The sequence below is a fragment of the Silurus meridionalis genome, chromosome 15 (assembly GCF_014805685.1).
Source record: "Silurus meridionalis isolate SWU-2019-XX chromosome 15, ASM1480568v1, whole genome shotgun sequence".
Classification (NCBI taxonomy): Eukaryota; Metazoa; Chordata; class Actinopteri; order Siluriformes; family Siluridae; genus Silurus; species Silurus meridionalis.
This window is the reverse complement of record NC_060898.1, coordinates 17,545,822-17,617,570: the sequence shown is the minus strand read 5'-3', so window position 1 is coordinate 17,617,570 and position 71,749 is coordinate 17,545,822. Positions and strand designations below refer to the sequence as shown.

The 71,749-nt window shown below is 36.8% G+C and overlaps 4 protein-coding genes across 11 annotated transcripts in view; 3 read left to right on the top strand and 1 right to left on the bottom strand.

Annotated features, from left to right (window-relative positions):
- Nucleotides 1-11,385, top strand: part of LOC124398140 (golgin subfamily A member 4-like) — an 11,487-nt gene extending 102 nt beyond the window's left edge. Inside the window, exons 1-13 of one of the 3 annotated variants that reach the window (XM_046868186.1) lie at nt 1-132; nt 1,288-1,394; nt 1,744-1,884; nt 2,142-2,222; nt 2,529-2,621; nt 2,767-2,928; nt 3,048-3,140; nt 9,046-9,186; nt 9,722-9,814; nt 10,141-10,233; nt 10,432-10,593; nt 10,708-10,800; nt 11,037-11,385. The exon at nt 1-132 is cut by the window's left edge and continues 102 nt beyond it. In XM_046868186.1, coding sequence (XP_046724142.1) covers nt 1-132; nt 1,288-1,394; nt 1,744-1,884; nt 2,142-2,222; nt 2,529-2,621; nt 2,767-2,928; nt 3,048-3,140; nt 9,046-9,186; nt 9,722-9,814; nt 10,141-10,233; nt 10,432-10,593; nt 10,708-10,800; nt 11,037-11,207 — 1,562 coding nt within the window. In that variant the 3' untranslated portion in view covers nt 11,208-11,385. The remainder of the gene's footprint in view (nt 133-1,287; nt 1,395-1,743; nt 1,885-2,141; nt 2,223-2,528; nt 2,622-2,766; nt 2,929-3,047; nt 3,141-9,045; nt 9,187-9,721; nt 9,815-10,140; nt 10,234-10,431; nt 10,594-10,707; nt 10,801-11,036) is intronic. The other 2 variants (XM_046868188.1, XM_046868189.1) reach the window with 2 other exon arrangements.
- Nucleotides 11,386-16,886: 5,501 nt separating this feature from the next.
- On the bottom strand, nt 16,887-48,053 carry stim1b (stromal interaction molecule 1b). 5 transcript variants are annotated; one of them, XM_046867781.1, is made up of 14 exons: nt 47,815-48,053; nt 47,143-47,255; nt 38,702-38,832; nt 36,617-36,731; nt 35,027-35,138; nt 34,016-34,128; nt 31,449-31,626; nt 26,497-26,674; nt 25,739-25,906; nt 25,423-25,523; nt 24,858-25,093; nt 24,604-24,678; nt 21,706-21,763; nt 16,887-19,993 (listed from the first exon to the last, which is right to left on the bottom strand). In XM_046867781.1, exons 2-14 carry the CDS (start codon nt 47,252-47,254, stop codon nt 19,573-19,575), a joined length of 1,998 nt encoding a protein of 665 aa, XP_046723737.1. In that variant the 5' UTR covers nt 47,255; nt 47,815-48,053; the 3' UTR covers nt 16,887-19,572. The 5 variants fall into 5 exon arrangements, with proteins under 5 accessions (XP_046723737.1, XP_046723736.1, XP_046723738.1 ...); XM_046867780.1 differs by having other exon boundaries at nt 47,143-47,260; nt 47,815-48,052; XM_046867783.1 differs by having other exon boundaries at nt 19,853-19,993; nt 21,611-21,763; nt 47,143-47,260.
- Nucleotides 48,054-48,913: 860 nt separating this feature from the next.
- LOC124397908 (cilia- and flagella-associated protein 58-like) lies at nt 48,914-56,446 on the top strand. Its single transcript, XM_046867785.1, has 15 exons — nt 48,914-49,163; nt 49,354-49,424; nt 49,857-49,994; nt 50,477-50,557; nt 51,043-51,204; nt 51,722-51,853; nt 52,635-52,775; nt 53,264-53,356; nt 53,835-53,927; nt 54,101-54,262; nt 54,393-54,485; nt 55,134-55,223; nt 55,866-56,018; nt 56,219-56,308; nt 56,410-56,446. Exons 1-14 carry the CDS (start codon nt 49,001-49,003, stop codon nt 56,303-56,305), a joined length of 1,659 nt encoding a protein of 552 aa, XP_046723741.1. The 5' UTR covers nt 48,914-49,000; the 3' UTR covers nt 56,306-56,308; nt 56,410-56,446.
- A 3,439-nt stretch (nt 56,447-59,885) lies between these two features.
- LOC124398099 (cingulin-like protein 1) lies at nt 59,886-66,405 on the top strand. Of its 2 annotated transcripts, none has more exons than XM_046868118.1 (13): nt 59,886-60,085; nt 60,337-60,407; nt 61,198-61,353; nt 61,820-61,960; nt 62,129-62,221; nt 63,683-63,766; nt 63,901-64,062; nt 64,176-64,268; nt 64,372-64,458; nt 64,953-65,105; nt 65,309-65,401; nt 65,628-65,723; nt 65,853-66,405. In XM_046868118.1, the coding sequence occupies exons 1-13, from the start codon at nt 59,920-59,922 to the stop codon at nt 65,916-65,918; spliced, it is 1,461 nt and encodes a 486-aa protein (XP_046724074.1). In that variant the 5' UTR covers nt 59,886-59,919; the 3' UTR covers nt 65,919-66,405. The 2 variants fall into 2 exon arrangements, with proteins under 2 accessions (XP_046724074.1, XP_046724075.1); XM_046868119.1 differs by having other exon boundaries at nt 65,628-65,737.
- The last annotated feature ends 5,344 nt before the right edge of the window (nt 66,406-71,749 follow it).

Here is a 71,749-nt window from a genome sequence, read left to right as displayed (position 1 = left end):
CAGTGTTGAAGCTTCCGCTGCGCCCCCTGCTGTACACATGTGGAGCTGGCGCCGCAACCGCCATCATTTACTATTTTGTTTGTATAGATGGGAAAACAGATGCAGACCCAGATGAAACATCTGGCACCGAAGGTAGCCTATTTCTTTTCCCCGGTTTTCCAGTCTTGGTGTAAACTATTCTTAGCTGAGGTTAGTTATTATTATGTCAGTTGATTGTCCCTAGCCCTTTCTAACATTAGGGCAGAGTGGTCGTTGTTAATCACGCTGCTTATAACGTGTTACAGATTCCTAAATTGAAGTTAAGGCAATAGGATTTATATGTGCAATGCACACATGGTTTGGGGCTTGGCGAAGGCAAGAGAATGGGCATGCGCATGACGTGATGGTTGTGGTACCGTGTGGAGGTGTGGAATAAAAAGTGTGCGCCGTTCAGTGAACTTCTGAGTCTCGTTTTCATTATTTTATTAACTTAACGTGTACAGGCGAACTAATTGATGCTGTTAAACCCCCTAATGACGCAGTGAAAGAATGAAGCAGTACCATCTTTGTTGCTAAACAAACTTTCATTGAATATTAATATTACCTTAAATATGAATAAAAACATAATGATACATATAAATGTTTTCACTTGTGTTTGGGGCTGATTGCAAATGATCATAACTGATTAATAACTATACCCATGAAGAGACAACAGCAGTCTCTGGTTTAATTTATTTGGATGTAAATGTTTAGCTCTTTAATACTCCAGCAGAAGACATATGTTTATTTTTATATATAGTAAATATAGTATATAGTAAATATAGTAAAAACAAAAAAAGGAAAGAAAATCACAATTGTGTATGTGGTAATTGTACTAGTGTTTCATGTGGTTCGTACAGTTTTACTGTTGAACATGGGTTCAGGTATTATACCTGCTCATGTGTATTATTGTTATTTGGTTATTTGTTCTAACGTTTTAATATGTAACACGCATTTATGTGCATGTAATGCATTCTGTCCTTGTTGTACACAAGAAAATGAGCACACGCACAACATGACGAGAGACCCCAGTTGTGGTGCCATGTGGAATAAAACGCGTGCACCGTTCATTTCATCTCGGAGTCTCGTTTTCATTATTTTATTATCCTAAACGTGTTCAGATGAACCCTGCACGGAAGCTTGGTGGCACTTGCACTGTGATTTCACATTTGCTTATATTTAATAGTGTTAAATCTGAGGGAAATAGTAAAACTTATTACAATTTTATCCATATTCTGATAATAATGTGGTATTTCTATTTGCATTTAGACTCACCCTCACCCTCACCCTCACCTTTACCCTCACCCTCACCCTCACCATCTGAGGTTCCTCAGGACCAGGCCATGGTACCTCCTGCTCCTTGTTCTACTGCTGAGGTTGAACTCAACACCCTTGTTCCTTTGAATCTATCTTTATACAGTACAATTACAGTAACTTACTTTTTTCACGTTTTGTGTTTAGCTTTTTTGACATTTTAGTATCTGTGCTATCTGAAAAAACAACAACAATTGTTTTGTTGTCTTCTAGCCTGTATAGATTGTTGTATAGTTGGCTCCATAGCCCCATAGAGAGATCAAAAAAAGCTGAACATATGAATGAGCATAATGATTTTGTCACTTTTCCTTGAAAATTTTCAGTTTATTCTGATATGGGCAGTTTTTTTTAAGCAGCTGGGTGTGTATAAAAGAAAATAAAGCTAACTAGAATTGCTTATCAACCTTTCAGATATCTAAGGATAAACCTGCCTTGAAATATGAAGAGGCTCAGCTGGAGATTGAAAACCTGATTAATCATGTGGAGACACTTAAAGACACCGTTCAGGACATGAAGACCCAGATGTATGAGATTCAAAACGAGCATAACCAGGTAATAAATACAACTATGCATATATAAATATAAGCACTGCTTGAAGCATATGAGAATGTACACGATATTTTGCTAGTCATAAAAAATTCCCATCATTTAAGAAAAACATTTGTATCCAACTAATGCACCTGACTGTGTGTAAAATTTTTATTGTGTTTTTTTTGTGTAACCTCGAGGTATCGAAAAGAAGTGAACCATTGCAGATGAGAACATAAAGCACTCAAGTTTTTTCAAACACTTCTCCCCCACTGTTTCAGGACCAAGAGAGAATTCGGAAGGCTCAAAACATTCTCCAGCTCAAGCTTGAAGAGACAACGAAGAAGCTAGAACAACTCTCGGTAAGCTTTTCTTCTCAAGTCATGATTGCTGGAGAAAATTCGGTGTCATTTATAGGTCAGAGAATTAAGTGGATAACCTCTGGATAATGAAACATTGATATTTTTTGAAGCAAAAACCTGCATGTTAAAAGCAATGTCAATTTGCCACGTTTTTACATTTTAAACTTTCTGCAGTAATTCGAGTAACTTTCACATCCTGCCATTGCTCTCCTTCAGTGTGCTGTTTTTTCTAACTGCAAATTTTATTTGATGTGAACATTAAGCACTTGTGCTTGTATCTCATTTCCCCCCATGGCTGTGTTTTAGGAGTGTGAGAGAGAGCTAGTGGCTTACCAAAACCTGACTACGGAGTTCAATAATTCAAAGGTGTCTCTGACTGACATCAAGTCTTTAATAAAGGTAAACTTTGTGCAAATGAATGTGTCCCCCCATGATTCCTCAAATTTCTTAGTCCTCATTCTGATGAGTGATTAGTCAGCATTTTAAAAATGTCTGAATGTGTGTAGAAGTAAATGAAGCCAACAGGCATTAATTGTTGTTTTAGATCTCTTTGGATCAAATGTGGGAGGAACATCACAAGGCTACGGAGTCCTTTATTAACCTGCAGTTTGAGAAGTCCAGCCTGATGAAGGACATGAAGATAATGAAAGGCACAGTTCAGGACATGGGGAGCCTGATCTATAAGACACAGAAGAAGCAAGACGAGGTAAAAAAACATGATAATTTACTGCACTAAGCATTTTCTTTACAAATAATTGCTCTCATTTATCAATTCTAATGAAATGTATATTTAAGTAATATTTTTCTTCTATTGCTGTGTTGTAGGAGTATAAGCAAATGGTTCAGGATTACAGCACCCTCCACTTGGAGCAAGAAGAAATAAAGAAGAGTATAAATGAAGGCAACATGTTACTAAAGGTAAGCTTTTCTTATCACTACACTATAATGACTGTAGTAAAATCACTGACCAAAAACCCACAAATTCTGCCATAAACACTTTTATTTTCATTGGCTTCTATCAAGTCAAGTCTTCCATCTCCCATAGTGCTGCAATCAAAAATCATGACATGATAATCAAACAACCCAAGATTGTGGATTTAATGACATTATATCATCTGAGCCGAAATGTAAAAATTGCAGATATAAACTTTGTAACCACTTTTGCTTTTTTTAGTCTTATAAAAAAATGCTGAAGGCTCACTGGAAAGTGTCATATAAAATCAAGAATATTGTGGACCATACCCAGGCATTTCTGCAGCAATTCATTTCTCATCAACAAACCAAGACTGTTATTGTGTGTGTGTTTGCGCTTTTGTGTGTGTGTCTGTCTCTGTCTTTATTAATTTAGATATAAAACAATGTACCCAAGATAAATTGTCTGATAATTTCAAACTTTATAGCATATAGGTGGTATATTAACCAAACAAATAAAACATTTAAATATGTTATAAGAGGAAAAAATACAATAATGTTGCACAGTCCAACACATGGGTAAATTTTCTTTTGCTTTTAATATTGCAATATTTGGGGTTTTTGGGACTTTTTTTATTTTAGTCTACGTCAAATAGGCTTTATTGTCATTCCATCCATATAAAGTAAAGTACACAGTGAAGCAAAACAACCTACCTCTATGATTTACCCATGGTCCATGGTTCCATTTATATTAATTAGAGCCCCAGTCCCAGTTAAAGAGTCCTGCCCATAACACTGTTTTGTCTTATAATGTTTCTGATTTTATTTCAATTAAATTGTAATGACCATCAAACTAATTTAAATATTAGTAAAAGATAACACAAGTGAACACAACATGCAGTTTTTAAATAAAGGTTTTTATTATTGAGGGAAAACAAAATCCAAAACTACATGGCCCTGTGTAAAAAAGTGTTTGCCCCCTGTTAAAACTGTGGTTTATCACACCTGAGTTTAATTTCTCTAGCCACACCCAGGCCTGATTACTGCCACACGTGTTCACAATCAAGAAATTCAGAAACAAATGAGAAAGAAAGTAATTGAGATCTATCAGTCGGAAAAGGTTATAAAGCCATATCTAAAGCTTTGGGACTCCAGCAAACCACAGTGAGAACTATTATTCACAAATGGCAAAAACATGGAACAGTGGCAAACCTTCCCAGGAGTGGTCGGCCGACCAAAATTACCCCAAGACCACAGCGACAACTCATCCAAGAAGTCAACAAAAGACATCAACAACACCCCACAACAACATCCAAAAAACTGCAGGCCTCACTTGCCTCAGTTAAGGTCAGTGTTCATGAATCCACCATAAGAAAGTGACAGGGCAAAAATGGTCTGCATGGCAGAGTTCCAAGATGAAAACCGCTGCTGAGCGAAAAGAACATAAATGCTCTTTTCAGTTTTGCCAGAAAACATCTTGATGATCCCAAAGACTTTTGGGAAAATTTGAACTTTTTGGAAGGTGTGTATCCCATTACGTCTGGCGTAAAAGTAACACCGCATTTCAGAAAGAGAACATCATACTAACAGTAAAATATGGTGGTGGTAGTGTGATGGTCTGCGGCTGTTTTGCTGCTTCAGGACCTGGAAGATTGGCTGTGATAAATAGAACCATGAATTCTGCTGTTTACCAAAAAATCCTAAAGGAGAATGCCCAGCCATCTGTTCATGACCTCAAGCTGAAGCGAACTTGGGTTCTGCAGCAGGACAATAATCCAAAACACACCAGCAAGTCCACTTCTGAATAGCTGAAGAAAAACAAAATGAAGACTTTGGCGTTGCCTAGTAAATGTCCTGATCTGCTCAAAAACCTTCCAATGTGGCTGAATTACAACAATTCTGCATAGTCGAGTGGACCAAAATTCCTCCACAGTGCTGTAACAGACTCATTGCAAGTTCTCGCAATGTTTGATTACAGTTGTTGCTGCTAAGAGTGGCCCCACCAGTTATTAGGTTTAGAGGGCAAACACTTTTTCACACAGAGCCGTGTAGTTTTGGATTTTGTTTTCCCTCAATAATAAAAACCTTTATTTAAAAACTGCATGTTGTGTTCACTTGTGTTATCTTTTACTAGTATTTAAATTAGTTTGATGATCTGAAACATTAAAGTGTGACAAACATGCAAAAAAATAAGAAATCGGGAAGGGGACAAACACTTTTTCACACCACTGTACATATATTCCTGCAAAACAATTCATATAGATAACACATGTTGAGTACATGTTAAAAGTTAAGAAAAGTTGTTTAATGACACTTTGCCTTAGGAGGAAAAGATCAATCAGCTTCTATTTACTATTCTATTTCTTCAGCTTCTATTTTATTTGTGAATGATTATTATTTACAATAATAACATAAATGGCTAGAAATTGTACATTGTATAAATGTGACGTTGTATAAATGTGTCATTTGCATTCAAGCTGAATCGGTTAAACTAAAGTCTATAGACCAACTATGACATATATAAAAAAAAAACATTTAGAATCTTATGACGTCTATGATGTAACAGAAATATGACGTAGCCCAGGCTTTTATATAGAGTGTAGCAGCAGATCTATCATTAGTTTGTGTAATTTCGCGCCGGTGAGGTGTTTATTGAGAGATCTCTGATCTACAAAGAAGATGCGGAATTTCTTTCATTTAGTTCAAAATTGTGTGTCGGAACTTCCGCTGCGCCCCCTGCTGTACGCAGGTGGAACTGGAGCCGCAACCGTAATCATTTACTATTTAATGCGTAAAACCGCGAAGGAAGCAGATGCAGACCAAGAGGAAGAATCTGCCAGCGAAGGTTAACTGTTTCTCTTATCTCCTGGTTTATCAGTCCTTGTGTAAACTTTTTTTTTGCTTAGTTTAATTATTGTTCCATCAGTAGATTCTTCATAGTCATTTCTAACACTAGTGACTCACTATAACAGTGTGTTGCTCACATAGACATGCACTGTGATTTTGCGCTCACATTTAATAGTGTTAATTTAAATCCGAATGAAATAGTAAAACTGATTAAAAGGTAATACTTTTTTTTTTTAATTTAGATTCTGGCTCACTCTCCGAGGTTCCTCAGGATCAGGCCATGGTAATGCTGAGGTTAAACTCAACATCCTTATTTTCCTTTAAATATACCTTTATGCAGTACATTTACTGCATCTTACTAATAGTGAATATATATATAGTCAGACTAAAATTTATATTCAGAATTTAAAACAAATGCTTAATACTGTACGATGTTACCTGAAAGATGAACATTGTTTTGTTGTTCATTAGTCTCCCTCGATTTGAGACATTAAACAAAATCCACCAGGTCCTGAACATGTTTTGAATTTCCAGCATCCACATATCTGACCATGACATCTTTTAACACTAAGGACAGTTATAAAACTCAAGTCTCTCAAATGACCACATTATTTAAAGAGAAATCTCAAAATTACACAGTCAGTGTTAGAAAGAGGCCAAATATGCAGAAAATATCAAAAAGCAAATAACGTGAAAGACCTGGGTGAATTTTCAGAGGTTTTAAGTTTCAGATTAAACAAGACACTTGTGAGCAATAATTACAAAACACAGAAATGCTCATGATTTATGTAATATCATACAGTATTAAGCATCGAGGGTATCTACATTTTTGAACTGGACTATTAGTTATTAGTTTGTGTTGTGGAATTTATGTAAAAACATCTATTATGTAATGCAGTTTGTTCTGGGCAGTACTAATTAAAAAACTACAATTTGCATGATTGGTCAAAACTATTGTTTTGTATACTCTGCAAGGAGTATGTAAAATATATTCAGTGCAACCTCGATACTCGCGGGGCCGCTCTATGACCCCTCGCGAGTAACAAAAAATTGCGAGGTCTTTCCTTTTGATGGTTCATTTTTCAAGTTGAATTGTACATGAACTGAACTGTAAACTCAACTAAAATTGTGAATTACTTGTCATAAATGTTAGATAGATAGATAGATAGATAGATAGATAGATAGATAGATAGATAGATAGATAGATAGATAGATAGATAGATAGATCCTTATCTTCTCTTTTTTCAACTGCTGACTCTCAGCAGTTTCACTGAGGGGCATAAATCTAACTTTTCAAATAATGCAGCCGTATGTATCTTGGACTGCAGCTCTTTTTTTCAGGTGTGACTTCCTCAGTGTGTCATTTCTCTGTATCATGAGTGCGCATTTTTTGTGTGCTGGTCCTTCTTGCAGTTTCGACCCTGGCTTAAAATTGTTTGACCAAGGTGTAGCTATCAGGACCAGTCACACTTTCTTCACATCTTGCAAAGACTTTGGATATTTGGCAACCATCCTTTTGGCGACCTCCGTTAAATTCTTTCTATTTGGACAAACACAAACTTCCCTCATTGCTGCAACAACAATCCTCACCGCTTCCCTATGCAACCCGAGGACTTGGTCTTTTCTGTCTCTCAAGTGCCTGCAATAATTCCTCGGAAAACTTTTTCAATTGGACTTCAAAGATGTCCGCCCAGTTCACACTAGGAGTGGAGGTATTGGGAGATGAGCATGAAAAACTCTCGGACAGAAAAGATCCTGGAGATGAACAAACTGGTTGCTTTGGGGTTTCAGAAATTTGTGCTGTAAAAAAAAAAGTTATATGCATGTATTTAGTTTGACCAGGTATAGTTCAATCAAAATGAAAACCGTCATCACCGTTTATTGTCCTATTGTTATTCCAAACCAGACATTAATTTAAAATGAAAAGCTAGTAAGAATTACAGACAAACTTTTTACAGTTGAACAGTTACTTAAATGATCACAATAATTTTTTTGCCTCACTGTTATAATAAACAGAAAATAAAGTAAATAAATAGAACAAATAACAAAAAATAATACCAAAATTAATTGTTACTTTTAATAACAAAAGTAATAAATATGTCTGACCATTAAAGGCATAGTTCACCCCAAAATAAAAATTCGGTCATTATTTACTTACACTCAGATTGTTCCTAACCTGTATATATTTCTTTGTATAAATGCTAAACACAAAATTAAAGATAGTTTGAAGAATGTCAGTAACCAAACAGACCTCATCCTTACTTTACTGAAAAAAAATACTATAGAAGTCAATAGGGGATGAGATCTGCTTGGTTACTGACATTCTTCCAAATATCTTCCATTGTGTTTAGCAGAACAAAGAAATGCATACAGGTTTGGAACAACCTTCATGACTGATGCTGAATAGTTCAGATTCCTTCATGACAATTTCTTCCAATGTGCTCATCTGGTAACTCAATTTATTGTTAAGTTCAATTTATTCAAAGTGTCTGTGTTTCCTTGACACGTGAGATGTAAATGATGACTTTACAGTGAACATATGGTTGCATCCTGTCACCGGACATGTCACAACAAACACGCCCTTCGGGGAAATGTTCCTTTAAGTGAGCTGTTAATGATTTGATATCAAGACACTAGTGCTGGCACATAGATATATTACATGTAAACATTGTAAGGGCATTTGTAGTAGCAACATATGAATCTATGTTATGTTTACGGTTTTATCCTGTAGCATTTATACAGTATTTTACTGTTAAATTTACAGATTTTTTTTTTATATTGTACAAGGTTATTAGTCACTAAATAAAAGCTAACAGGCCTTTTTTCTAGTTAAAATTTAAACTTATAATTCTAATTAAAACTAGGCTTCACTGTCAAAGGTTTTTGGTTTTATGGCCCCATAGAGAGATCAGAGAGAACTATACATATGAATGAGCACATTAATGATTGTCATTTTTTTTCCTCAAAACACTTTAGTTATTCTGATAATTCATTAGTATTTTTTAAAGCATCTGGACATGTGGAAGAAAATAAAACTAACTAGGATAGATTATTGACTTTTCAGATATCTAAGGATGAAACTGTGCTAAAATATCAGGAGGCTCAGCTGGAGATTGAGAACCTGAAGAATCATGTGGAGACACTTAGAGACACTGTTCAGGACATGAAGACCCACATTTATGAGATTAAAAACAAACAGAATCAGGTAATAAATACAACTGAGCACATATAAATATAAGCATTGCTTTAAGCATATGTGCAAGACATTTTATTAGTAATAAAAAATTCTGTGTGTAAATTTATTCATAAGAATAGAATATAAAACTAACAGAAACCTGGACTGATCTATTCTTATAAATTGTAAGCTGTCCATTTTGGGTTCACACACAAATTAAAAGAATATTTTGTAAAAACCCTGTTGTTTTCTATGAAATGCACTAAATATGGAATATAGTATCTGATAAGAAATAATGAAAGAAACTCAAAATAAATCCATACTGTAAATGAATACAAATGAGAGCAATTATCCAGTTAGGAATAGTGATAAAGGAGGAGGACACAATCGGGTGGTGTATAATTTGGTTCTGATCATGTTTGTACTAAATAGCTTTGATTTATTCAAAATTCTAATTGTGTAGTCTTTTTCATTTTTCTCTTTTTGAATGGAAGTGAACCATTTCAGATGTGAACATAAAGCACTCAAGCTCAAACCTCCTTTTTCCCCCACGCCTGTGTTTCAGGAGCAAGAGAGAGAACAGAAGGCTCACAAAGCCCTCCAGCTTGAACATAAAGAGACGATGAAAAAGCTACAACACTGTAAAGAGTTACTCTCTGTAAGCCTTTTTTCTCATTAAGCCATTATTGCTGTTTTTTTTGTTTCTCCACATATACATTTGTATGCCCATAAAGAATAACAGCAAGAAAACATTGAGAGAAGAGTCTGGTATAACAGCTGCTCAATAATAAACAGCTCTTCTATTAATTTCATGATCAAAAACCATGAAATCTCTCCTTAGTGTTCTTACTTTTAATCGGCCCACGTCATGGAGGCTTTTGAATACACATCTGACTTCAACTAAAATTTCTGCACATGGCTAAAGTAACTGCTAATGTAAACCTTAAGCACTTGAGCTTAATTTCCTCAATGGCTGTGTTTAAGGAGTGTGAGAGAGAGCGAGTGGCTTACCAAAACCTGACTGTGAAGTATAATAATGCAAGGGTGTCTCTGACTGACATCAAGGCTGTAATTAAGGTAAACCTTGTGCTAATGTAAAAAAAAAAAAAAAAAAGAGTGTGTGTGTGTGTGTGTGTGTGTCCTTGATTGCTCACATTTTGGCTAATTTTAGTCCTTAGTCCTCATTCTGATGAGTGATTACTCAGCATTTAAAAAATGTCTGAATGTGTGTAGAAGTAAATGAAGCCAACAGGCATTAATTGTTCACATTTTTAGAGTTCTTCTGATCAAGTGTGGGAGAAACATCAAAAGGCTATGGAGTCCTTTATTAACCTGCAGTTTGAGAACTCCAACCTGATGAAGGATGTCGGGATACTGAAAAGCAGAATTCAGGACATGACGAGCCTGATCTATGAAACACAGAAGGAGCAAGAAGAGGTAATGAACATGATCTGCACTAAGCATTTCCTTTAGAAATAATGAGCCTTAGTTATTAATTCTTATTAAATGTTTATTTTAATAATCAGTTCTTCTGCTTTTCCTGTGTTGTAGGAGTATACACGAGTGATTCAGGATTACAACACCCTCCACTTGGAGCAAGAACAAATGAAGAGGAGTTTAAATCAAAGCAAACTGGAACTAAAGGTTAGCTTTTCTTCTCACTAAACCGTGATGACCATAGTAAAATCAGTGACCAAAAAAACCCACAAATTCTGCCACAAACACTTTTATTTTAATTGGCTCACAAGTTTTTGCAATCTCGAACATAGTGACATGTTAATCAAACAACCCATTATTGTGGATTTTATTACCTTTACATCTTCTGAGCCGAAATGAAAAATTGCACATATAAACTTTTGCACTTCTTTTGCCTCTCTTAGAATTCTAATGCCACACAGAATTTTCACTGTATGCAGTCCTATGATATGCTGAACTTTCTGGTACAAAATAAGGAGTTACTGCAGATAATCATTTCTTCTAAAAGTGACCTGATTGTTTATGTGTTGCTGTTTTTATGTTTGTGTCTTTGTGGGCTTTTATTGTGTAAATGACATAAAACAATGTATGCCAGATAAATTGTTAGATCATTTTCAAACTTTATAGCATATAGGTTAGCATATAACATGGTTTCCCCATGGTCCATGGTTGAAGAGACCTGCCCATAGCACTGTATTATTTATTTATTTTTTTCCAATGTTTCTGATTGTATTTGAATAAAATTTTAATATTTTGTCACATTTTTGTCACATAAAATGTCACGTTTACATGAAATCTACAGTTTTAACAGGACTAGAGACTTCCTATACCTACTGTATACGTGTGAGACTCATCATGCTTCTATCTATCTATCTATCTATCTATCTATCTATCTATCTATCTATCTATCTATCTATCTATCTATCTATCTATCTATCTATCATCTATTTTACATTAACATTTGCGGCATTTAGCAGACGCCCTTGTCCAGAGCGAAGTACAAAAGTGCTTTAAGTCTCTAGCAATGAATAAATCTACACGGGTACGCTAGACTACAAACTTTAGATGAATCAGACTACAACTCTTGATTTTTACAAAGCAAACTTGGAAAGTGCTAATTTAAGTGTTTCAGGAAGAAGTAGGTCTTTAACTGTTGCTTAAAGATAGCCAGGGACTCCGCTGTTCGGACATCTAGGGGAAGTTCATGCCACCACCTCGGTGCCAGTACAGAGAAAAGCCTTGAAGTGTACTTACCTCTCATTCTGAGAGAAGGTGGTACCAGTCGAGCAGTACTGGAGGATCTCAGAGAGCATGGTGCAATGCGAGAAGTGATGAGGTCTCTGAGGTTAGAGGGTGCTGGTCCATTTTTGGCCTTGTAGGCAAGCATCCAGTGTTTTAAATCTGATACGTGCAGCTACTGGAAGCCAGTGAAGGGAGCACAGCAGTGTTAGAGACCTTGGGAAGATTGAACACACGTCATGCAGCTACATTTTGGACCATATGCAGTGGATGAATAGCATTTAGAGGAAGACCTGCTAGCAGAGAGTTGCAGTAGTCTAATTTCAAAATGATAAGAGACTGAACAAGCACCTGGGCAGCCTGTGTGAACAGAAATGATTGAATCCTTTGGATGTTATAGAGAAGAAATCGACAGGAATGAGCCACATTAGCAACATGTGAGGAGAAGGACAGTTGATTGTCCATAGTTACCCCAAGGTTGCGAGCAGTGGCTGAAGGGGAGAGCAGAGAGTCATAAAGTGTTATCCTGAGATCTTGAGATAGAGATGAATTACCTGGGATGTCAAGCAGTTCTGTTTTGCTGGGGTTGAGTTTTAATTCATGAGCACTAATCCATGAAGATATGTCTGTCAAGCATGCCAGGATCCGAGCAGAAGCTGTGATATCTGAGGGAGGGAAAGAAAAGATGAGTTAAGTGTATCATTATACCATTCCTTGGTATGTTTTATTCTTACTTTTGCACATCAGGCGATCACACACATTATTTCTTCTGAGCATCTGTATTTTTTTTTTTTTTTGCTTTTTTTCTTCTGCATTCTTCTTAAAGATTGCCCTAATTCTTCTAACGCATGTGGCTGCATGCTTTTTTTTTTGACACTTTGCTGTCTTCTACACCTCCACCTGACCCAAGACTGTGGTCATCATATCGGCTGGTTTGTGTCCCCCAAGTCTCCGATGCTTCTACCCCAATGGACATATGCCTCCCGATGCTAACCCATTTCCAGATATTGATAATGGCACTGTTGTATCATGTTCCAGTGCACTGTTTTGTCATGTTTTCCTGTAGGTGGTCATGATTAGAAACCAACCTCACCCATATGTTATGATCTAGCTGATCAGCCCTGTGAGGATCTTGCTGATCAGGCCTGTGGTTTCCCTTCATCTGCACATTCTTTCAAGTATTAGATCTTCTCAAGGTCAATCTGGTCCAGAATATTTCACTCAGCTGCTATGTGCTGGTCAATAAAAATCCAAAAACAATCTGTTCCTAGCTGCTGTGTTCTGTGTCCTTCTTTTGCTCTTAAAGTTAGAGTGTGCATTCTATTCATTATATGAGCATACATTTTAAATGTAGGTATTAAGTAATTATTAAGAAATTATTCTACAGTATCCAAAATACTATGATTTAACCCAGCCATAAGGTTCCCTGGTGGTCTAGTTAGGTTAGGATTCGACTTTCTCACCGCCACGGCCCGGGTTCAATTCCCGGTCAGGGAACCTAACCCAGCCATTAAGGTTGCACAAGCCAGTGCACTCTTAGTGCCGGTCCCAAGCCCAGATAAATGGGTAAGGTTGCGTTAGGAAGGGCATCCAGCGTAAAACGTGCCAAATCGGACATGTGGATGATCCGTTGTGCCAACCCCTAAAGGGAAAAGCCGAAAGAAATTTTTTATTAGGGTTGCAAAAGCCAGTGCACCATTTGCGCCAGTCCCAAGCCTGGAGGAATGGGAAGGGTTGCGTTAGGAAAGGGCATCCAGCATAAAACGTGCCAAATTAAATATGCGGATTACTAATCAGAAATTCATACCGGATCGGTCGAGGCCCTGGTTACCAATGACCGCCACAGGTATTGTTAGCCTACAGGGTACTGGTGGAAATTGGGCTACTGTTGGGCAAAGGAGGAGAAGGAGAGGAAGGAAAAGAGATTTGGGTTGGTACTTTAAATGTGTTTAAATGAGTTAGCTAATATGATGGAGTGAGAGAAAGGTAGATATGTTGTGTGTTCAGGAGTTCAAGTGGAAAGGGAGTAAGGCCAGGAACATTGGAGGTGGGAGAGTACAGTAAGAGTGTAGTGAAGGTGAAGAGAGTTTCTGATAGAGTGATGAACGTGAAGCTGGAAGTTGAAGGGCTGATGATAAATGTCATCAGTGCTTATGCTCCACAAGTGGGTTGCAAGATGGAGGAGAAGGAAAAATTCTGGAGTGAGTTAGATGAAGTGGTAGAAGGTGTACCTAGAACGAACGATTGGTGACTGGGGCAGACATCAATGGCCATGTAGGAGAAAGGAACAGGGGTGATGAGTAGGTAATGGGTAGGTATGGCCTTTAGGAGAGGAATGTGGAAGGGCAGATGTTGGTAGATTCTGCTAAAAGGATGGAAATGGCATTGGTAAATACGTATTTTAAAAATAAGGAGGAGCATAAGTTGACGTATAGGAGTGGATGAAGGTGCACACAGGTGGACTGTGTTCTATGAAGGAGATGCAACCTGAAGGAGATTGGAGACTGTAAGGTGTTGGCAGGGGACAGTGTAGCTAGACAGCATTGGATGGTGGACTGTAGGATGGTTTTGGAGGTGAAAAAGAAGAGAAGGAGAGTGAGGACTGAAAGAAGAAGAAGATGGTGGAAACTAAAAGAGGAAGACTGTAGTGTAATATTCAGAGAAGAGGTCAGACAGGGGCTCGGTGGTGGTGAAGAGGTGCTGGATGATTGGGCAACTACTGCAGAAGTGATAAGGGAGACAGCTAGGAATGTACTTGGTGTGACATCTGAAAATAGAAAGGAAGATAAAGAGACGTGGTGGTGGACTGAGGAAGTACAGGAGAGCATAAGGAGAAAGAAGTTGGTAAAACAGAATTGGGATGAGCAGAGAGATGAGAAAAGTAGGCAGGAGTACAAGGAGATGCGGAAGCAGGTGAAGAGGGATGTGGCGAAAGCAAAGGAAAAGGCATATGAGGAGCTGTATGAGAAGTTGGACACTAATGAAGGAGAAAAGGATTTATATGTGCTGCAAGTTAAAGCAAAAAAAGGAAGGAGATGGAAATGTGTTGACTAGAGAGGAGAGTGTGTTGAGATGGAAGGAGTATTTTGAGCAGCTGATGAATGAAGAAAATGAGAGAGAGAGAGAAGGTTGGATGATGTGGAGATGGTGAAGCAGAAGGTGGATAGGATTAGTAAGGAGAAAGTGAGAGCAGCGATTAAGAGGAGTGGAAAGTCGGTAGGACCAGATGACATACCAGTAGAAGCATGGAGATGTTTAGGAGAGATGGCAGTGGAGCCCTTTCCCGTTTGCAGTGGTGATGGACAGGTTGACGGACAAGGTCAGACAGGAGTCTCCATTACTATGATGTTTGTGGATGATATTGTTATTTTGTGGTAAGAGTAGGGAGCAGGTTGAAAAGAGCCTGGAGAGGTGGAGGTATGCGCTGGAGAGAAGAGAAATGAAAGTCAGTAGGAGTAAGACAGAGTACATGTGTGTAAATGAGAGGGAGGGCAGTGGAGTGGTGCAGTTGCATGGAGAAGAGGTGGTGAAAGTGGATGAGTTTAGGTACCTGCAAAGTAACTTGCTTCTAACGCTAACAGGTGCCATGATGAAGAGATATTCAGTGTTATTCACTCAACTGGTCATAATGTTATAATGCCTGGTCAATGTATAAAAAATACTTTCCCAAATAACCAAACTCCATGGAAAATAGTCAATGAAAATATAAGCCATGCTGCTTCAAAATGGGCCATAAAAAACATTTATTTCCAATGAAGAGACACCCAGTCCTGATTACTGCCAGACCTGTTGATTCAAGAATTCACTTAAATAGAACATGTCTAACAAAGTGAAGCACACTAAAAGGTCTTATAAAGCAACTATCATGCAGTGATCTAAAGAAATTCAAAACAGATGAGAAACAAAGTAAGTGACATATAAAAAGTGTTTGAAAGACAACTCTAAGGCTTTGGGACTTTGGCACAGTGGAAAACCACTGTTAGAGCCATTATCCACAAATTGAGAAAACTTGGAACCGTGATGACACTTCCTCAGAGTGACTGGCCTACCAAAATTACTTCCCATTTTGTGGAACAAGTAAAAGGAACCTAAGCAGAATTAAAGAAGTTTAGAGTAAGGTCCACAATCCTGTCTCAGAGGTCTACATACAATTCCTTGGACTTTATGGCTTGGTTTGTGCTCTCACATGCACTGTTAACTGTGGGACCTCATATAGACAGGTGTGTGCCTTTCCAAATCAAGTCCAATCAACTGAATTTACCACAGGTGGACTCCAATCAATTTGTAGAAACATCTCAAAAATGATCAGTGGACACAGGATGCACTTGAGCTCAATTTTGAGTGTCACGGCAAAGGCTGTGAATACTTATGCACATGTGATTTTTTTTATCTTTTTAATACATTTGCAAAGATTTCAAACTCACTTCTTTCATGTTGTCATGAAGATATGGTTTGCATGGTTTGATGTGGAAGATCTCCTGCTATAGAACTCTGACCTCAACCCTATTGAACACCTTTGGAAAATTTGAAACGTTGACTGCACCCCAGGGCTCCTTAACTCACCTACATCAGTACCTGATTTTACTAACACCCCTATGCCTGAATGAGCCCAAATCTTCACAAGCACCAGAATTAGAGCAAATTGGGACAAAACGTGGAATGCAATGCTCAAAAAACACATACCATACTTATGACTAGGTGTCCACAAACTTTTTGCAATATAGTGTATGTCTGAATGAGAGGAAGGGCAGTGGAGTGGTGCGATTGTAAGGAGTAGAGGTGATAAAAGGTGGAGGATTGGAAATTCGAGTCAACAGTGCAAAGTGATGGAGAGTGTGTTAGAGAAGTGAAGAATAGAGTGCAGGCAGGGTGGAGTGTACAGAAAAGAGTTGGAGGAGTGATTTGCAATAGAAGGGTATCAGCAAGAGTGAAAGGTAAAGTTGATAAGCAATGTTGTATGGTTTAGAGCCAGCGTGTGTGCGTACTCATGTGCAGGGACAAACTTGAAGCCGATATAAAGTCCATGATGTTTAATGTAAATCAATAATGCAAAGTGGAAAACGAACAAAAATAAAACTCCACAAAAAAATCCAGAGAAAAAATTAAAAGACTAGACACAATCAAACAGAGAAGCAAATGTGCACTGGGGGATTAAACATGCATCCGGGTTAACAAACAGCCAGACTGGCAAAATTATTTATAAATAAAACCAAATCCCAGCTTTAGCAATTAGGAACATCTTCCCAGAAGAGTGGAGGTTATGTGGAATGGCATGTTTAAAAAGCACATACAATCCTATAGTCATTAGTCCATGAACTTTAGCTTATATACAATAGTACAAAAAAAACAAAAACAAAAACAATGAAACTGGTGTATATACAAGCCACTGATAGGTGTCATGAATTGATTATCTTGTTCTAGTGGCACCTGTGGGATATGATATCAAGTGAACAGTCATTTATTGATGTGTTGGAAGCAGAAAATATAGATAAGTGTGACTTTGACAATGACCACGTTTTGATAACAAGATGACTCCGTCAAATCAATAAGCCTATTACATTACTAACAGTTTAATAAATACATTTATTAAAATTCTAAAAGACATGCATTTTAGTTCACATTTACATGAAGGTGTGATATGGAAGGATAAAGAATCTGCCTGTACTTGTACCTGCATCCTTATAAACATCTACTCCAGTGTCTGTCAACTAGAGAACCACCACCACTGCAGCTACAGTGTATGTGCAATTACCATGCGTAAGAATCTACAAACATTCTTTTACCTGAAATCCCATTCACTGGGAACTTACTGTTCATGAAAGCTTTACCGTTGCAGTGGAAATGCTGTAGTTTTGTTCTAACTTTATATAGTCACAGACTTTAAATGCTTATTGATGGAGTTCAACAATTTAGACTTACCTGTTGCTTTTTTGCTTCAGAGAAAATTTGCTAAAAGTTCTTTACGCTTTAAATGGAATACATAAATCCCTGCTGATTCATGGAGTTGTCTAATGAGCCAATCAAGTGGCAACAACACTTTACATTAAATTATACAGATACAGATAAAGGGCTTCGATTTATAATATTCAGAATGGAGATAAAATGTGATCTCAGTGACCCTTTCCTGGTTGTTTGTGCCAGACAGGTCAGTCTGAGTACATCAGAGCCGGCTGATCTCCTCAGAGTTTCTTAAAACAGTCAAGAGAGTTTACACAGAATGATGGTGCTTGTTTATGAGAGAGATTAGAGCAGAATGGCCAGTTGATTTGACCAGAAGTCTATGGTAGTTTAACCATTCTTTACAACCATGCTCAGTAGAAAAGCATATCAAAATACATGCCAAACCTTGAGACGTTTCAAACCTTGAAGGCTCCAGTCCTTATTAGCCAATAACAACATTCTATGGAAGAAGGCTACAGTGGCCTTGCTTAGACCAAACAGAAAAGAAAAATAAATGCAAGTACACATTAGTTGTAGAATTTTGGTGCCTGCTCGGATATATAAAAATATATATTTAAAACAGTAAAAAAAAAATCTATAAAAAAAAAAGCAGACTGTAGTTGTTTGTCTGTGCATATTCTCATGCTCTCTACAGTGAATAAGCTATTATTATACACATTTATGACACACATCACTTTACACTTCACACTGCATCTCTTTACTGTATCCAGGCCTTTACACAGGTGGCACATCAAGCTTGCAATGGAAGAAAAAACTAAACAAAACTTCAAAATTAAGGGGTGTAACGGTACGCAAAATTCACAGTTCGGTACCTACATTTTTAAGTCATGGTTTAATTTGGGTACAGTTAGGGGGAAGAACTGCAAAACCTAAAATTGCTTATCATTTTTCATTAACACAGTTTACTATTATTATTAATAACTGTCAACATCAACGGTTTACTTTTTTTTTTTTTAAACGACTGCTTGGGTAAATAATATATAAAATATTTATAATTTATAAAAAATGTAATATACAAAAATAACAAAAATTATATTTATTTATTATTATTTATTATATTGATTACATATAGTAATCCCATTTGGGTAAAATGGTCATGTATATGTGTGTGGGTGTGTGTCTGTTTTCAAAATATGTTTTATTTAACTGTTCTACATATTTCATCATACTTTAACATTCATATACACAAAATCTGAGTTTTATAATTCACTAAAAATCATTTCAACACACTACAAATCTTATTTGTACTTTCCACAGTGACACTGTTTCCAAATGTAATAATGATTACAAAATAGTGAAGTTGAGGTCCACCAATTAATATGTTTCTGTGGGGGGACTGTGATCGTAAATATGTTCCCCATGTAATAAGGATTGCATGCGGTGCACGAGTACCAAACCGAAAGCCCTGTACCGAAAATTTCTGTATGAATATGTGTACCATTGCACCCCTATTCAGAATAGAATCTAGGTACCTACTAAATGCCTGTATCTATGGAATAAATTATTTGACAGAAAAATTACACTTTGCTGCAAAAGACTAATACTTTTGTTCCCTTCAGATGACACAATCCAATTACTCTATAAATCAAATCATAAAAAAAATCCTACAGTAGAAATACGCCTATTAAAACAGTACTGGTAAAAGATACATCATGTAGATGCGCTGGAACACATCATTACTGATGTATCCTGGGGTCATTGGTGTGAAGTACATTAAAATATTCTGGTGCTGTCACTTGGTCACTGGTGTTTCTTTTGCTTTTGCTTGTGGAAGAGTCTGGAGAGGGCGTGCTTCTTGCGGCTGGAGCTGGAAACTTCGGCATCCTCACCTGTGGACGTGCTGTCCTCATCCCCTGGGCTCTTCTTGCCTCGGCTTTTCCCTCCTGCAGCTCCGTCTATGTCTATGGGTGGAGTGCTGAGGGAGCGAGTGGATGCAGCTGAGCTCAGGCCACCAGACTGGATGTGGATTTCTCCCAGGCTGGCGCATTTCTCCATGCCAAGGGATCTCTTAGTAAAGATGGGACTGTTGGTTGAGCTGTTTCCACCCCCGTTAGCCCGTGAAAGCACGGACTTACCGCCAAATGCTGTGGACGAACTATGCTGACTGTCAGAGTAATGATACAGAGACGGAGACGAGTCCGAATCCGAGTGGTTCAGATCTCTGTAGGAGTGAGACAGAAAAAAGAGTGTCTTTAAAATGTGCTTGATATTCAGCAGATCAGCATTAATATATAAATTGTAAGTTTGGGGTTTATGCACAAATTATTAAAATGTTTAAAAAGTTTATTCAGAAAAATATTATTATTACCCAAGTCACACCAAAGTGCAGCCAGTTAGCAGAGTCATGTATGGTGTCTGATGTATCTATGTTTAGCTTTGCATTGAAGCTATGATGCTAATCAGGATCTAACTAACATACTTTTTTAAATACCTGCATCAAACTCGAGCACAATTACTTTTACTGTATCATTTAACATACACAAGTTTCTCAACCTGCAATTGGCAAGTTAACCTGTACATTTGAGGCTGAAAAACTCACTCTGAATTCTGACACTGCTGACTTTTAAACCTTTAAAATGATAGTATAACAGTATAACAGGAAGGACCACACTATTGTTAGTGCAGTGCAGCAAAACGGTGAGAACATATTCATAATTTTAATGTAAGTAATGTAAAGCAGGAGGCACAGCAAGCAGCGACAAAGCATAAATGGTGTTTATGCAAAAGACAACAGAAATATTTGTGAAATGGAAGAATATGTATAGCTGATATATTGAAAATATACATTCTATTGACAAACCTATGGGGACACCTCACTTTTCCAGTTGTTTGTGGTTCTTCAAACTGTCAAAGGTTGAAGGTACACAATTGTATAGGCTATTTGAATGCATTTACATTTCCCCTTTACTTGAGCTAGAAGACCTGTTCCAGCATGACAATGTCCCTGAGCACAAAGTCAGCTCCACAAAGATATGTTGTACATAGGTTAGAGTGGAAGATCGTGAGTGACCTGCTGTAGAGCTCTGACCTCAACCCTTCTAAACACCTTTTGGATTCATTTAAATGCTGACTGCATTCAGGATTCCTAACCTTACATCAGAATACAACTTAAATGAGCACAAATCTCTACAAACACACTGCAAAATCTAGTGGAACATCTCAGAGGATTGGGCATTACTATAACAGCAAATTGGAACTAAATGTGGTGGGATGTACATATAAATGTTATGATCAGGGTCCACAAACCTTTGTCTATGTAGTATATCTTTACACACAGTTTAAAAATTCTGCTTAAAGAAACATCTATGAAACTGCATTAATGGAACAGCAGATGAGTTATGTTAGTGCATTATGAACCTGGATAAAAGCTTGTTTGTTTAAAGATGTAAAGCACTATCAAAACAACTCAAGTTTGATTTTATTTCTCTACGGCCTGAATAATACCACTAGAACCATGCAGAACTCTGGGTGTTAAGCCTAACAGCATTTAGCCTTAATCGCAGTGCTACAGTAGTTATGAGTCACATGCGAGCAGTTGGCTGCAAAAGTATTGTGAGATACCCGCTGCTCTCAGCTCTCCGGTGATGGCGTGCGGCAATGAACCCCACGGGCGGGAGGCCGAGCACAGCATCCACAGAGTGGCAGTTAGATGAGCGGTAGAGCAAACCAGTGAAACGAGAGCCAGAGAAAGAAGAGAGTAACAGTGAAGGAGAAGATGTGATTGAGGGATGAGAGAGAGTAGCGGAAAGAGAAGGAGCAGGTAAAAAGTCCAGCTGGCCTATGGAATAGCTGCGAGTCTGCCGTGTGTGTGGGCGACTGGGTGGCCAGGGGGTGTGCAGGTGCACCACTTCACTGTCACTGTCCTCTACCAACCTCTGAGAACTCAGCGCTAGGTCAGCATGCTGCGGCCGCACCGGCATCGCACTGGAAGCTGTTGAGAACAATACGCGCAATGTTAATAAGTATTTATTTACTGTATTTCAATTATACAAGTTCCCTTTCACATCGGTGTAAAATGAAATGGCAAGTGTTTTTGAATGCACATAATGTACTGTGTAACTGCATCGCCCCCTACTGGGTTTATTCTGGTATTTGGTATATTACTGTGACGGTGCTTAGGCACTATTATATATGTGATTACACAACCTTGCTGTGCTGAAACCTTTTGCACTAATTCACATTAGCCTGGCTATACAGTGTTGGACAAATCAGTACTTAATTATTCACAGGTATAATAGAAACAACATTATTTGATATAGCTTTGTCATAAATGTTGCTATGTGATGTATCCTGAAAATTGGGCCGGGATGAACAAAACAATTTTATTTACTATTATAAATATTACAATTACTGAACTCTTTCAGTTCTTAAGTGCAAACATTTGTTGACCTTGTCCTATCTTCACATTGACATTATTGGTTCAGTTAATTATGAAGCTTAAAACCAAACTAAACCAAACATCTGATGATTCAAAAGTTCGTACAGATTCATACTCAACAAAATGACTTATAGCTGTGTAAAGCACAAACAGATACAGTGATGGTCAGTTAATATTTTTTATGTTAAAATTTTGTAGTAGGTGAGACATAAAGAAAGTGAAGCATATTATGTTTTATTAAAAAAAGATAATGATTCAGGAAGAAAAAAGCTGATGAACAGGAAGTGCAAAGTTATGTGTAAAAAAAAAAAAAAAAAGGCTTAGAATGGCAGCAATCAAACCCAATAGTGAAAAGATCATGTTAGTGGATTACAGAGTTCAGTGGTTGTTTCGGCCATTTCAAGGGACATTCGTTTATGTACGAAAGTGACGTTTTTGGTCCTTGGACATTTCCGGTTAGCTAATGCGCACATTAAAAACATTGGCAGGGAGACGCCTTATACACAATGATACTGCGACAGTTTATTCATTCTTGCGATTAAAAATGTAAAAATTAAAAGTAAGACCATGTTGTTCTGGGATTGAATGCTCTCGCAGACCAGGAACTAACCTGCTGTCGGAAAATTCAAAAACAAAACACAATGTGATGCTTGGATTGCAGCAGTGACTAGCAACTTAATTATATCTAAAACCAAAAAGACATGATGAATTAGAATTTAATATGAATGAGATAAACAGACACCTAACACAGAATTGAATCGCACCGACAAGTAGCTCGGGAGATCACAATACTTGGTTTATTGAACATTGGGAGGTAAAACTCAAACATTAGCCACAGAATATGGTACTTCAGGTAAATGTTTAAGGGGTCTGGTAATACCAGGTAATCATCTATTTTTAGCTTTAATATCTTAACCGTTTTGTTTTGGCAAAACGTAAAAATACGTGTTAGTCGTTTTGTTTTGACAGGTTCGTGCTTTATAAATGGCGCCACCGGAAATGCTTTGGGACCAGACATGCGCAGCATCATCGCACCCTATTTGTTGTTTACATCCTTGAAATGGCCTGTAAAGTGTACATAAAAACACATCCACACATACACGAACAATCATTTTTAAAGCTGTTTTAGCTGTGTTAGTTGCTGACAAAAAAGAAAGAGAAAGCATTTTCATATCAAGGTTATCGGGTTTTTGATGCTTAAAGTGTTTAAGTTTAAAGAAGGCGTAACATGAATATGTTTCGGTATGAAGCCTTACTTAGAAAACCGAATGAATCATTCAATGCACATTCTTTATTTCACTCATTCAGAGGTGTTAGTTGTTGTTGCATTGGATTAGAGGTTTCACTTGTCACCACACTTGCCATCACTTAATGTGATCCTTTAAATGACTGATGAACATGTGCTAATTTCCATTTATGCCACTTGGCACACACACTTATCCAGTGCAACTTACATTTATTTATTTTTTTATACAACTGAACAGAGGGTTAAGGGTCTTGCCGAAGGGGCCTAGCAGCGGCAGCTCGGTGGTACTAGGATTCAAATGTCTAACCTGTTTATCATAAAATCATTAGCTAAACCACTGAATTACCACCTTGGTTTATTTAGGTATGAATTCTTCAACTGCACAGGAAGCAAATAACTGGGATAAACAAAATACATTGGTCATTTATTTTGACCAATTGTATTGTATTGTAGACAGAATTTCACTTCCTGTACTGTAGAATGTATTTTACTTGTACTGTAGACAGCATTTTACTTCCTGCACTGTAGACAGCATTTTACTTCCTGTATTAAAGAAAGTATGTTATTTCCCAGTCTGTAGACAGCATTTTACTTCCTGCGAAGTAGATAGCTTGAGAAGGTTCTCAACCAGTTGCTTGAATTTTTTTTATTCTATGTTTTCTTTGCTCATCTTATGAAGGGGATGTCTTATTGCTTTAAGTATTTATCCAGTTACAAATCCAATCAATTCTGATTGGTCAATACTAAGATACAAATAATCACTAACAGATGATCTGACAGTCGATCTGGTTGCAAGGTTTATATTACTGTTTAAATTTTATTTTATAATAATTTTTCGACTGGCTATGCTAAATTGCCTCTAGGTGTGAAATAGTATGTGATTGTGTTTTGTGCCATAGACTGACAGACTGGTGTCTGGACCAGAGAGCACTCCATGCATATCTCAGTGTTGGAGTGAAATGCAGTGTTCCTGACCCCACAGGCCCACACTTTAGAAAGCATTTAAACCATTATAACGAAAAGAAAAGAATGTAGATTTTAACTGGCTTCTGTTAGCTTTAGGAGTTAATAGTGCACATTCCAGAGTGACAGGAAGAAATGGACAAAGATGTTAGATTGTTTAAAATAATGAGGAGGTGATGCCAACCAGAATGTTTCCACAGGCTCTCAGGGGCCATAGGCCAAAGGTCACTCACTCGCCGGTCCATCTGCCAGGCGGCATCTGTAAATATCTGGCAGTTAGAACAGAGTTTCATAAACTCCACATTTTCTACTAACATTACAGACTTAAAGGCCCAGAACAGCCATTCAAGCTCTGCTGAGGGAAAGGTTGCCAGGTTTTCATTCAGTGCAAGAGTGTAGTGTGTGCGTGTGTGTGTGTGGTGGTGGGCTTGAACTCACATCGCAGCGTTCCAGGGGACATTATGTCTTCGTCCATGTCATCTAGATCATCAGAAAGCAGCAGGTGTTGTGGAGGGGCAGTCCGAATCCCCAAACAGGAAGGGTCCAGGTTGAGAGCCGAGGCCAGAAACGACAGGCCTGGATTATTTACAATGCTCATACCTGTGAGAGACTCAATCTGCTGCCAACGATGCAACTTCTCCCTCAGAGCTGCTGTCACCTCCCCTAAAGCCTGTCTGTGAACGGGATGAATTAAGCTGATGCATGTAGCAGTGCCAAAATTTTCTTTCTCTAAATAAAGCTTAAAGAATTATAGCAAGACTTGGAGTGGAAGCAGATGCTGACCATTTGAAAAATTGTTAGTGAATGATGAGTTTCAACTCATCATTATTAAATATATATTATTAAATATGCAACTAAGTGCTGAGAGTCAAATTGCAACTAGGAATCAATGTGAGGGCAGGTGTGAGATTATTCATTTGAGACTTTCATTGATTATTTTGTAAAGTGTGACAATGCAGAGAATGCATAGCTCATTTAATACTCTCGTCAATTAAAAACATACTTAGCTGACAAGATTTTGTGATCCACATCGTCCAGTGAGGAGCTGTGAGCCACGTGGAACGTCCCAAACAATGTGCCTCGCTTCTTCTTTATCTTCTCTGCCTGTTAGGACAAAAGACACAAACAAAATGTGTGATTGTGGACGAATTAGATGATCTTGTGATCAATTAGGACACATAACGTGCACATGTGCAACATTGAGTGCAAAAACAACTTAAAACAGAAAGACAGTAGACAAAGTGATGCTGCAGCACGGACCAGTACAGTACATTGGTGATAGTTCAAATGAGTGTGTGTGTGTGTGTGTGATGGCTCACCCCTTCCTTAGCCACTAGAAGCTGTTTCTCAGCATTCTGTTTTTTTATGTTGTAGTACTGCAACTCCACCTCGTGTGTGACCTGTAGCCACCTCTGCAGAGGTTCAGGAAGAGACCAGCACCTCCTCGACTCCAGCTCCTTCTCTGCCTTCTTCAGAGCTGTGCGCACCTACACCACACACACAGACAATTTAGTGACAGCATTAGCACATTGTGCAGTATGTGTGTATTTGCCAAACAGTTTAGGATTGTAATATATTGTATGTGAAAATGTGAGTCTATGTTGGATGTCAGTTTTATTTTAAATTGGGCCCACATTTTAATATTAGTATTTCTCTTACACTACACAACATATAATGGAATCCCAAAACAATACTATTTCCAGCCACATGTGGTTCTTCCCAAAGCTGTTACCACAAAGTTGGAGACACACAATTGTATAAGAGGTTTTTGGATTCACTTCACTTGAACTAGGAGACGCAAACCTGTTCCAGCATAAAAATGCCCCTGTGTACAAAGTGAGCTACCTAAAGATATTCTTTACATGGGTTAGATCGGAAGATCTTGAGTGGCCTGCCGCTAAAAAGCTCTGACCTCAACCCTGCTCATATTCTTTGGAATAAATTGGAAATCTAGCAGCACAGTTCGGTTAGCTTTGCTCTGTATGTTTACTATGTTTTGTCTATTATTTATTTCATATAATAAAATTCAGTGAAAATCATAGGTGTGTGTTTGTGTGTCTTTGTGTGTGATCGTAACCTGTTCCAGCTCCTCCTCAGCATATTTCTGGCGGCTTAGTTCATTTTCTGTGCCCCCACGCAGCTCCTGAAGTCTGTGAGCCTCGTTTTTAGCCTCATTAATCTCATTCTTCAACTTCTGCTCCAGATTCACCTTCTCCACCTCCACTGAGCGGTGCTCATCCTGTGCTATCTGGAGCCTACACAGACACACACACACACACACACACAGGTTTAAAATTTGACATCTACAAAACAAGGTTTCTATTAATTTAGTTGGGAAAGGGCATTCCCTCACCACTCTCTCTTTCTGACTATTTTACACAACAAGCTTTGTCTAAATACGATAAATAAACATCATATCACAGACATTTCACCAATTCAACAATTTCACGCATTTCTGAAATCTGTTCATGTGCAATGGCTCTGTAACTGGGCTGTTACTATGGAAACAATAGAATACATAAACAAGTGCAATAATATTAACTTTAGTTTAATTGTGCAACCAAACATACTGCCCAAGCTTATGTTATAAAATATGTACACCTTCTGACCAATCAGATTCGAGAATGCAGCACTTTGGTGTAAAAGAAATTTCCTATATTTCAAGGCACACAAAATATTTTGATGCTTTCTAAATTTACAAACAAAAAATTTTTTCTTTAAAAAAAAAAAGTTTAATTTAATTACTTTAAAGATTTAATCATTGCCACACTGCTGTGGTATAAATCGGGCTGCAGTACCTCACACTCAGACATTTGTTTATTATTAAATAAAAAACAATATGTGGAAAAAAAAGGAAAAAGTGTAAACATACATGCAAACTGTATAGAAAGCTGTTTTCAATATTTGCCAAATATAAGACATGAATAGCTGTGTCTTGTAAAATGAGAAGTGCAGTACATAATCCTAACAGCAGAGGGAGACTAATGAAGGCTGTTGTAAATGAAGTACACAGGTTTTACATAAGAAGTGCAAGATAATCTAATAAGCATTCCCTGTATCTTTCCTTTTTTCATCTCATGGTTAGGCTGAACAGAGCCTACCTGAAACAGAGCAGACCAACTCTGTCTAAACAAGACGTGACCTGTTCAGTCTCACACACACACACACACACACACACACACACACACACACACACACACACACAAAACCACACACACATGACTTAAGTCAAGCCCTGTCTGATTGCCTGCAGTGTTTTGCTCACTTCTGTTTTCAGCAATCTTTAAATTATTTTTACAGTAACTGAGATGGTTATGCACATATCTAGACTTCAGTTCAGAATTAGATGGGTGTGGAAAAAGTTTAAGGAACAAAGCTAACAGAACAGCGAGTGGGAGTTGCTCTGTTCCCGTCATCTCACACGCAATACTGATGCAAATGCAGGGTGAACAGGAAGTGAGGTATAAATCAAACTGATGGATATGACACTAGGCAATGGAAGACATTACACAGAAAATGAAACAGGCAGACGTTATAAAACTGAAGCAGAACTAACAAATTAAAAACTACACAGAATAATACAGCTACAATCAAAGAGAAATACACTGCCATCATATCAGTTTAAACTAAATTTTATGTGGTTCTAGTTTAGTCTATGTTGATAAGACCAGTGAGTAAGTGCAGGGTCTATCTGAAATTTTTAAAAAGATCGAAAGTAGATGCTCAACAAACGTCTCATTGATTTGGTTGAATTTTCAGAGATGGCAGTCGTAGCATTGAGCTCAGCACCACATTTATTTTATTACACCAATTGATCAAACAAGCTGTAAAAGAGGCCCCTTTCGGTAGGAATCATGTTGCCCCATGCTCACCCCATGAATGATATGTTTATCAGTGAGGTGAAGAAACAGAAAGGCAGAGGTGCACAGTAAAAAAGTACACTATATGGACAGATGTTTGTGGACACCTGAACATAAGATTTGAACACTATGTGCCTTGTGAACACCCAGTACACATTTAATCCTCATTTGCTGTTCTAACCGCCACTATTCTGGGACAATATTCTACTAGATATTGGAGAATGTTTGTGGAGATGAATGCTCATTCAATCAAAGGGTGTTAGTAAAGTAAGGTGCTGATGTAGAGTGAGGAGTCCTGGGGTGCAATAAGTGTTCCATTTCATCCAAACAAGATGTTCAGTGTGGTTGAGGTCAGAGCTCTAATATATATCTATATATTTTATATCTATATAAAAACAAATTCTTGAAGATGTACGCAAAATGACAGGAAGTGGCAGCATTTTCGCACATGCGATCTGGTACAGACTACTGCCACCTGCTGGTATGGCCAATTACCAGGAGGTTATCAGGCATAAGGGGACAGGGTTATGATGGTGAAATTACCACCTGCCTATTAATCAGCCTAATTTGCAGCACAATCAGTTGATGCTGATTAATTAAAAAGTGAGATTGATCAATCGGTCAACCTCTAGTTCGGGAAAGAATGACAGGAAAAGTTAGGTGTCCCAGTACTTTTATCCATATAGTATACTTTTACTTAATTACCATATTTAAGTTCATTTTTTGAACATTTTTATATTTTGAGAAAGGTTTTACCTCTTTAAATATAAATGTTTAGTACATAGCACGTTTAATACTAGCAATTAATTGATACACACTGCATTTTAGAAAATACATGTAATAATGACAATGAAAATAATAAAAATAATAATAATAATAATTCCAAAAGCCAAAAAATATGCAATAATATAATTGATTATGTAATGTACCTACACTGAATTGGCAGTGAAGCAAAAGGGACTGAGAGCATTCAAAGTGCATTTATACATTGGTAAAGCACAAGGCTCTCTTGCAGCAGTTTGACAGGGTGAAGGTCAGAGAGACGGCAAACAGCCAGCGGCATTGTGTTCCAAGCAGGGCTTAGTGTGAAGGACAAACAGGGACATGCCACAAACTGATCTGACTATCAATTACCAATAAAGCTTCACCAAATATGGCATACTGGAACAGGTAAAAAAATAATGATGTGGTGCTTTTCCGGTTGCACATTTGCTTCCAATGTTAAAACATGTGATGCAGAGTTTTGTGTAAAGACAAACTCCCAGTAATAAAATTGGGTTTAAAAAAGTCTCTTTTTTTTCAATTCAGGTACAAGTGTTTGCTAGGTAAAATGTAAGATCACTTACAGATGTAAGAAAATGTAAGAAAAAAAAGTAAGATCACTGATCGGAAGGTTGTGAGATCGAATCTCAGCCCCACCAAGATGCCACTGATGGGCTCTTGAGCAGAGTTCTTAACTGCTCAACTATATGAATGAGGTAATTTTAAGCCGCCCTGAATAAGGGTGTCTGCCATGAAGGATAATGTAAATAGTGACATCAACACAACGCAGCTTTATAGAAATTCTAATATAACTATTTGCTAGAAGAAAAAACAATAGTAAACCAGATGTTACTAAAACATTTAAAACAATATCCTACATTCTTAGAACTTGATAAATACTTTAAAGTATGCAGCCTGTAAATTAGAACAATTCTAGGAAAAAAGCCCACTTAATCACAGATTGTACAGGACCTGTGACTTGTGTTAAAAGAATCTGTGCACTACAGCTAAAAAGAGCAGCAGTCAAACAGTCTGGATGGTCTGCAACAAATGAAGCGGATTAACTGCAGAGCTGTCCGGCTTCTCTTTTGCCATTTAAGGACTTTTGGAGGAGGCTTACATCACCCAGCCGGAGCTCTCTGCCTCAATCTGCAGTATCAGACTGGCTGGAAATTAAACGTGACTGCAAGAAAAGAGTGCAGGGAAGAGCAGCATGTCTCTGTCGCTAAAATGACTCATATCTCAAAACATATATACATTAAAAATGTAGAGATACAGTTTATACTTGGATTAAAGCAGAAGGGTGCAGGTCAGGGGTTAGTGTGGAGAAGGTTTGTTAGATTTTTGTGGAAAAACCCAACCTTGTTTAATTCTGAACACAAAACCTAACATTTCTCTCCAACACTACCAGAAATGTCTTGTTAATGAGAGAGCACTCTGTACAACTTTGAGGAGCAGAAAAAAAACATCTCATATTGCCAAAACTTGGAGCCAATGGCAGATGACCACATCTGCCACTACTGTCAGCCAAAACTAGGATTCTGGATTTTTTCTTACTAGTTATGATGCCTTATTTCTAGCAATATATAGTTTTACCGTTTAATTATAATCCCAAACTGCTTACAGTACAAGACACAATATTTACTTTTCGCAGTAAAAACCATCAGATTACGTAAATCCAATCTCATACCCTTTAACATAAACGTCCAGTAGCAAGTCAAAAGTAGCACAATTTCACAGAAAAACAGAGGATCTGACAACCCCAATGTGATCCCTTGTGTGCATAAGAGTGGACTTTAGCGTGTAATGTTGTTAGCAACAGCTGGACACATACACACGAACACCATGACCCTAAACAGGATTCTGTACACTGGAAACTGTGAGAGCACAAATAAATTGTTTCATGATTGTACTGAAGTTAAATATGGCTCAGAAATCCTATCAGGTTAGCTCACTGTAGCGTAAACTTGTAGATGTGTAGCCCACTTTCACACAGATAGGTTTCAGGTGAAAGCAGGTAACAGTAACAGGTCTTTGCATCGCATCTATATTATACATCACATGCATAAACAGGGGAAACCTCATAAATGATTTGTGCATGTGAGTTTTGTAACTTGAATGCAATAAGCAACTTTGTGAGTCCTTGATTGTGGCTTTCAACATTTTATATCGACTGCAACAATATTTACAATAATACAATTTACATTATTCAATAATAAAACCCATCATAATTAACTCATACTAAATTATTTTTATTAACTTATTAATTGAAAAAATTATTTTTTAGCCTCATATGAAATTTTAATCTTTGAAGTTCTGTTTTTATTCACTTGTACTGCATTTTAACAGGCAAAATGGTTGTGTATTGTTAATGTTTTACATATGCAGCCAGAAAATAAACACTCACTTCTGCTGCAGGTCAAGAAGACTCTGCTCTGCCCTCTGCAAGCCCTCCAGGTTTTTTATCATATTGCTCATGTGGTCCTTCGTGTTGCGGTTCTGGATGTAAGCAAACCAGCAGCCTGCTAGTCCGATTACAATGGACACCACCAGCACCAAATCCTTCAAGAGGCTGTTCTTGCTCACTGTTAACAAAATAGCAAGAAGCAACAGATCAGTTTATAAGTACCAATTAAAGGTCCAGCCACAAAAACAAAATGAGATTAGTTTCTAAATGATGCTATTCCTTTAATAAAAGAAATTCCCTGCTTCTTACTGTATATACGAACCAGGCATCATTCAAGTATGTTTCTTATCACGCTGATCTGATCACACTGGTTGATTTATTGGCAAGTTTAAATGTGTTAGTGACCGCAAAATTTAGTTCCTTTTAACTATATTGAATCTTGTTTAGAAGTAAGTATTTGGAGAAGTTTTAGTTTGTTAATTGGGAAGTGGTAGCTTAGTGGTAAAGGCTCTGGGTTACTGATAAGAAGGTTAGTGATTCAAGCCCCAATGTTACCAAGCTTCCCCCTTTTTCATGCCCTTCAAAATTTAATACCAGGCTATACTGTAATTAAAATAGACATGATAATGATACAGTGCCTTTAATGAAGAATTTTTTTTTTTTTTAGAAAATTCATAAAAAGATTAATTTTATTATTTTCTAAGAAAAAAGGGGGTTCTGGAGCAATTATTTAGTCAAATGTCAACTATAAATTTCAAAATATTCTGGAAAAAAGGAGTACATTTGACACAAAAAAAAAAAATCCCAATTAACAATCCAATTTCAATTCTTTTGTCAAGTAATGTCTTAAATATTACCCAAGTTGCAGTTGCTTCACAGGCTGAGAAACATTACAAAGTTTGATTAGCACAAACAGTTCAGCAGTTTTGTAACAAGTAATGTTTTGGGTAATATGTTGACAAGATTTGTTTCCTTAAACCTGACTGAAACTGCAAGAACCAGAATGTTAGGTTGTGACTCAAGGCCTGCTGCATGAGAAAGCAAAAAAAAGAGAAGAACCCCCCCCACAAATGATCTAATTCTTTGCCTCAGACTTGTGATTGCAAATTGATTATGAGGATAAAATATGACTAAAAACACAAATATGACTATTTTAGAAAAAAGAAGTGTATGTTTTTTATTTACAAGATTCTTAAAAATACATTTTAGGCATTTTTTGTAGGCTCCCATACTGAAGTTATTTTTTCCCATGGAAGTCTTGCCTCTCTCTGTAGACACTGGGGTTTCCTGCAGCAGATAAGCAAATGCTATTTCCGTCTGTAGTTCATTTATACATACTCTTCACAATAAACACTGACCAGTGGAGAACATTATTTTAATTAAGTTCAGTCTGGTCTTTTTAAGTACAGCTTAATTTTAAGAGTTTAATTTGTTTTTTTAAATGATTTCCTTGGTTGCTTCTGTCACTTTTGGCACTGCTTAAGGATCCATTTTAGACTCTTAGACATAACTTCAGTTATGTTTTTCTTATTGCAAGCATAACGTCTCTCACTTTGTCTCTTTATGTTTTCTACATCAACAGCACACCGTCACATGTAACCAAATGACTGCGGGCTCAATTTAAAACAGTGACAACTAATAAATATTACAGAATGTCTTGTATTTCCACTTTATTGTTTTTAATCATGTCTGTTAAATTTTTTAAGGCTAAAACTAATGAACAACCGTGAATGAGCATGGCCATGAATAAAACTTTGCTTTAGAGCTAACTGATTAAAATATATAACTACACTAAATAGCTAAAAGTTCACCAGAACATTCATTTGTGCTTCCTAGTCTAGATTTTTTCCCCTCTCCTCCACTCTACTCCACTCCTCTCTTCCAGGAAGGCTTTCTACTCGGTTTTAAAACATTGTTCTGGGGATTTGCATTAGTGAGGTCAGGCACTGGTCTGGGATGCACTCTGCATTCCTGTTTATCCCAAAGGCGATCAGTGGGGATGAGGTCAGTGCTCTGTGCAATAAACACAAGCGTTTTTCTACTCCATTTTTAACACACTATGACTTTATAGCGTTTGCTTTATGAACAGGGGACAGGCTACAGTGAACAAAGTAATTATATACTATTGTGTGCTTCCAGCTTTGTGGTGTAATGGTTAGGTGTTCATAAAACCGTAGCCATATAGTTAAAGACCAGCTTCTGGTTTCTCCAAAATGGTTTTAATGATGCGTTATATATGACATACTGCAAATTAGTGTTAAGCATCTGCAGTGATGCAGATGATCTCCTATATACACTTGAAAAATCTCAACAATAGACAGTTCCATTTCGTATGCAAATTTGCCCTTAGCTCGCAGTAATGTATCTTTCAATGTGTCACAATAAATGCTGCATTTAAGCACCTACCAGAAAAAACATTTACCTACCAGAAAAACACCCAAAAATTATATACACCATACATATGCTTATCATTTAGGCTAAGCAAATTTTTGTCCAAACTCTACTGAGATGTTTGTATTAAAGTGTGTCCCTGACTAAACATCATAAATCCACACTGGAATGCTTACTCTGTGGACCGAACAGCACCGTGTCCAGAGCTTTGAGCTGCAGTTTCTGAGCATGACTACGGTCCAGGATCTTCAACACGGACAGCGTCAGGGTGGCATTTTTCACCGCCAATCTGTGAGAGGTGAGACACATGGTAATGTATATAAAGCAATTTTAAATGCAAAAATATTATATTATAATACAGCAGTAGATCTATCTTAGATTAGTTCTGTGCAGAATAAGGAGCCTTTCTAACTCTTTGGACAAGCTGATTTATTGTCGGAACCATTTCATTTTTCATAGCTGGCCAAAGAATGAACAGTTTCAATACCTAAAAATATCTACTTTCTACTGGCGTACTGTAGTGTGATGCAATCTGTTGTCTCGCTACATACTCTAAACTCATTTTGAAACCCAGCACTCTATACGATGTATGGAAAAATGATATTGTATCTAACTGCATATCAGTCATCAGGCACAGTTTAAATACAATCTTTTCCAAATCAGATTCAAGGAGGTCTGTGGAAACAATGATTAATCAGAGCAATAAATTATAGCACATAGCAGTCATGTAACTATTCTGCTTGCATATACAATACAGAGAAAATTGAGATCCTTTCTGCATCTAAAAAAATATATTCTATGGTTAATGTGGGGCAACAACCTGCTGACATTTTGACAAAATAAGTATTTCAGAAACTTTTTTTTTTTCTTTTCCCACAATATAGTTCCATTTCCTTAGTCTGTATAACTTGAATATAAACATATCATACTTTTTAAAATCAGAATACAGAATAAATTTTTATTCTAGCCAGTTTGCAAATAACCAAAATTTGGACTGGGCAAAGTAGACTGGAGCTTTTATTTACCTATTGGACTAGCTAATGAATATATAGTTTGTCCATTAATCCAACTCATGCTGTGTTTATTTCTATGATTTTAAAGCATACAGTGCAACTATGAAGCTTAAATGGTTATGTCAAAAATTGTAAAAGACAATAAAAGTGTGTGAGAGTGTATGACTGTTTTACCTGGGCAAGGCTTGGCCACTGATCTCATTCTTCCTGAACGATTCAACATACTGTGGCAGTTTCACAATATTTATTAGCCACATTTCCACTTCATCCACTGTCCAATTATAAGCTGAGAAATACATATATTATCATCAATTATAATAATAAATCTTATTTTGTATTTGTCAAGTGGTCAGCATTTTAATGACAGATACAGGGTGGTGCACAGTTTTTAATATAAAGGCAATTAAATACACTATATAGACAAATGTTGGCGGACACCTGACCATGTGAGTTTTTCGAACATCCCAATCCACATTTAGTCCCCATTTGCTGTAATAATAATTTCCACTCTTCTGGGAAGTCTTTGGAGTGTGGCTGTGGAGATTTGCACAGCCAAAGTAAACTATTGACGTAGGGTAAGGCCTGATGTTCCAATTTATCCCAAAAGTGTTCTAGAGCTCTACAGCAGGCCCTTTAAAATCTTTCAGCCCATCCCATATAAACCATATCTTACTTTGTGGACAGGGGCGCTGCCAAGCACAAAGTGCTTGATGGAGGTATGCCAGCTCCTAATGCTCCTTTGTATGAAACAAGGGGACAAGGTATCGCCTTGTCTCCGTCTCCTGCTGTGTTGGTGACCATTTGCTCACGATTTAACCAATGATCTGAGAGAATGCCAAAGCTGTGTGAACCTTTTGGTATGCCTATGTTAATGAAGTGGTCTCAGAGAGAGATAGTAATCTGAGCCAGGACAGCTACTTTCCTTGCATGTTTTGTTTGTACTTATCACCTGAGTGCTTTGTTCTCCTTTGGAGGGAATGCCCCCCAAATGTGTATAAAACCACAATGCTTTGTTCTCAAAGTGGGACTTGATGACTGCAGAACCAAAGCAGTACGCTCTGACGTGTAGGCTCATCTGCAATAAAGACTAATGCGGAAAAATATCCAAGTCTCCTGGTCTTCGCTTGAAAGAAATTTACAAGATAAGGGAAAATCTAGTCATCTATCATGTCAAATGTCCTCTTTCTGTGAATGCAAGGGGGGAACTTTTGTTTATTTACATAAATGTACCAAACTGTATAATAAATCCAAGAGACTTGCAAAACTTGCGTGATTATCAACCAAAAGAGTGAATATAAGGGTGAAGATAAGAACTTTAGAAACTAAACATGTCCTGGCTAATAAACACTCTATGTTTGATAGAAAAATGTCTCTCTGTGTCCCAGTGGGACAAATTTCACATCATAAACTGTGGACTTCCTCTTCAGACTTGCAGCCAAATAACAGAAAGACGTATCTCTCTAAGCAAACAGGCCAGAGGGATTAGTGTCAGTGTGCTGTAATTCTCCACTGGCTCCATTATCAAAGACTACAAATGGGACACTGGGTCAGAGCCAACTTCGTCATTTCATTCATAGAAGAGGTTAAGAAAAGACACTGGGCATTATAAGTACTTCCCAACGCTGTGTATGAATACTGAGAAGTTCCTCTTTAAACATAACCACATCATTGAGATATCTTTGCAGTTATGTGTAGCATGAAGGCTGCTTTAGTGTAGTGTACAGTAATATGCCACTACTACATGTTTATGAGCACATGGCTGACCTTCAGAGGCCCTCCAGGTATTCCACATGTCCTCCACAGTGATCAAAAGGTCAGCTCCATGAAAACGCTTGTGTTTTGCCTTGGGGTCGTGATACTTTAGATCCTCTCGAAGAAACTGTAAGAGCAAACAAAGATATAAGGTATAAAACATTTCAGGTCATACCGTAATAAAAACTCTCCTATGGGGCAAAACTTACTGACTGTGACAAAGATTTATTCTATAAATCACAATATGCAATAATTTTGCATCCATTTCTTTTGTATCAACATACAACTTGTCTTTATGTGGGAAAAACCTGTTTTTACATTTAGACAATGATACTGTAAGTACAATTATCACAAAAGTAATGTGGTTACATCATTTATTTTTTCCCCAGCCATGTCCCTGTATAAGAAAATGGCTTTTAAGAGTATGTGTGGGTTTCCAAACAAAAGAGAATGCCCTTCTTTATGGCTGGATTTTTACGTTAGCCCCACTGTGGTACTACAGTAGAACCTCGATACTCACGACCTTGACACTCGCGCCCTTGATAGTTCGCAACTTTTCATTTGAAACCTGACTAAGAGTAACTCGCGATGAATCTGAAAGTTCACGAGAAGCCGCGAGTGGCTCGAAAGTTCGGAGTAACATTTCAAAACAGTTTGTACTAATAAATGACATTAAAATGTTTGAAAAACTATTTTATTATTGTATTATTTATTTAAAGTAGTAAGCAAAACATTCATAACAAATAATTCACATTTTCAGTTGAGAGTTCAGTACAGTACATGTACAATTCCCCTTGAAAAAGGGACCATTAAAGGGAGAGAGTCAAAACCTCGAAATTTGTTGTTACTCGTGAGGGGTCATAGAACGTATCCCCCGCAACTATCGAGGTGACACAGTGTGTATATATATATATATATATATATATATATATATATATATATATATATATAGTTAGTTTTTTGGGGGATAATTGAATACTTCTTGAAAAGATAATGGCTAGCATGCCATGTTCCCTCACCACAGACAAAACTTGTCCCATTTCTTGTCAGAGGACACTGAGTACAGGCTGTAAAGTATAATAATCCCTAGCCATTTCCATTCCTGTCATGGTGACAGGTGGCTGCCTTCAGACCATATAGAGCAAGCAGACAATGAGCATAAAAATACCAGGGATTATCAAGGACAAGATCCAATTGTTTGTTGCCCAGATATTGATAACAGGTTTCAGCAACATGTTGATCAGTTATTACATTCTGGTGAGTGCAAACAGCAAAACCAGTTAAATAATTGGGCCCATTGGAATGAATTAAGGAAATAATCTGTATTTAATTATTAAGAAAAAGTTATAGTACAGTGGTCCCCCGGTTATCGAACGGCTCAGCTATCGAACATACCGGTTAGCGAACGGTTTTCCGAACGAAATTTCGGTCCGGTGAACGAACAAAGTTCCAGTTACCGAACGCCACCCACGCTGCCCAACCCAGCGCGAGGGGAAGAAACTGCTTCCGCTTCAACCATCGCTGAGTAAGCATCTATCGCAACTTCTGTTTGTGAACAATATTAGTGATATTTAGCGGTAAGTACAGTAATCATTTTGTTTCTTACTCTTGTAAAGTTGTTAATTTATACTTTTACCGAGCCAACACAAAATACCCGCAGAGATCGGGATAATCCGGCAAAAGGCAGTCCATAAATAATATCCACGGTGCTTTACGGAGGAAGCCCGATTGCGATGAGCTTAATGTGGGCGGGGCACGCATGAGCGAAGAAAAAGGGCATTCCTTGAAGCAACATGACAGCCACCGTAGGGGGTGTGGAAGGGGATTCCTGAATATTAATACGGCTAAAAACAGGAAAAAATGGTTAATTATTGGGTATTGGTGGAGTTCGGGAACGGATTAATTGGTTTTCCATTATTTCTTATGGGGTAATTAGGTCTGGTTTTCGAACATATCGGATTTCGAACGGATTTAAGGGACGAATTAAGTTCGATAACCGGGGGACCACTGTACTACATTATGTCACATTTGGCGAGCACATCTAGGTCAAAAACCTGTAACAATCAGCTGAAATTCCTTAAATCACTTGGGACTCACCTCGTCTGTCTCCATCACATCCACGCTGCCATCCGCATCATCGTCCATATCTTTGTGGATACTCCTGATGGCCTCAAAACTAAGCACAGCATTCTCATCCTGACACAGGACCTTATCGATCGCACACAGTACTACAGAAGAAACAAGGGAGGAAGAGAGTGAGACAGAGACATAAACATCATAACCATAAAATAAATACTGAAATAAATCCTGTCAAGGTATTTTAAGTTATCAAGATTTTCCCCTGTAAGGACTGTCCGTTACAAAGACACATCTACCATCAATATGTCCTAAAAAATCTCCCTGGCATTTATTAGCTTGCTGGCAGGAAGAGTCTGCGTATTTTTAGACCTCCTAGCTCATTCTTGCTAGTTTACCAGACGATTTCTTAATAAACAATTTAGTGATGTTTCCTGCTTTCAGCACATCATTAAGGAGATATTATACTCTTCAGTGTACTAATAATAATAAAAAAAGAATGTCAGAATTTTTATAAAGTTTGGCAGCGAGTAAATAGGCAGTTCCCTATGAAAACAAGGCAGCAAAAACAATCCAAAATATAAACCGGAAAACAGAAATGCAGAGAAAACTCTGTCCAAAAACAATCCTTATTTAAAAACCAGAAAAATAAATTGATATAAATACACTTTATAATAAAAATTATAATAATACAATTGAGTAATCAATTAAATTGACACTAAATGAAACGATTAAATTAAATTAAATAAATGGAAATAATTATTAGTTTAAATTTGTTAGACCCCATTTGGGTAATAAAGATGTATATAATTTGTGTGTGTGTTACATTTAATATTTCATTATAGATATGTCCAACTTAACTGTTATTTAACAAATTTAACAGAAACGCACACGGTAGTTCATTTATTCACTCCTATGATGTGCAGAATTGGCAGGAATTTCTGTTTTTACGACTTTGTGTAAAAACGTTGGCAATAATAGGAAGTGGCAGCGATTTCGCGATTTTCGTTACGACTCGAGTAGCCACAGCACGCGCCGCGAAACCGGAAGTGTGCCCATAGAACCCGGAAAATGCGCGCCGCGGACCCGGAAGTCCTGACAGAGGAATCCTTGGATCGGCATACAGCAAACATTCGTACAGTTTCTGGTGTACTCTCTAACAGAAGCAACCCCTTTTTTAAACACTATTTATAGACAAAAAACAAAACACAACTGCAGATGCAAGGATAAGAGTAGAATAGAAGTAGAATAAAATGAAATTGTGGGCAACTCAGAGTTAATGTCACGATCGTGATATATGTAAGCAGTACGAGTAATTAGCCTGAAGTAATGCCTTGTCTAATAAAAGCATTTTAATTGATCATACTAAGGCTGATAACACTCTAGAAGAGATGCACTTATTTATTTGGAATTTCCCTGAAAAAACACAAGAGGCTGACACAAATCAACTGAGCTTTGAAGCGTTATCAGTATCCACATCATTTGTAATGATGCATTCACTCCATGGCAAAAAGAAAACCCACAATGCACACTGAAAACACCTGTTATTCAGAATCACCAGAAACCCTATCATTCACAAAGACAATCTATTACAACCTAAAAGTTACACAGCTGCTGAATTCTATTAAAGAAATTTGATTGTATTTGCCAGCAGATCCTATATTATTTTCACAGATATGAATTTTATATTTCTGATCATTTCCATTGTCTTAATTAGGTTCATATTCCATATGTATCACTTTGAACATCAACTAGACAAATGCCCTTATCCGGACAGACTTTTATTTTAAAGGTCAAGGGTCCAGCAACAGCAGCTTGGCAGTGCTCAGATTTAAACGCATGATGATCTGATCAGAAGTCAAACATCTACCATTTACCTAGTGTATATCATGTACAGCATTTCCACAGTTGTATACGTCATGAAGCATGATATAAACTGAAAAATCTATATACTCATATTGGTTGGCGCCACAAAGGCCCTGCACCATATCCAGAAAACACTGTGAAGCAGGACGTATACACGCATTTACTGAGTCAAATTTGGGGCAGTTTTGCTTAGCCAGGCCGCCTGGCGTGTTTTGGGGAAGTGAGAAAAAGATGGAGAATTGAGATGAAAGTGAGACATGAGAAACTCCCCACATACATAACTTGAGTTCAGAATTTAAATAGGGACCTTGGAACTGTGAGGCAGCCACTGTCATTGTTTCGTATTGAGAATTAAGAAATAAATAGCTCAGAAAACGTCTTTTTTGTTGTTGTTGTTGCTTTTAATTAAATGCCATCAGATAATGGCTACGGTCCAGAGTGAAGGCTATATCTAATCGATCCATCAAACTCAAGTAGATTTTGAAAGCAGCAGATTTCATGAATTAGTTTAACATGCTGAAATGCACATCTAAGTAGCTTTGCTGTCTTGAAAATACAGCACTGGCATGGAACCAGCAACATGTGATCATGCTGGATTAAAGCATTCCAACCAATGTGAACCTGAATAATAAACACCATTAGTGCTTTTATTTTTTTAAATATCAATTCAGAAATGCAAACCTAGAGATGAGTAAAAGCATATGATTTGCATCACTGAAGTCACGGCTATCCAGAAAAAAAGATCTGAGAAAGCAGCCAGGCTCCGATGGAGTAATGAGGATTTACAGAGAGTGCAGCCTTGACAAGCCCCTTTAGCAATGTCCTCTGACCTGACTAAATAAAGACACCAGTACAAGCAAAAGATTGCAATGTTCTCACCCAATAACAAAAAAGAGAAATGAAGTCTGCAAAAGTTTTTGTGTTAAAAATATTTTACAAGCCCTAAACAACTGACAACCTCACAGCCTTAACTCAATGCAGGAAGTTTATTGATGAAAAGCTTCTCAATTTTCCAACAAAGCTGTGAGTGTACTATGTGACATTTCCAAGGAAAAGCAACAAGAGTTATCACATATTAGAACAAGCAGTACTGCATGCAATAATCACTTAGCTGTGTGTTCCAAGTCTAAGCACATCCAGGCCCTGATTCACAAAGATCCAAAACAATGAGCAATAATTTGCACCCGCAATAAGATACTTTGTATGTGTAATGTGTATGTGTAATGTGTATGTGTAATGTGTATGTGTAATGTGTAGTCAGCCGAGTGAACAATAAACAAATAGACAAAAAGCCATAATTTCCCAAAAAATGGCAAAACCGGCAGAAATAAGCTCCAGCAAATGCAATACATGCTCTCTTGGGTTTTAGCGGAATGGTCAAATTTCTGTTTAAAGAAATTGCAGCTTCCCTCAAAATAACACACCCACACACATTCACACAAACAGCCAGCAAACATAGAGATGCATGAGTTTTTTAAACCCAATGCAACGCCTCCTGATTTGAGATAAAGAGGACGTAACTATTTTTCAGAAGAACTGTGATCTTGACTATTTATTACACCTTAAATGATATAAGAGGTATTCAATGATAGTATTAGCTTACTAATATGCAGTCTGTAAAATGTATTGTATTCAGGCAAATGAGTTCCTTTTCTAATGAGCCAGAACTCCCTAGGTTGTGAGTTTGCTGCATTTATCTATCTGTGTCTATCAACAGGACATATTATGATGGTTATGATACATTGGCTGTTACCCTCTAACAGGTGCTGTGACTTATACAGCAGAGAGATGTACACTATATAGACAAATGTTTCTTTATATCTAATCGATCACACCAGTATGTGTGGGTTGAAACATCCCTTACCAGATTTAGTCCTCACTTACTGTTATAATAACCTCGACTCTACTAGGAAGGCCATAAGTGTGAGACTGGGGATTTGTGTTCATTCAGCCACAAGAGCATTAGTGATATCAGGCACTAATTTTAAGCGAAGCTGTCAGAGATTCAGTTGATTACAAAGGTGTTCAGTCGGCTTCAGGTAAGAGCTCTGTACAAGTCACTCTAATTCTGCTACACTAATCATGGCAAATCATGGCTTCTGGAGTTTGCTTCCTGCACAGGGGTAGCATGATGCTGGAACAGGTTCGAGCTGCTTAATTCCAGTGAAGGGAAAGTGTAATCCCACAGCATACAAAGGCATCCGGTATCTATTGTGTGCTTATAGCTTCTGCAGAAGGCTCACATGTGGATAGGTGTCCAGTTACAGCATGGGCACAAGACGTTATATAATTATCTGTGCAATGACAATAAGCCCACAGCGAACGTTTGTATTGTTGTAACAGCAGTGATCAAACACTATCATGTAAATTGCAAGGTTTCAAATTGATTTACTATCATATTATATGGAATTAAAGCCAGAAATTAAGCAAAGGTGTTCTGAGTACAAATTAGCAGGTTTTGAATAACCAATTTTGTCTTCCTGTTGTACAGCAATCAGTGCGATGCTAAATTTCCTCACTTAACACAAAAATTATTCAAACTGTACATTTCTGGTCAGCATTTGTCAGCATTTTAACTTTAAGCTATTACACTGTTTGGGCACGTATGCAAACACAGACCTGCATGCTTCCAAACTTTCAAGGTAATTTCATCCAATGAGTTCTTCATTCTGTCAGGAATGGAGTAATATGAAGTAATAACGTAATATGAGAAGGTAAAACACAGTAATCTGTAAACATTTCAGAGTAAAAACCGACACAGCGCAAATAGGTTTCATGGTTAGTCAATGTGTGTGCCTTAATGATTACCATCCACTCACACATAAGACACACATTACACCTTAATTATAATTGTTACCATATACATTTTAAACTGTAACACCTCCTTAACCCGAACATCGTTCCACAAGCCGAATATTCAACACAGGATTTCAAACCACTTCCTCTTTAAGTGCAGTGTTCCAAATACCAAAGTGCACATCTAACACCTGGCAATGTTGAGAATACATGATTGCGTTCTGATCTTCCTAAAAAATCATTTTAACCAAAATTTCTGGCTTAAAAATAAAAAAACGAATATTTATTTCCCTTATTATTAATAAGCTTAATGCTTAAAATGCATATTGCTAAGTTTAATATTGCTCCTAATGTTGAGCCCATCATAATTTGCTGTTAACGTCCCATTTTTCGTGACAGAAATGCTACTCTGTAAATAGCAGTATTGAATACAGGTGTTGAATAATTCAATCAGAAACCGGATTTCCTTCCTTGATCAGACCTGAGATAGAACATTGCAATGGGTTTTGAAATAAAGTTGGCGCAAGTGCCTTAATAATATTTCTAAGTAAATATTTGTATAAGGCAGGAGGTGGCTGGTGAGTTTTGCATTTGCAGTTTTCATCTCTCATCCAGAGCATAAAAAACATACTGTACATACCGGACAGAAGCCAGAGCAGACAGTAATATAACATCCTTTACAACAAACTAATGTAAAAATGCTTTTGATTGGTTTCACAACTGTTTAATTAGCTGCAAAGTTCCCCTTCACCTGCGATTATAGTTCCTAAAGTTGCAGTACATTTAGAAAGCTGGCATTTTATTTCAACTCATCACTGACCACAAAATTGTTCTTAAGTAAATTTCTTGTTTCTCGTTCTTAAAAAGGGGATGTTTCGTCGTAAAATTCTCTTTCTGCCCCTTTAAACAATCTGCAATCACAGTCTGTTTAAAATACAAGCTTTCCACTTCTGAGAACTAGTTACAAAGAGTAATGGCTTTGTTTAAATGTACTCTTGAATGCAGCGCAGAGGAAGTGATGTAAACCAACTCTATGTTAAACAACTTCCAACACATTCACCATTCAATGACTAATGAAAGTGTTTAAATAGCTGGTGCAAATTCAGTGAGTATCCGGTTTTCGTCATCCCCAGAAATTCTTTGTTATGCTGGTGTTCTAATTTGAGTTTATTTAATCAAATTTGAGTGCCCGGATGTTGTTCAGCATGATCATGGGTAATATTGCTAGTAGCCTTGGGATCACTCTACTCTAACAGCACCCATTACACATGAAAAATATTAATGATGCATAAACTTGTGTACAAGTTTTCTCTTTACCTGGGAACGTAATAACCCACGTGTCTTCTTGCATCAAAAAATGTGTCTGTGGCCATGTCAGAATTATTTGCTTTAATAAGGAAAGAATTTGCAATGAGACTTTATACTGGAACACAATGGGACACATGTTTAGGGCCAGTTGAATACATTCTTACTGTATAATGTTTTACAGGTCAATCAGATCATTACTGGCTTGTTATTGCTCTTTCCAAAAATGTAGACATCCTTGCAATCTATCATGGGAGAAAGGTTCCCTTTTGTCTAAGAAAGGATGCGGTTATTTAGTTACCGTATTTTCCGGACTATAAGCCGTTACTTTTCTCCCACGCTTTGAACCCTGCGGCTTAAACAACGAAGCGGCTAATTTATGGAGGAAGGAGGAAGACAGTGAACAATGAATTTCTTGGTAGGCTACAGTTTAGATACAAGCTGTTGTAACGCGTTGAGTCTGGGTGAAGGGAGAGCTCGCTAACTCCAGTTGCAACAGAAATCATATTAGCACAGACAGGTTTCCAAAACTCGTGCTTTTTAAATTTTTTTGGCAACAGCATTACGGGTTAGTCAAAGAAACTTAGAAATGAGCCTCAGAAAATAATAAGGACATATTCCTCGGTCTTGCACACATGCAGTATTACCGGAAAAATGCGGCGGCAGGCTATTCCCATAATGCCGCTCTGCTCTTTAAGGAGCCACAACATATTTCACCCGTTACACTGTGTAACAGACACTGTCTTTCGTTAAAGCCTGTGTAAAGTTCATTAGTTTTAATGTAGGCTTATAGACAGGTGCAGCTTATTTATGTTCGAAATAAAAATCTTTGTCGAATTCAGTGGGTGCGGCCTATATTTGGGTGCGCTTAATAGTCTGGAAATTACGGTAGATATACAAAACCATATCATAGTCCAATATTACCCAGAATAAAAAGTAGAAAACTAGTAGAAATTGTTCTGAACGATTGCAGAGAAACACTGACAGATATGATGATGCGCTTTGATTAAAAAAAAATTTACTCAAGTCTACAGTTCAAAGATCATAACTGATAATCAGTTAACTCATGTTTCGTAAACACTGGCTTTTGCAGATAATACTGGACGCTCCTGACACGTACAAGCACACATGCACATGCAATTAATTTTATCTCCATCTTCACCGACAATTTAAGCCACTTTGTAGATACACGGTTACTGCATGAAGCCCATGCCCAACTGTGCAAAAAATGCAATCTCTTTTGTAACCTGTGCCTCAGTGGAAAATACCTAACCACAGGACCAGCAGCAACTTCTGACCAAAAAAACTTAAGCGGGGCAGTACGCCATAAATAACAACACAGTCTCAAACAAAACAAAGTCACACAGCAAAATAGTTATCTAGCATACAGTTTATCAACTTGTTTTGTCTGTTTTGCATGCACTGTTTTGGTAGAGCAGGCTTTTTTGGTACAGCAGCAGCAGGCTGTTTTGGTAGGGCAGGCCAGGGTTGTGAAATTTATACCAGAATTTCTAGGTCAAATACATACCAAAAACCACAGAATTTATACAAAACTAGTCCAAATTTGGGTCATTAGACAAGAAGGACACAATCTTCTTTTTTTTCCTTAGCCTTTTTCTCCTATATGGGAATGTATTTCTTCCTCATGTTTGATGCATGTACATTAATCACTCATCTCCCTCTTACCTTTCTCATTATATTAAAGACACAATAAATGCATATACATGGTGTTGGTGGAAAATGCATGAGGTTTAATGCAGATTAGTTGCTATAAAAAAGATCTTGGTTGCCACTGGGTATTTTTAATCTTGCCCAATTTGGCAATCCAGTTATGACAGTACTGTCTGTTCTTCACCGTCCTTTGAAAACGTTCAAAGAGAGTAAGCATGGGAGAGCACGTATGCTGCTCCATTGGGACCTTTTTTAGTGCTTGTTGCAGTTCTCATTTTTTATCACAAGGTTTAATAATAACTATGGAGCTTAATGGGGCACTGGGCTCCCACAAATGTAGAAAAGTATGTAGCAAATTAAGTACAACTGTTTAACTCATAAAATATATTTAGAATTTAACTTTAAAGTAAGATTTATGGAGCTGTAAATAAGGGCTGTGTAGATCAACATTTTTTTAAATAGTTAATGGCTAGACAACCTCATATAGCTGGAGTGCACTAGTAACACTGGCATCTGCAGTGGCATGTGTGTAAACGGGTCCTTAGCCCTCTTTGCGATTGGAATGTCATGAGTTCAAATACCAGCACCATCAAGATGCCCCTGATGGGTCCTCAAGTAGGGCCCTCATCCCTCAACTGCGCAGTTGTTTAACTGTAAGTCACTCAAAGATACTGAGGTGGACAATGGACAATGACACACTACCCAAATACAGCTTGGTTAGTGGTGTGTTAATAGACAAAGATGAAAGAAGCTGACAGCTGGCTTATTTTATACAAAACAAAGTGTTTGGCATTTATGGCTACGGAGAAAGTCATTCCTCTGACCTGAAAACCTGGATTGCTGGATTTGGTCTGGAATTCCTGGTGGCTCTGCAGGGCTTCTCCATACCAGGCAAAGACAGAGGATACACACTAAAGCAAAACGAACTGAATCCATGCTAAACTGAAAACACACACACACACACACACACACACACACACACACACACAGATGACTTAATGTTCATTGACAGAAGTTAAACATGATATCTAATCAGTAATGCATGCAGAACAGGATGTTGTTCTTCAATGCTGACTTAATGCAACAAGTTGGTTATGTGGGTTTAAGCCTTTGGGTTTACAAGTTCCGCATTTCATGTCAACCGTGTGGTTGCACTCCAGTTCTCACGTATTAGTACAGAACATGACAACCACCATGAAATCGAACGTTTGTAAACATTTCCAACGCTGGTACTATTATGAAAACAAACTTTGCATTATCTTTACTTCTCAAAAGAGATGCAAACTTTCAGGTGAAGTTACATAGTGATACTGATAAAACGTATACAGGATGCCGGACACTTACAGTTTTACATCCGGATGCAACAATCTTCGTTTCAAAACGACCAAAAAAAGATTACATACAAATGCAATATATATATATATATATATATATATATATATATATATATATATATATATATATATATATATATATATATAATTTTTCCACCATACCTCCTGAAACTTCTCCTACAAACCACCGGAATAGTCGAGTTTACTGATAAGCGTCCATCCCCTCCGTCATGCGCTCGAACAAAACAAAACAAAAACAAGACAATTCCGTATATTTGGTGTCAAAAAAATTAACATGAAGATTAAAAAGTCGGTATTAACAGCCCTATAAAAGAGTGAAAGTGGTGCCTGTGGCTGCTCTGCCTGACCACGGCGACTTATAGGAAAGAATTTCAGTAGTTCAAGATGAGCCGCCTTGCTACCGAGCTAACATTTGAACAATGTCGCCATCTTGTGGTCATAATTATAAATATACCACTGAGGAAGGGCATTGGAATTGAAGATTAACTCGATATTTCTAAAAAAAAAGTGAGCTTCACTTCACTTCATACCATACAATACAATAAAAAAAAATTACAAAAGAATATACAAAAGAATGTTGTCCTATATGACTAAACGTAAATTAAAATGAAAATAGATTAAGCTAGAAACTAGTTTTCTTCCAATGTAGAGAGTGAACACACTGAGGATGCAGATGAGAGCATTAGAAGTTTAGACGAAAAGTAAATCTGACAGGAGTATAGACTGGGTTGAGTTCTGAACTTCTGGCTGTTATAGGAGGAAGATTTTGTCTCATAGTTTAATTTGTGAACTAAATTATTTAAAAAATATTTATTTAAAAGAATAACAATGTTTAGAAGTCTCAGATTGTCTTTGAGGATGGCACGTCTCTTTGGTTCCATCATCCATGAGCATTTATTTTGTTTGTTTTTGTATCTGATTGCTTGCTTTGTGGTAACGCTGCCTTGTTCAAGACAGTACTCCACCTAGTGTTGAAACTAAGAAGTACAATTTAATTGAAACGCAAATATTATGTGAGGGCCATTAACCATTATATTTTTAGACTTGGATACAGGCCAATAAAAAATGGATGCGTTCCGCAGTTATCCCGCGGACCGTAGTTTGGACACCCCTGTACACCCACAGTGTAGACCAAACATGATAAAAAAAAAAAAAACCTACAGTATGGATCTACTGTACACAGTATGACGTCATAAGCCACTATAATATAACATAACTTTAAAGTTGTCCAGGCTTTTATATATCGTGAGGACGCAGATCTGTCATTACTTCGTGCGATTTCGCGCCGGTGAGGTGTTTATTGAGAAATCTCTGATCGACAGAGAAGATGCGGAATTTCTTTCATTTAGTTCAAGCTTGTGTGTCTGAGCTTCAGCTCCGCTCCCTGATGTGCACAGCTGTAACTGCAATCGCGGCCGCCATCATTTACTATTTAATTCGAAAAGATGGGGAAACAGATGCAGACCCAGGGAAAGCATCTGCCAGCGAAGGTTGCCTATTTCTCATTTTTTCCTGGTTTCTCAGTCCCTGTGTTTAGTTATTCAGTAGATTTTTCTACTAGAGCAGAGTGGCCCTGTTACTCACACATGCACAGTTATCTGAGAAAAATAGTAAAAATATTGCTTGATTGACTTTTTATCGAGATTCTGATTATTAGGTTGTATTTCTTTCTGTATTTAGACTCTAGCTCACCATGTGGCGTTCCTCAGGACCAGGACATGGTACCTGCTGCTTCCTGTTTTGCTGCTGAGGTTAAAATCAACACCTTATAAATCTACAATTATTCAGTACATCTTACTAATATCAATGTATTTAAACATGCTTAGCTGTTATGACATGCTAATATCAGTGCTAAAACAAATAAAAACAATTATTGATTTATGGCTTAAATTTAAGCAGTTACTGCCAACTATATGAAAATATTTTATTAAACTAAAATATATTAAAATTCCAATTAAAACTAGGCAATAGTGCAGTACGTTTTTGGCTGTATGGCCTCATAGATATAGCAGAGAGAGCTAAACAAATGAATGAGCATATGATCTTTTATTTTATTTTATTTTATTTTTTAACAAAACACATCGGTTTATACATTTTTTTATTCAGGCATGAGTCGTTTTTTTAAGCATCTGGATGTGTGTGAAAGTGAATTAAGCTAAATAGGCTAGGTATTGACCTTTCAGATGGATCAGAATGAAGCTGATAAATATCAGGAAGCTCAGCTGGAGAATGAGAAACTGTGGAAGTATGTGGAGACACTCAGGGACACCATTCACTACATGAAGATCCTGATACATGAGACTCAAAACAAGCATAACCAGGTAATAAATATAAATATATATATATATATATATATATGTCTGCTTTGGTTTAAGCATATGAGCATTTACACAAGCCATTTTGCTCGTCATAAAAAATCCCATAATTTAGGAAAACATTTGTATCCAACTGATGCACCTGACTGTTTTATTGATAAGAAGCATAACTAATTGAAACCTGAACTGATCCATTTTCATAAATTGTAATGGGTTTATATTTTATAAACATGTTAACCCAACATAAATCCGTAAATGAAGACAAATGAGAACAGTTATCCAATTAAGAATATTACGTTAGAAGCGTTAAAATCGTAAAAGTTGTTTCTGATCATGTTTTTAATCCATGATAAATTTAAATTCATCAGAATTCTAATTGTGTAGTCTTTATTATTTAGATTTTTTTATTGAATGGATGTGAACCATTAGAGATGTGAACACAAAGCACTTACGCTCAAACCTAATTTTTCCCCACGCCTGTGTTTCAGGAGCGAGAAAGAGATCAGAAGGCTCACAATACCCTCCAGCTCATGCATGAAGAGATGACAAAGAAAATTAAACAACTCTCTGTAAGCTTTTCTTCTCATTAAGAAATGATTTCTAGAGAAAATTATATGTCAGTTTTGGGTCAGAGAAATAAGTGGATAACCTCTAGATATTGAAAACATTGAAATATTTTCAAGCAAAAACCTGCATGTTTAGAAGCCATGCCTCCAGCTTTAATATTTTCTCTTCATACACATTTTTCTAGCCATAAATAATGACAATAAGAAAACATCTTTCACATCCTGCTATTGTTCTCCTTCAGTGTGCTGCTTTTACACCTGCAAATTACCAGAAACTTGACTATGGAATTCAGTGAAAAAATGGACACTGACTAATACGAAGCTTTGGCTAATGTAAAATATATGTGTGTGTGTCCTTGATAGCTCACATGTAAGGAAAACGTAGTCTTTAGTTCTCATTCTGATAAGGGATTATCCAGTATTCTCAACATATCCGAATGTCTGTCGAAGTAAATGAAGTCCACAAATGTTGATTGTTGATATTTTAGAGCTCTTTGGATCAAGTGGAAGAGCAACATGAGAAGGCTTTGAAGTCCTTTGATCTCCTGCATTTAGAGATGTCCAGCCTGATGAAGGATGTGGAGATACTGAAAGGCAGAATTCAGGACATGGAAAGCCAGATCTGTAAGACAAAGAAGAAGCAAGATGAGGTAATGAACATGATCATTAAAGAGTTTTTATTTATTATTATTTTTTTTTTTACAATAGTTTAACATAATTTTAACATTTTAGCTTTAGTGCTAACAAGAAAAATGAACTTTATTTTAATTGTAATGTATATTTTGCTCAAGGTTATTTACTAACATGAGCCTTCGAGTTTGTATTTATTACAAACATTTAAGTAGTTATGGCCATCTATATACCCTAGAAGGTTGTTAGTAGCTAAATTAAAGCTAACAGGCCTTTTTTCTGGATTTAAATCTGATTAAAACTCATAAATCTTATTAAAACTATGCTTCAGTTTTGTGCATTTTTTGGTTGTATGGCCCCATAGAGAAATCAGAGACGTCAAAACATATAAATAAGCATATGAAATAAAAAAAATTAAATCTTCAAAACATTTCAGTTTATTTTGATGAGTCACGAGTAGTCTTTAAAGCATCTGGTGGGTGTGGAAGTGTATAAAGTAAACTAGGATAAGTTATTTTGATCTTTCATATATCTAAGGTTGAAGATGATCTGAAATATCAAGAGGCTCAGCTGGAGATTGAGAACCTGAAGAAGTATGTGGAGACACTTAGAGGCACCATTCAGGACATGCAGATCTTTATGTACGAGACTCAAAACAAGCATAACCAGGTAATGAATATGTGAGCGTTTATAAATATAATCATTGCATTATTTATATGTGCATTGACACATGCTATTTTGCTAGTTATAAAAAAAATCACATAATTTAGAAAAAACATTTGCATCCTACTGATGTATATGAGTGTGTGTAAATATATTCATAAGAAGGGAAATTAACAAAAACCTGGATCCATTCTAATCAGTTCATTTCATGCACATTGTATTTTTCATAAATAATAACAGTAAGACAACATTAAGGCAGGTGTCTGCTATAACGTCTGCTTAATAGTGAACAGCTCTTCAATTATTTTTATGACAAAAAAAAAATGCTGTCCCCCACAGTGTTCTTATTTTTATGTGACAGGGGCTTATGAATGTGTGTGAGTGTGTGTGTGTGTGTGTGTGTGTGTGTGTGTGTGTGTGTGTGTGTGTGTGTGTGTGTATGTGTGTGTGTTTTGATTGCTCACATGTTGGGTAAATTTAGTCTTTAGTCCTGATTCTGATAAGTGATTATTCAGCATTTGAAAAATGTCAATGCATGTAGGATTAAATGAAGTCAACAAATGCAAATCTAATTAAAAAATGAATTTTTGTCATATGTTTTTGGCTCTCTATCCCCATAGATAGAGCACAGGGAGCTAAACATATGACTGAGTACAGAATCTTTTTTTTTTTTTTTTTTTACCAAAACCCTCCAGTTTATTGTGATAATACATGAGTAGATTTTTAAAGCATTTGGATGTGTGTGGAAGTTGATAAAGCTAACTACAATAGTTTATTGACCTTTCAGATATCTAAGAATGAACCTCAGTTGAAATATCAGGAACCTCAGGTGGAAAATGAAAACCTGAAGAAGTATGTGGAGACACTTAGAGGCACTATTCAGGACATGCAGATCCTCATGTATGACACTGAAAACAAGCATAACCAGGTAATAAATATATGAGCATTTATAAATATAAGCATTGCATTATTTATATGAGCATTTACACAAGCCATTTGCTAGTCATAAAATTTCATCATTTATGAAAAACAAGTGCATCCTACCGATGCACCTGACTGTGTGTAAACATATTCATTAGAATGAATAGATTTATACTTTTGCTAAAGTGTTAAGCTGTCAAATTCAAATACAATTGTGCAGTTTATGTTCACGTTCAAATTAAATGTATATTTGATTCAATTAATATGTAAGAAGGCCAAAATAATTCCATAATTGAAGACAAATGAGAGTCATCTAATTAAGAATAGTGTTTTAAAAGCAGCACACACTCAGGTGGTGTATAAGTTAGTTCATGATGACTTAAAAATTTGAATTGTGAAGTCTTTATTCTATTTCTTTTTTTTCTAAATGGAAGTGAACCATTAAACATAAAGCACTCAAGTTTAAACCTTTTTTCCCCCATGTTTGTGTTTCAGGAGCAAGAGAGAGAACAGAAGGCCCACAAAGCTCTCCAGCTCAAGCATGAAGAGACGATAAAGAAGCTACAACACTGTGAAGAGTTACTCTCTGTAAGCATCTCATGATTGCTGGAGAAATTTGTGTCAGTTATGGGTCAGAGAAATAAGTGTATAACGTATGGATATTAAAAGCAATAATAATTTTAAGCAATAACCTGCATGTTTAAAAGCAATGCCCCCAGTTTTAATATTTTCTTTTCATATAGATTTTTATGCCCAAAAATAATCACAGTAAGAAAGCTTTAAAGCAAGAATCTGGTATAACGGCTGTGTAATAATGAACAGCTCTTCAATTATTTTCATTACCAAAAAAACATGTAGCTCCTCCTCAGTGTTCTCATTATCTATTGGCTCATGTGACGGAGGCTTATGAATACACATGCCTGAGTTCTTCTAAACTTAACTGCTACCAATAGTGCATCTTTCACATCCTATACCATTGCTCCTCTTCAGTGTGCTGTCTTTTCCATCTGCAAATTATATTTGATGTAACCATTGAACCTTATATTCCCCCATGGCTGTGTTTTAGGAGTGTGAGAGAGAGCGAGTGGCTTACCAAAACCTGACTATGAAGTTCAGTAATTCAAAGGAGTCTCTGACTGACATCAAGGCTTTAATTAAGGTAAACTTTGTGCTAATGTTCGATACGTGTGTGTGTGTGTGTCGGTGCCTGTGTTTGCGTGTGTCTTTGATTGCTCACTTTTTAAAGAAATTCAGTCCTTATCCCTGATTCTTTTGAGTCAGCATTTAAAATATTTATGAACGTGTAAAAAAAAATGATTGTTAATGTTTTAGATCTCTTTGGGTCAAGTGTTGGAGAAACATCAGAAGGCTATGGAATCTTTTAACAACCTGCAGTTTGAGGAGTCCAGCCTGATGAAGGATGTGGACCTACTTAAAGGCACAGTTCAGGACATGGGGAGCCTGATCAATGAGACACAGAAGGAGCAAGATGAGGTAATAAACATGATCATTAACTCCAAAAAACATTTCCGTTGCAAATTATATAGAATAATGGGCCTCATTTATCAATTCTTTTAAAATGTATATTTTAATAATATTTTCTTCTCTTGTTCCTGTGTTGTAGGAGTATGAGCGAGTGTTTCAGGCTTACAGCAACCTCCTCTTAGAGCAACAACAGATGAAGAAGAGTTTAAGTTCTTGCGAAAGTTTACTAAAAGTACATTTTTCTTTTCACTAAACCAAGATGATTGTAGTAATACTATCATAAAATCACTGACCAAAATGACCAAATATACTGTCACAAACCCTTTTAGTTTAATTGGCTAACAGATGCTTGACATCTCTCATAGTGCTGCAGTCAAAAATCTGTTTGTCATAGTTAGGAAGCATAATGAAAAAATTCTAACATGATAATAAACAAGCCAACATTGTAGGAGTGTAAGAACACTTAATGCTGCTGAGGTGTGATACGGGTGAGGCTGGCACAGGTTTCATGGTATGGGTAGGTTTAATTAGTTAGGGCTAGCAGTGTAATTTTAGAAGCAATTAAAGCAAATGTAGATCCCACAGTGTTTTTGTTTGTGCCAAGTTTTACATATGGTGCTGTTTTCTTAATGAAGGCTTTCCTAAAATTATATTCTGTTCGTAAAATAAGAAATATCCCAATATATTACCTTGCTTACAGTATCGCAATGTATTGCAAAATATCATATCACAACCCCTGTATTGTGATATGTATTATATTGCCAGATTCTTGCAGATACAAAGCCCTACAAAATTGTGAATTTGTTAACATTACATCATTTGAGTTGAAGTGAGTTGAAATTGCAGATATACATTTTTAAATCTCTTTTGCCTCTTTTAGGAATGTAAGACCGAACACAGGCCTCACTATTTCCTCAGAATTGAACACAATAGAATGAAGACTCTGGATCAAACTGAGGAGTTAATGAAGGTAATCTTTTCTTCTCTACAAACAACTGCTATTGTGAACTAATGTGTGTGTGTGTGTGTGTGTGTGTGTGTGTGTGTGTGTGTGTTGTATATGATATAAAACATTGTACTCAAGATAAATCATGTCAGATCTTTTCCAACTTTATAGCATATGTAATATAGCAACCAACACATTCAAAATTAAAATATGTTACAAGTTATGTGCAGTCCTTTAGTGTAAGAGTCTACCAAATTCTTGAGATAGCAATTTTATTTGATTCCATTTCAGTCAAGTAGGCTTTATTGTTGTTCCAACCATATACAGTGAAGTGAAGTACACAGTGAAACGCTATAATGTACCCCCATGGTTTCCTTCCATGGCCTATGGTTTATTTGATTTTAAATAGAGCCCTAGTCTCAGCTAAAAGAATCCTGCCTTTAACAATGTGACATAAACTGTAATAAGTTTGTCACATAAAATGTCAAATCTACATTTAACCAGAGTATAGTTTATTTATATAGTATAGTATATTTTCTATACCCACTGTATACCTGATTACTTAGGTTTGGGATATATAATGGTTGTTTGGGAGTGTGGGCAGGGTAGTGAAACTGTCTGAATGTGTGTGCGGAAGTAAATAAAGCTTGGATGTTGAACTTTTAGGTAGCTTTGGCTGAAGTTATGGGGAAACATCGAAAGGCTGTTAAGTCGGTTGCTCAGCTGGGGTGCAGCCTGACAGACAAGACAGAGTCACTGCAGGAGAAGGTGCAGAAAATGGAAAGTCTGATCGCTGAGTCTCAGAAGAAGCATGACGAGGTAATGAATATTATCTGAAAAGGCTTTGAATTAAGCAGTTCCTTTTAATAATTACTAAGGACTTTTTATGTTCATGCTGTGTGATGACTATGACTAAAAGATTATGTGAACAAAATGAAAAATGTATTTCAGACATTTTAATTGAATAGAATATTTCGAGGATATAAAAATTGAGTGCTTGAGTTTGGATTTTGTTTTAGGAGTTTGATCAAGAACAGGAAGCTCATAACATCGTTCAGTCCGTGGTAGAAAAGTTGGAGAAGTTACACCATTGCGAAGAGTTATAAATGGTAGGATTTAAAACTTGAATATTTGTGTAAGCAAAAATCATTCATATTTGGAAGCAGTGTTTGTTTTATCTTCTTCTTCTTCTTTTGGCTTCTCTAATTAGGGGTTGCCACAGCAGATCATCCGTCTCCATACCCCCCTGTCCTCTACATCTGCCTCTTTCAAACCAACTTCCTGCATGTTTTCCCTCACCACATCGATAAAGCTTCTCCTTGGCCTTCCTCTTTTCCTCCTTCCTAGCAGCTCCATCCTCAGCATTCTCCTACCGATATACCCTATGTCCCTCCTCTGCACACGTCCAAAGCATCTCAATCGCTTCTTCCTCACCTTGTCTCCAAAACGTCCTACATGCGCTGTCCCTCTAAAAAACTTATTTCTAATGCTGTCCATCCATGTTAATCCCAATAAAAATTTTAACTGCTACCTCCAGCTCCACCTCCTGTCTTTTACTAAATGCCACTGTCTCTAAACCATACGACATAGAAGGTCTCACCACAGTCCTATAAACTTTACTTATAAACTCTATGTGTTTCCTACATCACATATTTAAATATGCAGCAAGCATTCAAACTTGAACCTCTTTTATCCCATGGCTGTGTTTCAGAACTGTGTGTGATATTAAGAGGACAATAATCTAATGGGAGATACTGTCTAGAACATGGAAAGTCTGATATATGAGATTCAGAGGAAGCATTAAACAGTGAATATATTTAGCAAGAAAAGGCTTGAATTGAGCAGTTCTTTTACAAATAATGTGAGGACCAATTATGTTCATGCTGCATGATGATGTACCATGAAATCTGTATTTTTTACAGAAAGATGGCATAAACATTTGATCTGTTGAAACAGGCAGAATTTGATCCTCATCCAATGTGAAGATAACAAGCAAATTTTAACACCAAGAAATAAACGCAGGATGTGGCAATCATACAGTGTCTTTTTCTGCTGAGATTTGTATTACCTAATTTATATAAACTAAACATTCAGAATCCTAATAAACCAAGAGGTCTTTATGCACCTTACTTTTTCTTTTGACAAACATTTAACAGTTCTTTGTTGCCTTAAGTAATGTGTGTTTCTATGCATTACTTTTATGATTGCACAGTCATTAAACAACTTCTTTTAAAGAGGGCATTGTACTGAAAATACATATCAAGTTTCATGATCGGTAGATACTGTACATTACTGAGGTACCTTCACATTTATAGAAAAAAAAACAATCAATTACTTATGTTCAGAAAGGTGGGTTTTGGGTAAGACGTAGCAAAAGAAAAATTATTTTAAAAAGCAAAAGTTATATAAAGGCAGTTTAGCATGTTTTTGTAAACTATGACCAGTAAATGGCTGATTGTTAATATACAGCCTCAATTTCTTTTTGGTATCGTTGCTGTCAGGTTAGTGACCAAACCATTTGGTGTTTTCAAAACACTCCCCGAAACAACATTCTCTGATAAATCTGTGTGCCAAAATCTGAGATTATTTACAAATCTGTGTCATAGACTGTACTGACCTTGACCCAGGAAAGTCTGGCTTTTAAAATGTGGACATGTTTTAAAACTTATAATCATAAGCATTCTTCCAGATTAGACCAAAATCTGACCCTATGATTGCGCTAGAGCAGAGGCAGCAACTGGCACAAATTTGGTCAGAAAGTTCTTTAGACTCTTTCCAGCCATTGTCCCAAATTTCACAATCTTTTACCAGGCAGATCCATGGGCTGCCATAGTGATACTGGAAGAAAAAGAAAAGGTACAATGTCTATTCAAGCTCAGCTCCTTTATTACACAAAATAATAGAAACAATCAATAGTTTTTAGCACTTAGCTATCGAGGATGTAAACTACCAGTGTATTTCTAAATCTGGCTCCTGGCCAACATGAAGGAAAGGATAGGAAAACTAAACAAACCAAAACACTAAAACCAAAACACTCAGCATGCACTGTATTGTCAAACTGCAAAAGATTGCAGACACCTGGTCATAAGTATTGTATGTTTTGATCATTCCACATTTAGTCCCAATTTAATTATGATTCCTTTCACTCTTCTGGGAAGATGTTATACTAGATTTTGGAGTGTGCTTGTGTACATTTGTGTTCATCAGCCGCAAAAGTGAGGTTACTGATGTAGGGTGAGGAGCTCTGTGGTGCATCCAGCATTCCAATTCATCCCGGAGGTGTTCAGTAGGTTTGAGATCAGAGCTCTGTAGCAGGCCACTCAGGATCTTCCTCTCCAAACCATGTAAACCATATCATCATGGAGCTCGCTTTTTTGAAAAGAGGCAATGCCATGATGGAACAGGTTTGGGTTTCCAAGTTCAAGTGAAACATGTAATTGTATTATACCGCATCCAAAGACATAGTATACAATTGTGTGCCTTCAGCTTTGTGGTAACAGTTTCTAGAAGACTCACATATGGCAGGAAAGATCAGGTATCAGGGGCCCTGACTATACACGATGTTAGTGACAGGCAAAAATAAACAGAAATAATGCTATAAAAACAGTTTAATAAACAATACAGTAAACGCAACTTAACAAGAACTATATAGTAGTATTTGAATCTCTAAACAAGTAAATTGTATAAATGTAAAAAACAGATAGTTATGTAGAAATTAAGGCAAAAAAAACCCCAGCCATTATAATGAATATTATAAGGTTAAAAAAAATAAATTGTACATATACATAACGATCACATTTAGGCTGTGGCAAGCATCATTTTTGGGGCCTGATCAGCCAGACTCGCAGTGGCATTACTGCGGCTGCTGTAAATTTTTATTGGTGTTGTAGGTTTCTACTTTGACCTGCGGCCGTCATTGCTTGTGAATAGCTTAAGGGCATGGTTTTCAAGATGTCCACTTAGTTTTGTGTCAGTTTTTAAACTTGTTGCTGAGATTCAGCCTTACTTCCTGTTTGGCAGTGTCACTGTCAGAATCATCTGATCATGTGACAGTACGGCAACATACAACATAGACTCTGTAATTGAACTGTATTTATTTTTTGGTTATCAGATAAGTAAAAATGGGGGGGGTATTAGGAAATGTATAATTATAATGTACACTGTGTAGAAAATGTTAATTAGTGAATTAGAGATTTAAAAATTGTTTCCAATTCTGTTACTGAAAGGCCCACATTAATGAAAATATACAAAAGAGTGCTGTCCAAATAACCAAAATGGTTAATGAAATTTGATTGGGCTAGTAATTAGTTTCCTTCCCATATAGAGATTTAACACAATTATGTAAATGAGAGCATTAGAGTTTCCGAGGATCAGTGATACTGACTGGATTATAGATTGGATTGTGTTCTGAAGTTCTGGCTGTTTTAGAAGGAACATTTTGGCCCAAATTATATCAGTCATAAATCAAAGATTTTAGTTACTTTGTGAAAGATTATTATTATAAATAATAAAAAACCTAAAATATAACAGTGATGCATCATTGATAGAAATTAATTTGTGTAACTGCACATTGCTGACGTGTATGCGAGATCGTAGTTGGCGCCCCTCCCCCTTTTGCGTCATTAGCAACTATGACGCCACAAAGAATATGACGTAGTCCAGGCGCTTATATAGAGTGTAAAGGACGTTTATAGTGAAAGATTGTTTCTGATCGATAACCATGCGGATGTTCTTTGATTTAGTTCATGGTTGGGTATTGGCCCTTCCGCTGCGCTCCCTGCTGTACACAGCTGGATATGCAGCCACGACCGCTACCGTTTTCTATTTTGTTCGTAAAGTTGGAAAGATAACTGATGCAGACCCAGAGGAAGCATCTGCCATCGAAGGTAACCTATTTTTTTTTTTAATTTATCCCTGGTTTCCCAGTCCTGGTGTAAACTATTCTTCGCTAAATTTAATTATTATTCTATCAGTAAATTCTCCTTAGTCCTAGAAAACTTATTTACGCAGCATAGAGATGCACTGTGAGATCACGCTCATATTTTATAGTGTGAAATTAAATCTGGATGAAATAGCAAAACTGATTACAATTTTATCCAGATTCTGATAATTAGGTGGTATTTCTATTTGCATTTAGACTCCGGCTCACCCTCCGAGGTTCCTCAGGACCAGGCCATGCTACCTGCTGCTCCGTGTTTTACTGCTGAGGTTACTATCAACATCCTTATTTTCTTCTAAATCTACATTTATACAGTAGATTTACAGTTTTTTACTGATAGAAAATATTATTTTTGAATGTTAGCGTTTACATGCTTAGCTGTTTTGACATGCTAATATCAGTCTAACGTCAAAAACAATGATTGATTTGTTGTGTTTTATCCTGTATAGTTTGTTTACAAACATGAGCCTTTATTACTTACATTTAAGTAGTTACTGCCAATTATATAACCTAAAAGATTATTGGTAGATAAATGAAAGCTAACAGGTCTTATTTTCTGAATTACACTTTATTATTATTATTATTATTATTATTAAAACTAGGCTTCAGTGTGGTATGTTTTTGGCTTTATAGACCCATAGATAGAGCAGAGAGCTAAACAAATGAATTAACATATGAATGATTTTGTCCTTTTGTTACTCAAAACGCTATATATTAGCTTTTTAAAGTACCTGTATGTGTGGAAGAAAATAAAGCTAATTAGGATAGGTTAGAAGCAGGACACACTCAGGTGTTGTATACACCTGCCTGAGTTCAATACAACTTCTGTGTTCGGTATTTTTAGAGAGGGAGGGAATCAGTGTCTTAACAAAACCGGACGATGGAGTTTTGCTAATATAAAATGTGTGTGTCTGTGTGTGTGTCTGTGTCTTTGATTGCTAACATGTTGGAGAAACATTCAAGATGTTTCAATCATTCTGATGTGTGATTAGTCAACAGTTTATAAATGCCTGAATGTGTGTAGAAGTTTTCAACAAGCTTTGATTGTTTACATTTCAGAGCACTTTGGTTAACGCCGGAGAGAAACTTGAGATGGTTATGGAGTCTCACCTGCATTTTGAGATGACCAGCCTGTTGAAGGATGTGGAGATACTGAAAGGCAAATTTCAGGACATGGGAAGCCAGACCTGTGAGACACAGAAGAAGCAAGACGAGGTAATGAACATGAATATTAACTGCACTGAGCATTTCCTTTTAAAACAATTGTCTTTTTTTGTAAGTCTTTTTTTTATACAGTCCATTTACCATTTACAGTCTTAGCTTTCAATCTTTTAATGCTTGTTTTAATTTTGTAACATTAGTGCTAAAGAAAAAAAACTAAAATCTTTTTGACTGTATAGTTTGCCTGAGGTATTGCATAAATCTAAGTAGTTGCTGGCAAATACATTGACTAGAGCCTTTTTAATAAATAAATAAAAGATTACATGCCTTATTTCTGGATTAAACTGATTTAAACTCATAATTTAGAATAAAACTAAGCGCCAGTGTCCTATGTATTTGGCTGTATGGCCTCATAGATACATTTCAGTTTATTCTGATAAGTCATGAGTATTTTTTTAAAAGCATTTGGATGTGTGTGGAAGTAAATAAAGCTAACTAGGATTGATTATTGATCTTTCAGATATCCAAGAATGAAGCCGAGTTGAAATATCAGGAGGCTCAGCTGGAGATTGAGAACTTGAAGAAGTATGTGGAGACACTTAGAGGCACCATTCAGGACATGCAGATCCTCATATATAAGACTCAACTCAACCATAACCAGGTAATAAATATAAGTGAGCATATATAAACATAAACATTGGTTTAATCACAATTCGAACTGTGTAGTCTCTTTTCATTTCCTTTTTACTGAATGGAAGTTAACCGTTGCAGCTGTGAACATAAAGCACTCAAGTTCAAACCTCTTTTTTTGTGTGTGTCTGTGTTTCAGGAGAGAGAGAGAGATCATAAGGCTCATGACTCCCTTCAGCTCAAGCATGAAAAGACGATGAAGAAGCTGAAACACTGTCAAGAGTTACTTTCGGTAAGCATTTCTTCTCATTAAGCCATGATTGCTGGGTCAGAGAAATGAGTGGTTAACCACGGGTTATTGAAAAAACATTGATATACATCCCCAATTCCAAAGAAAATTGGGATATTGTGCATAATGAAAAAACAAACAAAATGATTTGCAAATCTCATAAATCCATATTTTATTCACAGTAAAACAACATAACATATTTGAACTGACTATATATATATATATATATATATATATATATATATATATATATATATATAAAAAGAAAAATAAATGTCATTTTGAATTTTATAGCTGCAACAGACTTTTGTTTGTATACATCCGGGGACTGAGGGGACCAGTTGCAGAAGTTTAGAGAGATGATATTGTCCCTTATTTGTCTGATACTCAATTCTAGCTGCTCAACAGTTCTGGAACTCCTTTGTTGTATTTTTCATTTTATGATGTGCCACATTTTTTTTTGATTGTGAAAGGTCTAGACTGCAGGCAGGCCAGTACACTATCTGGAATCTTCTACTAGGGAGTCATGCTATTGTAATAGATGCAGTTATCATTGTTTTGCTCAATTATGCAAGGCCTTTCCTGAAAAATATATTTTCTGAATGAATGATAAACCTGTATATACTATTTAGCATGGTATATATCAGCAGTCAATAAAAAAAGCAGCCTGAAGGCCGAAGATAATAGGCATTCAATATTGATTTTGTCTCTTGTCTCTTATGAACATTCTGAGAGAATCTTCCTTTTTAAGATACACTAATTATACCCAATCATCTTACTGACCTGTCAATTAACCTAATTAATTGCAAAATGTTTCTCCAACTGTTTAATTTTAACACTTTTTGAGCTGTGTGGCAGACATCAAATTCAAAATTACATTATTTCCTCTTAAAATGGTACTGTTACATTCAATGGTACATGTAATGTTTTAATAGTGTTTTAATAGTGTAAGTGTTAATAGAATATGGGTTTATGAGATTTGGAAATCATTGCATTCTGTTTTTATTTATATTTTACACATTGTCCAAAGTTTTTGGATTTGGGGTTTCTATTTTGAAGCAAAAAACTGCATGTTTAGAAGCACTGCCCACAGTTTTAGTATTTTCTTTTTGTACACCTTTTTTATTTCCATAAATAATAACAGTAAGAAACCATTATGGCAAGATTCTGTTACAACAGCTGTTCAAAAAATAAACAGCTCTTCACCAAAAAAGACAAAAAAAACAGTCCCCACTCAGGGTTCTTATTTTCTACTTGCTCGTGTGATGGAAGCTTATAAAACACATGTCTCATTTCACCCACATTTTCTGCAGGTGGCTAAAGTAACTGCTACCAAAAGTGCATTTTTCACATCCTGTCATCGTTCCACTTCACTGTGCTGCTTTTCCACCTGCAAATTTTATTTGATGTCAAATTTAAGCACTTGTGCATGAACCTTGATTTTCCTCCATGGCTGTGTTTTAGGAGTGTGAGAGAGAGCGATTGGCTTACCGAAACCTGACGATCGACGTCAATAATACAAATGAGTCTTTGACTGACATATTAAAGGTAAAATTTTTGCTTGTGTGTGTCCTTGATCGGTAAAATTTTTTTAGTCTTTATTCTGTAGTCAGCATTTTAAAAATTTCAGAATGTGTGTATAAGTAAATGAAGCCAACAAGTTTTGATTGTTCCAATTTTAGAGTTGTTTGAAGCAAGTGTGGGAGAAACATCAGAAGCCTTTGGAGTCTTTTGATTACCTGCAGTTTGAGAATTCCAACCTGATGGAGGAGGTGGAGACACTGAAAAGCACAATTCAGGACATGGGCAGCCTGATCTATGAGACACAGAAGAAGCAAGACAAGGTAATGAACATGATCATTGACTGCACTAAGCATTTTCTAATAATGGGCCATTTTTGTACCATTTTGAAATGTATATTTAAATCAATATTGTTTCTCCTGTTCCTGTGTTGTAGGAGTATGAGCGACTGTTTCAGGCTTCAAGCACCCTCCACTTGGAGCGAGAACAGATGAAGAAGAGTTTAAATCTTTGTGAGCAGTTACTAATGGTAAGCTTTTCTTCTCACTAAACCGTGATAGTGCTGCAGTCAAAAGCCTATCGGAGAAAAAAGTTGCAGATATAAACTTTTGAACCTTTTTTTCCTCATTTAGGAATATGAGAAAGAGTGGGAGGCTCACTATAACATCAAATTTGAACACATTGGAATGAATACAACTCAAACTGAGGAGTTACTAAAGGTAATTTTCTTAACAAACCGCAACTGCTATTGTGAACTGTGTGTGTGTGTGTGTGTGTGTGTGTGTGTGTGTGTGTGTGTGTGTGTTTGCTGTGTATGATATAAAACAATGTAACAGATAAATCGTCAAATCCTTTTTTGAACTTTATAGCATATAGGTGATATGGCAACCAACAAATTAAAAATTAAAATATGCTAAGAGAATAAATACAATAACCCTGTGCACACACTACACTTACACATGGAGAAATCATCTTTTGCTTTTAATAGTGCAGTCTATATACATTAAAGTACACAGACAAACGAAACATCATACCTACATGGTCTCCCCAAATGGATTCTTTTATTTCCCAGTCCCAGTTGAAGAATCCTACCCATAGTTTTTTCTTACATTTCTCACTGTATCATGTTTACATGAAATTCACAGTTTTAACAGGAGTGTAATCTAAATGTGTTTGTCTAGAGGTAAATAAAACTTTCCTGTTGAACTTTTAGGTAGCCCTGGCTGAAGCTATGGGGAAACTTCGAAGGGCTATAAAGTCTATGGCTCTGCTGGAGTGCACTCTGATAGACAAGTCAGAGACACTGCAGGAGAAGGTGCAGAAAATGGGAAGTCTGATCTCTGAGTCTCAGGAGAAGCATTACAAGGTAATGAAAATGATCTAAAAAGGCTCTGATTTAGGCGGTTCCATTTAATATTTAGTAAGAACCTTTCATATTCTTGCTGCAGTATGACTTGGCACCACAGATTCTATGTACAAAATGAAAAATTTAGTTGTTTTTTTTAAATGAATGAATTATATTAAAGATGTAAAAGTTGAGTGATTGAGTTTGAAATTCTTTTGCATTAGGAGTTTGATCAAGAATGGCAGGCTCATAACATCCTCCAGGCTGTGGTAGAAAAATTGAAGGCGAAGTTTCACCATAGTGAAGAGTTACGGAAGGTAAGCTTTTCTTACTGTAGTGCTGTACTGTAGTTATAAAGCAAAAAATGTAAGGATTTAAAACTTGTGTAAGCAAAAATATTAATAATTGGAAGCAGCATTTATGTTTCCTACATTGCATATTCAAACAATAGTAGCAAGGAAGGAGTCCAGTGTGTCATACTGACCCATTGTGAGGTTTGAATATTCAAGCTTTAACCTCTTTTGTCTCATGGCTGTGTTTTAGAACTGTGAGCGATGTCAAAAGAACAAATATCTGATAGGAGACAATGTGCAGTACATGGAAAGTCTGCTCTATGAGAATCAGAAGCAGCATAGAATGGTAAAACCAAAAAAGAAAGAGGATTTAATTAAGTTCTTTTACAAATAATGTGACGAATTTTAATGTTCATGCTGCATGTCGGTGTGTACCACAGGCTTAATTTTAAAATCTTTATTTTTTTTTTTACAGAAAGATGATGCACACGTAAAAAGGAATACAGAATGTGACAACCATACTGTCCCTTTTTTTTGCTAAAGGACACAGCAACTGAGACTTTTTTTTTTACCTAATTTAAATACATTTGCATTCAGAATCCTGATCAGCCAAGAAGACTTTATTGCACCTTACTTTTTTTGACACCAAGAGGACTAAAACAAAAGAGATGTTTGTTGACCTTGTGAGGATACGTAGAGATCACACCCTGCTGAACATCAAGAGTTCCTTTGTGGATCTTGTGGAGAATTCCAGATTTCTTGTGTTCATCTGGCTAAACCAAGAACCAGAACAAGAACCTTACTTGGTCCCTCAACACCAGCGCCATGACGAGGAAAACACATTACCGTCTACTTTTGAGGAGGCTTAGAAATGTCCAGCTGCTACCACCCACCCTCACAACATTCTACAGATCATCGAGAGCATCCTGAGCAGCTGTGTCACTGCCTGGTTTAGCATAAATTTTGTTTGTTTGGTTTTTTTGTGCATTTCCCAGTGCTTTACAATAAAATGGTAAGATTTGTTGAGAGGTCAGTGAGGAAAATTTGGTGAAGCTGGGTAGAGGTAGCAAAACAAAACAAGTCAATTAAGTCAAGAAGCTTTTATTGACATTTTCACCCATATATAGCTGATGCAGTACACAATGAAATTAAACAACGTTTCTCCTGAACCCTGGTGCTACATAAAACAACATAGAGATGCATCACAAAAAACACAGAGCTAAGCACTAGTAAGTGTCCTCGCCCAATAAAGGGCATTGTGTCCAACTAAGTACTAACAGTGCAAAAACAACACAAGACAGTGCAAGACAACACAAGACAGTGTAAGACAAATACACAAAACACAAAATACCACAAACAACAGTTATACAGTATAGGCAGTTTAGCATGTTTTTGTAAACTATGACCAGTGAATGGCTGATTGCTGATATACAGGTTAAGTAGTCTTGAGAATCTTCTCAGTCAGTGAACCAAAATTCATGACTTTAACAGATAAATCTATGAACTGCTTAGATGTCCTGGAGGAAGCAGATAATGTACAATGCCTAATCAAGCTCAGCTCCCTTAATAAATAAAATAATATAACAATAATATCTATTCTTTACATAACAAAAAGGGACATGCCTGGTACATAAACATTTTCCCAGATGATATTCAAGTGTACCATTGTCCAAACCACTGGCCCTCCTTGTGAACAGAAACATTTAATGTAGGTTAGAGAGTGTGTTTGACATTATAGTACATTATAGCACAGTAAAATCCTTTCGCATATCCCAGTAATGTTAGGAAGCTGGGGCCAGAGCGCAGTGCCAGCCATGGTACAGCACTCCTGGAGCACTGAGGGTTAAGGGCCTTGCGTAGGAGAGCAAAAGTGGAAGGTTGGTGATACTGGCTTGAACTCCCAACCTTCTGACCAGTAACTCAGAGCCTTAACCCCTGAGCTACCACCTCCTCAAATCAAGAGAGAAGTGCACTAGCTGCCTAACTAGCTAGTGATGTCTTATACTACCACTGTATGTCTGAAATTAGCCCCTGACCAACATGAAGAAATGGAGAAAACCAACCAAACCAAGATTTGGGGTTGGTGAAATATATATTCATATGAATATATGAAATGTATGATATTGTGTAAATTATATGTATTATTAGAAAAGGTCAATGATAGATTTTGAAATGGTTTCTTGTTTTCTATTCTGTTTACTTACATTTTATTCTTTAATTTAAGAAAGAAGAGAAAATAGACAAATGAAAATATACAAAAGAACGATGTCCCAAATAACCAAACTTTAAGGTAAATGGTTAATGAAATTTGATTGGGCTACAAACAGGTTTTCTTCCCATGTAGAATCGTTCACCTTAACTGTTAAATTCTGCTTTGAGACAATGTCTGTTGTGAAAAGCGCTATAGAAATAAACTTGACTATATACATACAGTATAAATGAAATATTAGTGCAGAACAGACATTTTGTGTAGACAATAAGGGGTATATAAATTTACAACATCTAATATATTCAGTGTATGTACAACTGTACAGACGTTATACACAGTGTTTATACAGTGTTCTAGCGGTGAAGTGTAGAGTTCAGTAGGGTGATGGTGGATGGAAAAATGCTGTCCCTGAACCTGCTAGTTCTGGTGCGTATGTTCCTATCTTGATGGAAGGAGGCTAAACAGTTTGTGACTGGGATGTGAGGAGTCCTTGATGATGATGTGAGCAGACATCTGCTGTGGTGAAGGTGCTCAGTGGCAGGTAGAGGGTGTCAGTGATGCATTTGAGGTAGTTTTGTTTACCCTTTAGAGGGCTTTAAGTTCACACACAATGGGGCCTCCATACCATACAGTGATGGAGTTAGTCAGGATGCTCTCGGTGATGCAGTGGTAAAAACTCATTAGAATCCGTGTGGACAGATGAGTTGTCTTTAGACTCCTCATGAAGTACAAGTGCATAAATGGAGCAGAGTGAGCTAAACAAATGAGTGAGCATATGAATGATTTTGTCTTTTTTTCTTCAATTTATATAACTTTCACATTAAAAATCCTGATCAGCCAAAAGGACTCTGTGCACCTTACTTTTTGACACTATACTTGCACTTTCAGTTTTTTGTGACTTGTTTCTATCCAGTGCATTTACTTCTATGATTCACAGGCACATGTACAATAAGGATGAATAAAGTGAGATGGAGAATAATCATATAACTTGAATTTTCCAACCACATGTGGTTCTTTTCTACACTGTTACCACAAAGTTACAGGCACACAGTTGTATAGGATGTCTTTGAATGCCGTAGCATTAGATTTTTCCTTCACTTGAAGTAAGAGACTCAAAGTTCAAGTGAAAGATCTTGAGTGGCTGTTATAGAGCTCTGACCTCTACCATTTTTAAAACCTTTGGGATGAATTGGGACAATGAGTTCAACCCAGGGGTCTCATTTATAAAACTGTGTGTAGGATCCTAACTAAAAATATACGTGTGACATACTTTCCAAAACAGCAGGCATTATGGCGCTCAGGGACAGCTGTAATACACCAGACTTATAGGATGAGATTTAATGAAATTATATTATATCCAAATAAGGTCTTAGTGAGAAAGTTGAAGATTATATACAAAATTCATATATAACATTTCCCTGTCTTGCTGAAAACAACCGGTTGATATTAACCCCAGAGTGGAGGGGACTTGTATTTGTACTGGGATGACATGATTCCAGTATGTTGCCCTCTAGTCCTGGACCCATTTCAGCACATTGGCCCAAGAGCACAGCTGTAGGAAATCTAAGTCGGCTTATTAGCTCTTCATTAACATGGGCAAGAAAATCATCATGGTCCCAGAAGGCCCTTTTTTTTGTTATTCTTCCATTGGCATAATCATCTAGCAGTGCCATCATGCAGCATTATGCATGAGGGTTAGCGCAGCATTTATATGTTTACAGAAATTAGTTAACACCTTACCAAAAATACCAGCATTAATTAGTAGTATCATTTACCCGAGATAAAATTTGTAAAGGAAAATGTAATGGACGAAACTTTTCTTTATGCCGGTTTGGTTATAAACACCATTATAGATAGTACTGAGAACCAGGAAACAGAAAGTAACAAGAAAATGCCTCATTGCTGTATTTTTAGACTTTAACATTTGATGATATTTGCACTGTATTTAAGGAACATATTTAGTTATTTACTTCTGCAGTTATCTAATGGCGTAGTATTTGATGCTATCCTGTATTCCATGCAGGACATCTCCTCCTCTTGCGCTCCCCTAGTGGACAATGTGATCATGAGTGATTAAATATGTAGAATAAAATTTGATTTAAAATTTGAGTTGGACTTTACAAGAAGGTGTTTATGAAGCAATTATCACTCATTACAAGCACAAATAAAACTGCTGGATTTAATATTCATGATAACATGGATCTAACTGATATATATCTGATATATTACGATTGTTCTTCTCATTTATACTTTCTACAATCTGACTTTAGTTCACCACCACGCCATATGTGTCGCCAAGTTTATGGCCACCCCTGGTCTGTAAAAAGTCTTTAAAAATCATGTTCAAAGGGGTTAAAGATGTTTCTTGTTCATGTTGATACCTTAAAACTTTTCAGAAAACCCTATTGGAATAAATTCCACCAAGCTATGCATTCCCTTCTCGTTTCCAATTTTGTCTTGTCTGTCTGTCTGTCTGTCTGTCTGTCTGTCTGTCTGTCAGTCTGTCTGTCTGTTAATTAAAAGGCAGCAACATTTTTGAACTAGTGTCTTAGGAAGCTTCTCAATCACCAAACTCTGTCCACTTGTGTGAACTTGTTTTGAAAGTCAGTCAACAATTTGAAATGGCACAACTTAAATTTTGCTAAATGTAATACATACACACAAATAATAATAATAATAATAATAATAATAATAATAAAGTTTTTTTCATTTACCAGTGCTTTACAGGAAAATAGTTTTGAAAAAAAAAAATTAATAACTTTTGTTGAGAAAGGTCTGTGAGGCAAATTTGGTGAAAAAAGGACAAAGTCTGGGTGAGGACTAGCCAGAAACAACAGCTAGATATGGGCAGTTTAGCATGTTTTGTAAACTATGACCAGCTGATTGGTAATATACAGCTTTAATTCCAGTTTGGGTAGCTTTTCTGTCAGGTTAATGACCAAACAATTTGGGGTATTTAAACATTCTGAATACTCTGAAAAAGCCTTGTGCCAAATATTTTGATAACTACACAACATTTGCAATAAATAAATAAACACTTGTACAAAATCAAAGATTATGTATCATGTAGTGTGCTGACCTTAATTCAGGGAATTTAAAATTTGGACACAGTTCAAAACTGATGATCATAAACATTCTTCCAAATTTGACCCTATGATTGTCCTAAAGCAGAGGCAGCACTTGACACAAATTTGGTCAGAATATTCTTTAGACTCTTCCCAGACAGTGTTAAATTTCACGACTTTTTTTTACCAGACAGCTCTATGGGCTGCAATAGAGACCCTGGAAGATTTTAGCCTTTATAAATAAAATAGTTTAAACAATCAATCAAATACGTTTATATTCTTTACCCACCACAAGGGGACCTGCCTGGTACATAATCATTTTTCCCCAGATGACATTCAAGTCTGTTTTAAAAACCACTGGCCCCTGGTGGTCTAGGGACCTCTAGCTTTCTCTTATACCACTGAACAAGAAACAGCCCTAAACGAATAAATGACTGAAGGAATTTAAGAGTTAAGGAGAGCGATGTGTATTTATCACTGATGAGCAGCCATGGCAACTGTGGCAAGGAAAACTCCCTTAGATGTTATGAGGAAGAAACCTTGAGAGGAACCAGATTTAAAAGGGGAACCCATCCTCATTTGGGTGATATCAAGAGTGTGATTATGTCTTTAAACAATACAAAACACTGGAGAGTGAGAACTAACATGAGCACCAAAATGTAAGATTATAAGTAATGTCCTTTCTACAGCCTTATACAGTCATTTGAGGTTATGGAACCAGGAGCTACTGAGCAACTCTTAAAATAGCTCAACATTTGAGATCATCATAGATCCAACACCAGCTTCTCTGAACCAGAGCCTTTACACCAATGTCCAAACTCTACATGAGGTGGAATCCAATGGCGCTGGTACATCTCTAGATGGTTCGGGATGTTTGCAGGGTCGGCATCTACTTCTTTAAAGGTCCCATGAGGTGGGACACGACTGGAGCTGGCGCAACCTCAGGATGCCTCGGGATGGGTAGAGAAAGAGAAGCAGTGGAGAGGAATTAGCATAGCTGCTGTTCATAATATTAACAAGCACAAGTTGATAATGTGCATTTGATCAGATGTACTGGAGCACAAGGTGTTGATATGTGATGTGTTATGTGTAGGCCTT

Bases quoted from the DNA above. Each gene is read 5' to 3' on its own strand.
- stim1b (XM_046867781.1), bottom strand. From the start codon at position 47,254: ATGGATTCAGTTCGTTTTGCTTTAGTGTGTATCCTCTGTCTTTGCCTG. The intron at 35,139-36,616 runs GTCAGCCATGTG...TGTATTTCTCAG, and splicing joins TACCTGGAGGGCCTCTGAAG to CTTATAATTGGACAGTGGAT. The intron at 25,907-26,496 runs GTTACGATCACA...TGTGTGGTGTAG, and splicing joins CTGAGGAGGAGCTGGAACAG to GTGCGCACAGCTCTGAAGAA.
- LOC124398099 (XM_046868118.1), top strand. From the start codon at position 59,920: ATGCGGATGTTCTTTGATTTAGTTCATGGTTGGGTATTGGCCCTTCCG. The intron at 60,408-61,197 runs GTTACTATCAAC...TTTACATTTCAG, and splicing joins CTCCGTGTTTTACTGCTGAG to AGCACTTTGGTTAACGCCGG. The intron at 62,222-63,682 runs GTAAGCATTTCT...GCTGTGTTTTAG, and splicing joins ACTGTCAAGAGTTACTTTCG to GAGTGTGAGAGAGAGCGATT.
- LOC124397908 (XM_046867785.1), top strand. From the start codon at position 49,001: ATGCGGAATTTCTTTCATTTAGTTCAAGCTTGTGTGTCTGAGCTTCAG. The intron at 49,164-49,353 runs GTTGCCTATTTC...TTCTGTATTTAG, and splicing joins GAAAGCATCTGCCAGCGAAG to ACTCTAGCTCACCATGTGGC. The intron at 53,357-53,834 runs GTAAGCATCTCA...GCTGTGTTTTAG, and splicing joins ACTGTGAAGAGTTACTCTCT to GAGTGTGAGAGAGAGCGAGT.